Raw genomic sequence first — 72,089 nt, 5'->3', positions numbered from 1 at the left:
ATGGGAAGTCCTGGAGAGCTGTGAACTGGGGCCTGGGAATCCACAGTCTTCAGGAGCTGCTTGATAAGAGAATCCTCAGTGCTATGTGCTCAGACACTTTTGTGGTAAGGATACTCCAGCAAACAGGGTCTGTGGTAAAATGAAAGTAAAGTTTGACTGGAGTCCATTTTATTGGCATCCGAGAGAAAGAAGGGTATTCTGAAGAGGCTGGTAGTTTGTCCAAGGATTATTGCAGAAAGGAATGAGTGAGTGACATTATTTTAGTTTTCAAAAACAAAAGAAACATGCCATCATATTTTAACAAAATACATGTGAAGTCTATAATACTTGTATATTTATGTATTGTAAAAAACATTGCATATATTTTGTATGTTAAGATAACAAAACAGATATGCAACAAAACATAAATTTGTAATTAATACGAGAAAGGAAACAAATTGCCACATCATGATAGTGAAAACTAAATTTTATATTTTTTACATGTCACTAATTCAATTTGTTCTACAATTAATTACTTATGTCACAGAAAGTTAGTGATTATTTTTTAACAAAATATGAAAGGACTGCTCTGAAGCTGGGAGAGGAGCTGCCCTGTTGTATTTATTTACATATAAAAAGGGAATAGTATAGGAGAATATAAACTTTCAAATAAATTCCTTTCAGAAACATTTATGTTGAGGTAGTAACGTGTATATGCATAGTTATTATATACTCTGATACTGTTTTTCACCATTTGTCTATTTTGTTCAGCTTGAGGGTTAAGTATCTGTACATATGATATCTCTAATATTAGGAAAATGTTGCTGTTTATTTTGGCTTTCTAACCCTGTCAATTGTTCAGCATGGACTTTTATCCCATGATTGTCTCATTAGAAATGGGAACCAAGCATGTGGTCTTAGATGGGCAGGAAGAAGGTAAAAAAGGCCTGTTCTGGAGCTGGGAGAGGAGCTGCCCTGTAGTCCTGATTTCTGCAGTCCTTTATCAGTCTTTACACCGTGCTTGTTCCAGATACTTGACTGAGCCATATTTCAGTTTGTTTTAGGCCTGCCTGAGATGGTCAGGCCTTTTGCCTTTTGTCCCAGCTCCTCCTGAGGAAATCATTCAACATACAAGTAGAACAAGAAGAGGTAACAGAAAATTTGATAGTTACAGTAAACCACAAAATTCAAATTACAGTAGCTGAAACAACAGGGTACTGCCAAAGGGAGAGATAGACAGGTCAAAGGAACAGGATAAAGACACTTTAATAGCCCCAGAAAAATATAGTCAGTGAGTTGTGGAGAACCCAGTCACCAATAAATATATCGACAGCACAGATCCTGCATTGATTGCTCAGGGAACATCATGGAAGAGGTGCTGGAAAGATGTAAGAGCCGGGAAGTTTGCTGTGAAAGAGTCTCTACTAGAAATGGCTGCATAAAGAAAACCGGAGTTAACACATCAATGAATGTGATAGCATGGAAGGAGGGCAAGTCTGCTGGCTCAGATCCCCAGACAAGAACTACAAGCAACTATTGACTGCAGAGAAAAGGAGAATTAGAACATCCAGGGTTGAGCCTCCTTATTGGTTATCCATTTCAGCGAGTTCATCCTCAATATACATATAGAACAAGAAGGGACCCAGCTGGTTGTGTTTGTGACAATACCTGATGGCATGCTGACTAGTCTTATGCCAACTTGGCAAAAGCAAGATTCATTTGGAAAGATGGAATCTCAATTAAGAAAGAACATGCCCCATAAAATCAGTCAGTAGGCAAGGTTGTAGGGCATTTTCTTTTATTGATTGATGTGGGAGGGCCCAGCCCATTGTGGGTGGTGCTGCCCCAGGGCTTGTGGTCCTGGGTTCTATAAGAAAGCAGGCTGAACAAGGTTAAGGAACAAGCCAATAAGCAACATTCCTTTATGGCCTCTGCATCAGCTCCTGCCTCCAGGTTCCTGCTTTGAGTTGCCTCATAGGCAACATGCTAATGAGTGTGGTTGTGCCTGGAAAACTGGAGGCCAGATTGAGTTATTTTCCTTTTCTGCTCAGATGTAACTAGTTATTTAATAGTGACTGATCTGATTGCTGCTGCTTAGAACAGTATTCTACAGGAGGAATACCTAAGTCTCCAGCTGCTAAACTGTCATAATGTATCCATAGGAGCTTTGTTTTTGACCTTTTTTTGAGATTATACTTTAATTATAATATTTCTCCCTTCTCTTTTCTGTCTCCAAACCCTCCTATAGACCCCTCCCTGTTCTTGTTCAAATTCATGGCCTTACAAAAACATAATTGCTATTATATTTGTATATGTACGTGTATACACACATATATTTTAAAATATGACATCGTGAATCCATATAATGTTGCTTGTATGCATGCTTTCAGGATGGATCATTTGGCACAGGACAACAATCAGTGTGTTCTTTCCTGGGGAGGGACACTTCTCCTGCTCTCGGCTTTCTTCAGTTGCCTATGGTCTTTTGAGTAGGATTTAGGCTCCTGGGTTTTTCCTTGTACATTTTGGCATGTCCATTGGTGTCAGCCTTGTTCACTTTGCACTTGTGTGGTCATGTTGGTGAGACTTTATGCATAGCTTCAAATGTTACTAGGAGACTCAATCTCACATCAAAGTCCCTGACCCTCTGACTCTAACAACCTTTCTGGCTCCTCTTCTGCACTGTTCCCTGAACCATAGGTACAGGAGTGTTTCATAGATGTATCCACTTGAATTGGCCTCCGCAACTCTCCATATTGATTGATTGTAGTTTTCTGTAGGGGTCTTTGTTACAGAGCAAAGTTCCTTTGGTGAGGGGCAAAGACTATTCGTATCAGTCTAGACTCATCCCTGAAGAAGGAAGCCAAAGGCTCTTATACCTTTGAAGGTGTGTTAAAGTAATGGTGATTGAATGTAATGCTGAATGTTGGGAGCCAACCCCCAGCAGAAAGTGGCTATCATCTTTGCAACCATCTTGGGCCATATATTTGCAGGTTGATTCTTTTTCACCCTGACAAGAGACTTGTTTTTTTAGCATAATATTTTTTCAAGCAGCTCACAACAGCTGAGCACACTCTAATAAACATCTTGTTTTTCTCAGACATATCCTGGACTTGTTGTTTAGTGCCCCCGGGTCTAGGCACTCATGATTTAGTGTCTCCAGCTGCACTGCTCTGCTTGTGCTTATATACCCATAATTGCCTTTTGATAACTGAGATTTGATCAGACACCCTGTCTTGTCTCCATTCTTTGGGTCTCTTGTTCTTCCATCCCCAGTCTCTTCCTTACAAACCTCATTGACTGACCCACAGGCCGGGTCACCTGGCACCCAATGTGGGGCACTGAGAACAGGAGACCACTGTGAGGAACATTGCTAGAAGAAGGGTTGATGGAACATTCAAAAGTGAAACAAAGGTGATTGCTTCAGGAATCTGCCATGTCGAGACCCAGTAAGTCATAGTAACAAAAATGTGGCAAGATATAATTCAGTATGAACTATATTATGGAACAGATGAGAAAGGTTTTAAAATTGAAAGGTATAAAGGTGAAAATTCAGCATTTGCTGTCATTTTTTATTTTATTAAACTGTTATGTTCCTGGTTTCCTCAAGAAGGAACCATTGATGAAAAAAGATGGCATAGAGTTAGAGATGCACTTGAAGACTTTTACAGGACATTTGGGCCTGAAAAGTTTCCAGTTACTGACTTTTCATATTGGAACTTGATAAATGAAATGATCTCAACAAAGTGTTCATCGATAGCAGTAGTCATTGAAAACAGTGGAAAAAATAAAAAAAAATTTAAAAGACAGTGAAAAGAAAGAAAAAGGAAAGGAAAAGAAAAAAAGGAAAGGTTGATTCTTCTAAGGAAGAAATAGATTTAATTTTTCTAGAAAGTGATGATGATACAAGACCTACTTTTCAAACATTGTAGCAAGTGGGGAGCCGACAGAAGGCGGCTATCATCCTTGCAGCCATCTTGAGCCATATACCCTGACAAGAGACTTGATTACAATAGCCTACAACAGCTGAGCACACTCTGATAACATCTTGTTTTAGATACCCAGGATTTTCCCTTGGGTGTGTGAGACTTAAAGGTGTGTGACTTAGAGATCAGATTTAGAGATAAGACCTAAGGGCATGACTTAAAGGTGTGACTTAAAGGCGTGGCTTAGAAGTGAGACATATAAAAGGCGAGAGGCAGATAGAAGAGTGAGTAGGAATTAGGCACTTGGAAGAGAACAGATCATTAGGCATTAGGTAGAAGACACTTGGACTAGAAAACTTGGAAGAAGGATTAAGTATTAGACACTTGGCACTTGGAGGAAGAACTTGGAATTAGACATTAGGCACTTAGCACTTGGAAGAAGTAACTTGGAACTTGGAGGCACTAGGGACTAGGAACTAGGGACTAGGAACTCAAGACTTGGGACTTGGACTAGGGAGAGAGATTGAAGAATAAATGGGATTGAATCACACTCTGTCTGGTCTCTATTCTTCCAGTGTGAGAACAAAATTTTTGAAAGCAGCATTGAAACAATAATAGAAACTCATGGTCAGCAGAAGACCACCCACAACATGATAAAAATAGTTATAATGACAATATCAAGACCCACCAGGGACAGGATGACCGAAAATAAAAGGTCATGCCCCAGACAAGTCCAAACAAGCCCAAGTGAATAATGGGCCATCTGGTGTTATTTTCCTCTTCCTTCCTTCTGGGAGGCCTGAGGTTTCATTGTCACAAAGACATGCAAGGGCATGTCTGGACACGTACAGACACGTAGTTAAAAATAACTAGTCATCCTGCCAACTCAACATCCTGCCAGTTCAAAATGCTTACGAAAATTGCTGATGTTTGAAATATCCAATCATATGTAACCACACCAAATTTTCCTGCCCTCCCCAACTTCAACCCATAAATATCCCAAATTTCCTGGACTCTGGGTCAAATCCTCAGTCCCCTGCGTGAGATACTTTTCGACCCGAGGGCCCTCACTATTAAACTGCCTCTGCTGTTGCATCAAGAAGGTCTCTTGTGTGTCTTTGGGTGAAGAGCTCCAAACTCTGGAGACCGTTCCTCAAGCCTCAGGACATTGCGGCCACCCAAAGATCACAAGAAACCATACCTGGATGCAACCAGCAGAGGTTTATTAGGGAAAGAGCTGGCAGCCAGCGGTCTGACCAGGTACTCGCGCTGGAGTCAAGGTCTGACCTCCTCGGCCAGTCTTTGGAGGGTTTTAAAGGGAAACACCACAAACCAGGGGAGTGGGAAGGGGGTGAGGGGTTGTTAAAGATACAAAACATGAAAACAGTGGAACAATTCAGAGGTACTCACTCTAAATGATTAGTGTCATGTGGAAATCGCCCCGCATTCTTCTCAAAAATGTGGTTTTTACCATGCCATTGTGCCCTATCCTGCCATTTCAGATTACTATCTTTACTTTTTCCGGCTATAAAGCTATAGCCCCACCTAGGTGGTAGCATCTTTATCTGTAATCAGGAATGTCTTCCTGTCTTGGGCGAGGCTTGAGGAATGTAATCCAGCAAGTGTCCTTCACCTGGAATGTGAAGGCCTGAAATCTTATTTTCAGTTCCGCATTCTGCAAGGCGAAAAATCTACACATATTTCATAAAATGGCCTTTATAATTTTTCACTCTACATGGGTGCGCATCAATCCAGACTTGAGTGAGGGTCTCCCTTCGGGGGTCTTTCATCAGTCTGTCATCATTCTCTCTCTTGCTGAACCCTGACCTGTGGACTGGAGCAGCTTGGAGCAGTGCTGGCTCTAACAGTTTAGCCCCCAAAGCTTTTTGGCAGTGCAGGTTCCAACACTGATAGAGCGGTCCCCGACATTTTGGCCCCCAAACGTGGGGCAGAGTGGCTCATGTCATTTTTGGTGCCCAACGTGGGGCAGCTCAGGCCGCAACAGATGATGACACAGTCTTTTCCTGAGACACCCAAAAAGCAGAGGCTGGAGTGAGAATCTCAGGAATGTGCACTGCTCACATATGGGCAGGCTCAAAGTGGCTGCAAACTTGTTGAGAGAGTCCTTAGGATCATAATATGTTAGGCAATGATGATTAGGTTTAAGAGAAGCCTTAATTGTTTGAGTAAGACCTCTAACATATGTCTGAGATCCTCCTCTTATAATCCTGAGATGCTGTCTGTCTGTCTGTCTGTCTGTCTGTCTGTCTGTCAATCAGTTCTCAACATCAGCCCAGGCCCTAACAGATATCTTAGCCATTAATTTATAATTAATTTTAGTGCTAATTTTCTGATAGGATGTTGAGGACCTACACTAGCACAAACAGACCTTTTCACATGCCTCCATGGGGCTCATTTAACATACCATTGCTGCCAGTGGAATCTATGCATTCCTAAACAAATGTGACTGAGTCAGAGACCCTAGAGTCACTGTATATATTCTGTACTCCTTCCTGTGGTATTAAGTAGACTGGATATCTCTTCAATGAATAGGGATTCCTCTGTTCACTATTCAGGATCAGAAATCCATATATCCTCAAATATATTTTTGGGATTCCCTGTATCTTCCCTCTTTCTCTTTCCTCACTCCTTTGGACTTGGAGAAGCAAAGCGGTATAATCTTCATTTCCTTATAGATTAGACCCCACAGAGGGCTGATCAACCAAGGCTTCATCTCAAAGGTTGTGGAATGGAGGTCCTAATCTGTGTAGAGATACCATTTATCCAAAACCCCTCCCCAGTTTAAGAGTTGTACTTTTCAGAGGAGAGTTAGCAATGTGTAGTATATCCCCACATTCCTGCTTTTATCATGCATCCATACAATTACCCATAAAAGTCTTTTCTGTAGAAACAATGTTCCATGGGTTACTGAGAATAAAACACCTTCTGTAGTGTTTGGGTAGAATATTCTGTAGATGCCTATTATGTCTATTTACCTTATGATATTAATTAAGTCCAGCATTTCTTTCTTTAGTTTTTGTCCTGATGACCTGTCTGTTGGCAAGAATAAGGTACTGAAGTGACATACTGTTACTGTATGAGATCCACTGTGATTTTAGTTTTAGGAGAGTTTTTTTTTTTTTTTTTTGAACTTGGGTATGTTCATGTTTGGTGCATACATGCTTAGAATAGAGATGTCCTCTTGGTGGATTTTTTGAAGGGTATGCAGTATTCTTACCTATCCCTTCTGATCAGTTTTGATTTGAAGTCAGTTTGCCATACATTAAAGTAGCTACACATTTTTGCTTCTTGGATTCTATTGCTTGGAATACCACTTTCTACCCTTCTAACCTAAGGTGCGGTCTGTCCATGGTGTTGATGCATGTTTCTTGAATGCAGCCATAGGATTTATCCTGATTTCTCATTCTGTTAGTTTATATCTTTTCATTGGGAATTGAGACCATTATTATTGGGCAATTATCAATGAGCAGTGCTTGTTGATTCCTGTTATTCTCTTGTTGTGTGACCAATACAACATATGCCATGATACCTGTGACTAGTTTAGCATTGTTTATTATTCCTCATTTTTTTCTTGATTTTGGTTTGTTGGGAGCTGACTTTTAGCAGAAAGCAGCTATCAGCTTTACAGCCATCTTGAGCCATATACCCTGACGTGAGACTTGTTTTTCAACAGCCTACAACAGCTGAAGCACACTCTGATATCCAACATATTTTGTTTTGCTGTTTACTGACCCCAGCTGCAAGGTGCACGAGGTAGCCACGCCTGCAAGGCATGCAGTTCACGTGCTGTCCACGTGCTATCCATGCCATACATGCCTATAAGGTGCACATGGTATCCACGCCTGTAAGGCTTACGTCATATCAACACCTACAAGGCACGTGGTATTTACACACCTATAAGGCACGTGGCAAAAGCGTATAAATACCCCAGATTTCCCTTCAATAAAGGAGACTTGATCAGAACCTCTGTCTTGTCTTGTGTCTCTTCTCTCTCTCTCTCTCTCTCTCTCTCTCTCTCTCTCTCTCTCTCTCTCTCTCTTTCTCTCTCTCTTTCTCTCTAGACCCTGACCTACAGACCAGAGTGGCAGCTTGGGCCAGGAAACAGTGGCCACCAAGCATGGAATGGAGAGGGCCGCAACATTTTTGGCACTCAACGAGAGGCAGCTGGAATGAGAGACCCAGTGAGGGACGTTACTGGAAGAAGGATCTGTTGCGTTGATTCCCGCAGGAATCTGCCGCATCGAGAAAGGTAAGGAAAATGGGACAAGAAATTAGTCAACCTGAATCCAACTCTCTGTTTTGGTTTGTTTTGAGAAAGGTAATGAAAATGGGACAAGAAATTAGTCAGCCTGAATTCAACTCTCTGTTTTGGTTTTGTTTGCTGCTCACATGTGTTAATTTTCTGCTTTTGTTCTTGAATGCTGTCTTTTTTGTTCAAAATAAAAAGAAGCATAAGTTAGAATCCAAAATACAACCAAAGGTTGATGACAATTTGTTAGAGCCAGATTGTGCTGACCAAGAGGAAGAGGAAGTTAAATATTATGACGCTGAAATGCCCTTTCCCTATGTGCCTCTACCTCCAAGTGCTCCTCCAATGGAGACAATGGTTGTAGATCCCAAAAAGGAGTTACAGGATAAAATTTCTTTTCTTAAACAACAAATAGTGTTAGAAAAAGAGTATCAGAACTTAATTAATCAGCTAAAAAAATTAAGGACAGGGAAGAGGTCTCGAGAGGCCAACTGCGAAAATCCCCCAGATTTTCACGTTCTTCAACCCGGTGTCCAAGGCAGTCCCTATCATCTAGCTTTAGTTCAGCTACAGATCAGCCAGAGGAGGGAGACGCTAAGGCTTTCCCTGTATCAGAGACCAGAGACGCTCAAGGGGTTGCTTGGAGACATCACACAGGGTTTAATTTTCAAATTATTAAAGAATTAAAAAATGCAGTATCTCAATATGGTGCCACTGCTCCCTTTACTCTTGCAATTTTAGAATCTGTGGAAGAGGAGTGGCTGACTCCTAGTGATTGGAATACATTAGTGAGAGCAGTTCTTAGTGGTGGAGACTATCTTGTTGAGGCCCACACTCTGCCTCAACACTTTTCCTCAACACTTTTGGGGCTAAGTGCTCTGGTCAAGAGAGAGTGTGGCTCTTGGGGCAAGAGACGCGAAGAATGGAGACAAGACAGGGTGTGATTCAGTCTCTTCTATTTTCTCAAGTCTCCCTTATTGAAGGGAATTCTGAGGTATTTATATACACAAGCAGGAGAACACAGGTGAAAACATTTTATCACGTGCACCATATAGCTGAGGTCACTAAACAGCAAAACAAGCTATGTGGGATAAACAAGATTTATCAGAGTGTGCTTCAGCTGTTATAGGCTTTTGACAACCAAGTCTTTCATCAGGGTATATGGTTCCAGATGGCTGCAAAGTTGATCTAGCCGCTTTCTACTAAAGTCAGCTCCCAACACTATCTTATTTGAAAATCAGAGTATAATGAGAATTGTAAAGAGACAGCTAGGAGAAACATTCAGGCAGGCAATGGTTGGTCCTTTGATGCCTTAGTAGGAGAAGGGCAATTTGCTTATAGTGATAACCAGATGCAATATGACCCAAGTTTATATGCTCAAATTCAAAATGCAGCCATGAAGGCTTGGCGTAAACTTCTGGTAAAGGGAGACCCTGGTGCATCTTTAACAGCAGTCAGACAAGGGCCTGATGAACAATTTTCTGACTTTGTTCATTGATTAATGACAACAGCAGGGAGGATTTTTGGTAATGCAGAGGCAGGTGTAGATTATGTGAAACAACTTGCATATGAAAATGCTAATCCTGCCTGCCAAGCAGTCATTAGACCTTATAGGAAAAAGACAGACCTTACAGGGTATATCAGACTCTGTTCTGACATAGGTCCCTCTTATCAACAGGGCTTAGCTATGGCGGCTTCTATGCAAGGAAAATCTGTAAGAGATTTTTTGGTAAATAAAGACAGAAAGGCATGTTTTAAATGTGGTAAGCCTAGACACTTTGCAAGAGATTGCAAGGTAGAAAATGAGTTAATCCAGAGACAGCCCAGAAAATATCCTGGGCTCTGCCTATGTTGCAAACGTGGAAGGCATTGGGCTAGTGATTGTATGTCTAAAAGATGCACAAGGTAACACCCTTCCCATAATCAGGGAAATGGGAACAGGGGCCAGCTCCAGGCCCCAAACCAACGCAAGCCAAAACAGGCTTATGGAGCAGTCAGTGTCCTACCAGCAAACACCAATCCCTTTCTGAACTCAGTCGAGCAACACCAGGAAGCGCAGGACTGGACCTCAGTTCTGCCACCCACACAGTATTAACCCCAGAAATGGGACCTCAGGCCTTACCCACTGGAGTATTTGGACCACAGTATCCAAATGTGTTTGGCCTGATAGCGGGAAGAAGCAGTGCTACTATGCAGGGACTACAAATTTTTCCTGGAGTTATAGATAATGATTATCAGGGTGAGATTAAGGTAATGGCACATGCAATTCAGAATATAGTCACCATTCCTACAGGAAAGAGGATAGCTCAACTATTGTTACTTCCATTGTACCCTACTAATCACAAATATAAGAATTCTAAAAGAGGGGATCAAGGCTTTGGTTTCTCTGATGCATACTGGGTACAGCCTCACTGAAAAATTACAAGCAGCTCAGTTGCTAGTGAAAAATCAATTTGAAAAAATTAAAAAAGGGGAATGGTATCCTACCAAGGGATCCCCCAGAAATATCCTCCATCATGCACTCTTTATTTCAAATTTTTTAACTTTGGATTCTGAAGGAAAATCTGCTGCAGATAGATTCTGGCATCCCGATACAAAAAAGAATTTTGCAACAGTCCTCTGGAAAGACCCATTAACTGGAACCTGGAATGGGCCAGATCCAGTGCTTATCTGGGGAAGAGGTTCTGTTTGCATATATTCCCAAACTGCAGATGCTGTACGTTGGCTGCCAGAGAGACTGATTAAACAAATAGACAACAATAACAAATCCAGGGAGGAGGAAACTCCCTGAGAAGCGTATTTTTTCTTTGCAGGAAATATGAAGGAAACATGAAGATGCTTCACAATTGCCTTCAAACTGGAACAGATCAACGAACAAACCTGACCTGAGAAGTTATCAGTGCTGAAGGAGCCATCACCACCTGAATCTCCAGGGTGGCTCTATTGGACTCTTGATTCCCTGACTTATGATTTAGTGGGGTATATTGTTTAAACCCACTACCTCAGTTATTATAGTTGTTTTTGGGTTTGAGATTGATTGAACAGGGACAGGGATTTCCTTACTTGTTTTGTTAAGATCAAAGCTATGATCAGTTCTGTATTTTTGTGTGATACCCTTAAAAAAGTGTTGCTTTTATACTGAATATTCAGGCATTGCTAAGTCTCTTGTCTCTTGGGTTGATGGGGTTCAACTGACTGATGGCTTTTATATGACAACAGATAGATGCTATTCAAATGAAAACCATACAGGTCCAATATTACAGGCTGGAAGTAGGGGACTCTGAAACCTCTGTCATCAAGACTGACGAGGATTAACCCCTAACTTATGTGCTAAGCCGGATAGTCAATGACGGGTAAGAGAGCATACTGAGACCCTTGCTCCTAAAAGAAGGGAGGCCTCACCATCCTAAGACAGGAGCTCAACCAATGGCTGTTGAGTATCCAAGGACGGGAAAGGGAGGTTGGGGTCCTTTGTTCCAACCTAGGACAGGCACGGTTTCTGTAAGTTTTCCCAGCCTTCCCTTTTGAAAAAAAATTTAAAAAGGGGACCCTGTTGGGAGCCAACTTTTAGAAAGCGGCTATCAGCTTTACAGCCATCTTGAGCCATATACCCTGACGTGAGACTTGTTTTTCAACAGCCTACAACAGCTGAAGCACACTCTGATATCCAACATATTTTGTTTTGCTGTTTACTGACCCCAGCTGCAAGGCACATGTGGTAGCCACGCCTGCAAGGCATGCAGTTCACGTGCTGTCCACGTGCTATCCATGCCATACATGCCTATAAGGTGCACGTGGTATCCGTGCCTGTAAGGCTTACATCATATCAACACCTGCAAGGCATGTGGTATCCACGCGCCTACAAGGTACGTGGCAAAAGCGTATAAATACTCCAGATTTCCCTTCAATAAAGGAGACTTGAGACTTGATCAGAACCTCTGTCTTGTCTCCATTCTTCGAGTCTCTCCCTTCTTTCCCTCTCCCTCTCCCTCTCCCTCTCCCTCTCCCTCTCCCTCTCCCTCTCCCTCTCCCTCTCCCTCTCCCTCTCCCTCTCCCTCTCCCTCTCCCTCTCCCTCTCCCTCTCCCTCTCCCTCTCTCTCTCTCTTTCTCTCTCTCTCTCTCTTTCTCTCTAGACCCTGACCTACAGACCAGAGTGGCAGCTTGGGCCCAGAAACAGTGGCCACCAAGCATGGAATGGAGAGGGCCGCAACAGTGGTTGACCCTTTCAGTTTGAAATTTTCATTCTAGTGCCTTCCCTAAAGCTGGATGGGTGGATAGGAATTGCTTAGATTTATTTTTATGATGGCATGCTTTTCTTTCTCCATCAATTGTGATGGATAGTGTTGCTGGGTGTAATAGTCTGGATTTGCATCTGTGGTCTCTTAGAGCTTATAGAACACCTATCTAGGCCTTCTGGCTTCCAGAGTCTCCTTTGGGAAGTCAGTAGTATTTTAATGGATTGTTATCACCAAAAGCGCTTATGTCCTCTTCAATTTTAGTATACTCTTGTGGGGTATAAGAATCTGAGTTGAGATTTACACAGAATTTTTAAGTTTCATCTTTTCATAGACTCTCAGAGTTCTTTGAGTTGGATTTCATCCGAGTTTTACATTGCTTGAGAATTGGTTATTTGGGAGGTAGGCACATTTTATAGGTTTTTAAAATTGTTTGTATTTTTGTGATATGAAGTGAGTATTTTAATTTAGACAATTGGCTGTTATTTAGTGAGATTTTATAACCCATTAGACTGGAAACTTAAGGTGAACTTAAACTAGGCATCTTGGGATATCTCAAAGGATTCCAAGCCCTGGCTTGGAATGTGGGGACTAGCACATGGCGTCCTACCAGATCCAAGTCTGATCAATGCCCATATCAATATTATGGAGAGGTGGGTCTGGGATTGGAAGAGGGTTGTGACATTGTGCCAGAGGTAGGGCAGGCTGGGATCATGATGGAGTAGGAAAAAAAATTCACCTGAGTAGAGGGAGGATAGTATCCTGCTACATTTGCAATAAAGCTCAGTTGTTGGGAAATATGAACGGTAGATGGAGTGAGGAGATGGGAGGAAAGAAGTAGGAAAGGGAAGAAAGAAAGAGAAGGAGGATACAAAATGGCTGCAGATGTACATGTGTCACTAGTAGTTGAAGGTTGTTATAATATCTAGGTTAGATAATTGGGTAACAATTCTAGTTATGTGGGCATCTTGTTAATCGGGCATTTTCAAATAGATAAATCCTTTGCATAATCTTTAAGCATTAAGAGTCTTCATTCTACCAGGTACTGTGGGTCTATTGAGAATGGTCTGGGGTCACCTGAGCATTGTGGATAGCGTGGTGGATTGGCAGTGCCAGCCACCCAACTAGCATCTTGTGAGTGCCAGGGTTGGGGTTTCTAGATAGCCTGAGCCTCGGTACAGAGTCAGAACAGAGGGAAAACAGCACCTGCAGAGCCAGAACACTGGAAAAATGGCTGCTGCCCTGGAACAAGCAGGACAAGACACAGTTTTCTAAATATTACTCCATGAAGAGGAACAATGTGATATGAAATTGGAAGTGATTTCTGGGGGAAGAGACAGAGTACAAGGTAGCACTGTGGTAAGGAACCAGAGGTTGGCAATGGCAAGAAAAGATCTTGCCTGGGTGAGAGAACACACCAGAGCTTGAGGAGCCATGTTAACATATCTTAATTAATCCCATTCCCAATATGGATTAACTGTTAATGGTGGCCTTCTGTGCTTGAGATGTAATAGGCGACATTCAAAGGGCTATTGGTTTCTGAGAGAGACATAAATCATTGGTGTCTACTGGGATATTTCCCATTCTCTACTGCATTGGTTCTCAACCTGAGGGTCCTGACTGCTCTAGGAGTCAAGAGGCTCTTTCACAGGGTAACATATCAGAATCATGAATATCAGATATTTACAGTATGATTTATAACCATAGCAAAACTATAGTAATGGAGTAGTAACAAAATAATTTTATTGTTTTGGGTCAATACAATATGAGGATTACAACATCAAAATGGTGAGAACCCCTCCTCTAGTGGATGGACATACACCCATGCACAAGTGGGAAGCACTAATTAGACTTGTGGGTCATAAGAAGAAATTTACTCTGGCTTTATAAATGTCTCCATCAGGTAAGTAGTAATTAGTGTGATGTCTCTGCCTGTGTTGTGACTGAGCCATTCTCTCTTGAAGCTTTCAGCACCTTTAGCCTTTTTAGTTTTAGCATTTTGACCATAATACACCATGCAAACTTCATCTTCAATGGCATTCCTCAAGCCTGGGTACTTGGATGAGTAGCTCCTTCAGTGTTTGGGAATTTTTCTTCCATGAATTTTTTGAGAGTCATTACCCATGACTTTGGCCTGGAGTTCTTCTCTGTCTTCTATGTCATGAAGTTGGGAAGGGCTTTGTCAAGGAGTACATGGTGGGAGTTAGATGGGGGTGTGGGGAACACATATGATCATACTTATACAATATAAATTATCAGTGAAATTCACAAGGATAAAGAATAATTAAAAATAAAGAAAAAATGATTAAAAACGTGCTACAGGAGAACTAAACACAAAGCTCTGAAGAGAATAAACATAAAGGGCGAGGAGGAAACACTTTAAAAGTTTTCAAAGCATCCTTAGCCACAAGGGAAATCCAGACTAAAGCCACTTTAAGATTCATTTTACTATAGTTCAATGGCCACGATCAATGATGGCAACAACAAATGGTAGGGTGGATGGATAGAAAGGGGAACCTTTACACTGTTCTTTGTAATGTAAGCTAGGTGAAGTTAAATTGGCAATCAGTCTGGAGAGTTCTCAAAAAACACCTACCACCACTAACACCACCACCAACATCCTGCCAAAATAAAGCTACCAGAGTTCCAGCTAAGTCACTCCTGAGCACTTATCCAAAGGACTCTGTAATCTCTGACATGGATATCTCCACATCCATGTTCATTGCTGCCATATTCACAGTAACTAAGAAATGGAAGCAGCCTAGCTTTCCATCAACTGATGAAGAGATGATGAAGATGTGCTATGTATATAAAAAAAAGAAAAATTTCAAAAAATGGATTGAATGGAAATTTTATTTTTTCTAAGATGGCCCAGTAACCCAAGCACAAAACCTGCATGTTCTCTCTCATATGAGGTTTCTAGCAATGTGAAAGTATGGTTTTGTGTGTTGGATATGGAGTAACTGTAGAAGCCAGGAAAAAAACAAGAGACATCAGAAATTAACTCCAAAGTGGAGGAATAGAAAATCATAGGCACTAAAGAAAGGGAATACCAAAGTAGACAGGTTTAGGCAGTAAGAAGGCAGGGGGATGAAAGACTGTAGGTTGGAGGGAAGAATAAACCAATATAAAAAAGTATAAAGGAATCGTGAAGCCAGATGTGTCCTCCTTTGCAATATCAACTTCTCTATTTTGATGGTAACCAAGTACCCTGTAATCAGATTCAAGACCCAAAGCATGTGGATGGAGGGGCCAATGTCTGGTACTGTAGGCCTGGCTAATCCCAGCCTTACTCAGAGATGCCTCCTCTTATAATGATAGGGGTTAATGCAGAGAAGCACAGGGGCCAGGATGCACAAATAAGGTGATTGTTAACCCTAGTGGGTTACAAAACTAAGCACACAGTCATGAACATGAGAGAGAAATTTGTGAGGAGAGCTTAGAGTTTCCAGGGATGTTGGGAAGGTGAGACTGGTTGAGAATGTGCAGTTTGCATGGAGTACATGTGAAAACTTGTGTTTTTGAAAAAGAAGGTATCAGGCTGCCTCCATGACTAGGTGCACAAAGTGACTAAGGCAGTAATTATTCAGTGGATTGCTAGTGAGTCTAACCTCACACCAGGGCTCTGGGCCGAGATATATGAGAGGAGCTGCCCTGGCCCTGCTGCAGAGGAAGTGAGTCAACATACTGGTCTGGGCATTCAACATTTTAGTCCCTTTCTAAAGTTTTTCATATTGATGCTGGGACTTTCCCTTGTAAGTAGGTTCTGAGTCACTTTGGGCAAGGTGAAGAGGGGTCATTACAGTTCTAAGATAAGATGACAGCTTGGTAGAGAGGCTTTGCTAAGTTAGACCAGGGGACTTGGTTGGAGTCTCAGAGAACAGTGGACTTCCCAGGAACATAGATATTCCCTATGAGGCACAGGGAGGGTGGGAGGTAAAGGCTTTTGATCTTTTTTCACCGTTGGTAGCCTGTTAAATGTGAGGAAGGCACCCTTCTCAGACAAGGCAGTACTTTCCAGGACTGATGGTACTGGCTTTTGTATGTGCAGTTATGATGCAGTTGGTGTACAGGATTGATGCCCAAGCTTTATGGGAGCACTGAAGAGAGAAACAAACCATGAGACAAAAAACAGTGAAGAAGAAGGTGGTGCACAATATCTTTTTAAGCTCTACACTCACGGAAGGAAGCAATGCCATCTCTTTCCTGCAGCCAGATTTCTTGATTAAGACTCAAGTATCTGTAACTCAGGATGCTGGAGACTGGCTCAGACACACCTTTGGCATTTGAGAGTTGTTGCAGGATTTCATTGTTTTCTGAATCCAAGGAATAAAGCTGGAGATTCCCGTGAATATTTAAGAGGGGTCTAAGGACACAGGTGATAATTGACACTGCCCTCAGCCATTGTGTTACACACAGAGGGTCCCCAGAAGAACCTTGTGGTTGAATTGGGGAAAAGCTGGAAGAAGCTGAGGAGAAAAGCAGTCTCATGAGAACACCAGCCGCCTCAAAAGATCTCTCAGACACTGAGCTACCAACCAGGCAGGCATCATACACCAGCTGATGTGAGGCCTGGGCACACATACAGTGGAGGACTGCCTGATCTGGACTTAGTGAGTTAAGATGCACCTAACCCTAGAGACATTTGAGGCCCCAGGGAGTGAAGAATTCTGGAGAGGTGGGGCTGGGTGTCTGTGGGAACATCCTCTTAGAGACAGCGGGAATAAGGGAGGAAGTATAGCATGGAAAATGGTTGGGGGTGGACCAGAAGAAAGATGAACATTGGACTGTAAAAAAAGGATTGAAGAAATCTATCTATCTATCTATCTATCTATCTATCTATCTATCTATCTCTATATCTATCAACCCAAAGAGTCCCCAGAGTCTCCCTGTGGACAGAAAATTGAATTCTTAGTAACTACCCTCTTATCACCTCGTTCCAGACCCATTATCTCCCTATTCTTTTGTGTTCCCACTTAGGTCTAGGTTTTCAGAGGAAAGACACTAAGTGAGCCCATTGACCTCCAATCCACAAGCTTAGAGCTGAAGCCTTGGTTTATCATCCTTCCCTGTGGTCTAATTCATAAGGGTATGAAGATTATACCACTTTGCTTCTCCACATCCACATGAGTGAGGAAAGAGTGCAGGAGATAGGAAATCCCAAAACAAGGAAAAACTATATCTGGGAAATCTTTTATTTCAGATCTGGAAGAGCTAATGCAGGAGTCCCAAATAAACCCTCCATTGTGGAGGCACCCATTCTAAAAGTTACCACAGGATGGAGCACAAAGCACATTCACTGAGGTCAGGGCCTCTGACTCAGTCACACTGGTTCAGGAGCTGGGGAGCTTCACAGAGCAGCAATGGTATGCTAAATGACCTTCCAGGAGTCATGGGAAAATGACTGTTTGTGGTAGTGTAGCTCCCCAACAGCCTACCAGATATGAGAAATCCATTAATAGATAGGAGGCTGAGATGATGAAACTGTCTGATAAGTCTGGACTGGTGCTGAGAACTGATAGACAGACTATCAAATACACAGACAGGATCACAGGAACAACTTAAGAGACATTACCAAAAAGGTGAATGCTCTTCTTAAACTGGACCTTCATTGGATAGCATATTATGTTCCTAAATGATCTCTCAAGTTGGCAGCCACTTTTGTGCCTGTCCATATGTGAGTAGTGCACATCCCTGTGATAACCACTCAAGCATCTGCTTTTTGGGTGTCTCAGGAAAGACTGTGCCATCATCCAGGTGGCATTCTTAATGTAAATGGAAGATACTCACCAAGTTCATCCTAGTCTCCTCCCAGTCCCCTGCCTGCCCTCACCATTCCTTCTCCAGCAATTTCAGTGTCTCTAAGGATTGAGACAATTTTTCCTGTTATCATGGGTGTTTAGGTTTTTTCGAAAAGCAAGATTCCCAAGACACTAGAGGTAAGGATCAGTGCTATGTCCCCATAAACTAGGACCCCATGTCATGAGCTCAGAACTCAAGGTCTCCATTCAACCCCCCCGCAATGTGGTCTTATCTACAAAGCAATGTAAAATACAACATGAAAAGAGTTTGAGGGGGAAAGGGAGGCATGATAGCGCTTCATATACAATACTCCTGTATGAATTTTTCTAAAACAAACATTTAAAAATTAAAAACATTGTCTATTGATAAGATGAAGTCAAGATAGCCCAGGTGTTTCTTTACAACTGCACAGACATCTACCAAAAGAAAGGGGGAGTCAAAAACATGATTTTGGCTGCTACTTGTTACTATGCTTTAAGATTAGGTGTTTTTTCCCTAGAAGTATGAGGATATTTATATTTTGGATTTGAACCTTTGTATATCACCATCTTCCATGACACCGTCAAGTAGGGTTGTATTATTCCAAACATCCACTCTCAGGTGTGCTACCAGAGGGAGCCATCCTGTGTGAGCATTTTGATTCTCAGTCAACCTCCCATCCAAATACCCAAGGGAAAATTTGCCTCTTCCTTAGATATGGATGAGCCAGATGCAACAACTTTAATTAAGAAGAGATAACTTGACATATGAAAGAACACTGACCATGGATACTTCTCTAAATTCAATGCTCTTAGATTTTTTTCCTACATTGAGACAAAAATGTCTCTTCCCAACTTGTCTACATCTACAGTAGGTGCAACCTCCTGCACTCCAAGTCCAATAAGCATGATACCATCAGTGTGATATGAGTGGGATCTCTGCAATAGATGTTACTGTCCCTAATGATGCATGTTGATGCATTCCCCAGATTATTAGCTGCCAGGCATGTGTCATTTGCAGCAACAGTAAAACTACACCAAGAGCAATTTTCGCTGAAGTTACCACCCAGTTGAGTTTACATTAATCTACAATAGTTCTCCAGGACGGAAATAGATATTCTGATGGGAGATATAGCAGGAATGACCTCGTCTGTATTGTTCAATAATGCACTATTTGCACTGACTTCTGGAGAAATTCATGTTCACCAAGGCCCTGGTATATTTTTTGGTAAAAGGAGGCAGTTGTGAAAATTTCCACTAGTTTCTATCATAGTGTCACTTCCTGACTCAAGCAACCACTATGGGGTTGATGCCAATTGATAACTATGTCTGTCCCACCTCTTCATTCCCGAGTTATGAAATGAGAATGTTAACTTGGGACCATGTGTATGGACCGTCTCAAGGCCTGTCCTCTACCTGTGGCTGCATAGAAGAATTTGGGGTCTTTACAAATTGTTATCAGGTCAAATTCAATGCATAGTAATAAAAAGCATTAATTTAATTTTTTCTAATTCTTATTGCTGTACTTAGACAGCCCCCTTCTTGCTCTGAGGAAGCAAAGGAAGAAATACAGAAGGATAGAGTTGATGCCAGAACTTTCCTCAAGGGCACCCAGTCTCTATCATGCAGAGTCTGAGTTGTCTGCTCCAAGCCTGGGAACTAGCTGAGGCTTCCTATGATAGTCCAGACCTCTTTTTATTTTAGCAGTTTTCCAGAATTTTTTTTTTATTGAAAATTTTATTTACAGTTCAGATGTTATATTTCCCCATCTCCCACGCCCCCTACCCAGGAACCCCCTATCCCATCTCCCCTCCTCCTGCTTCAATGAGGATGTGCCACCACCTACACCCCACTCCCACCTCCCCACCCTCAAATTCCCCCACAAGGTGTCCAGCCTTCATGGGACCAAGGATCTCCTCTCCCACCTATCCCTGACAAGGCCATCCTCCCTGAAACATACAGCTGGAGCTATGGGTCTCTCCCTAAGTGCTCCCAGGCTGGTGGTTTAGACCCTGGGAACTCTGGTTGTTTGGTATTGTTGCTCTCCTCATGGGACTGCAAACCCTTTCAGCTCCTTCAGTCTTCACTCTAACTCCTCCATTGGGAACCCCTTGATCAGTTCAATGGTTAGCTGTGACCATCTGCCTCTGAATATGTCAAGCTCTGGCAGAAAGTGGAGAAAGAGGAACACTGCTCCATTGTTGGTGGGACTGCAAGCTGGTGCAACCACTTTGGAAATCACAAATCTTTTTTTGGAAAAAGAAAGTGTTTCTCTTTCGCCAGCATCTACTATCACCTGAGTTGTTGGTCTTAGCCATTCTGACTGGCGTGAGGTGGTTTTGATTTTCATTTCCCTGATAACTAACGATGATGAACATTTCTTTAAGTGCTTCTCAGCCATTCGAGTTTCCTCAGTTGAGAATTTTTTGTTTAGCTCTATACCTCATTTTTTAATAGGGTTATTTGGTTGTCTGGAGTCTAATTTCTCAAGTTCCTTGCATATATTAAATATTAGCCCTCTATCGGATGTGGGATTTGTAAAGATCTTTTCCCAATCTGTTGGTTGATGTTTTGTCCTATTGACAGTGTCCTTTGCCTTACAGAAACTTTGCAATTTTATGAGGTCCCATTTGTCAATTTTGATTTTTAGAAATGACACCACAGGGTGGACTTTATTTTATTTTATTTAATTTTTAATTGGGTATTATATTTACATTTCAGATTTTATCCCCTTACCCCACTTCCCGCCACCACTCAGAAACCTCCTATCCCACCCCTTCCTCATGCTTCTATGAAGCTGTGCCCCCACCTACCCCCCACACTCCCACCTCCCCACCTTCACATTCTCCCCAACTCGGTGTTTGTCTTTCATGGGACCAAGAATCTCCTCTCTCACCTATGCCTGACAAGGTCATCCTCCCCTACATATACAGCTGGAGAATCTTGAAGCAGTTATTCTTGCCAAGGGTATTTTCTTTTGTTTTGTTTTGCATTTTGCTCTTCATTTTCGCATGTGTGTGGCTGTGGTTGTTTATAAATGAGACTACGTCTGATTTGCATAAGGGCTTTCAAAAATTAAGTCTGTCCATAGAGTGATTTTGCTTTCATTATTACCAAGTCAAGAGTACAACAGAGCTAGTGAACTGTAGCAGCATGCCAAGCAGGGCTGTAACTATCATCACACAGTGCACTGTCCCGTGGAGGTGTGACATGGGAGACGTGGATCATGTGATCATTGTGAACACCTCGTGAGCTTTAAAATAAAATCCACAGTTTCTGTTGTTATGTTGTTATATTTCCCTTTTCAGTTCTGATTTTATTAATTTGAGTACTGTCTCTGTGCCCTTCAGTTAGTCTGGCTAAGGGTTTATCTATCTTGTTGATTTTCTCAAAAAGCCAGCTCCTGGTTTTGTTGATATTTTGTATAGTTCTTTTTGTTGAAACTTGGTTGATTTCAGCCTTGAGTTTGATTATTTCCTGCTGTCTACTCCTCTTGGGTATATTAGCTTCTTTTTGTTCTAATGCTTTCAGGTGTGCTGTCAATTTGTTAATGTATGCTCTTTCCATTTTCTTTTTGTGAGCACTTAGAGCTGTGATTTTTCCTCTTAGTACTGCTTTCATGGAGTCCCACAAGTTTTGATATGATGTGTCCTCATTTTCATTTAATTCTAAAAAGTCTTTAATTTCTTTCTTTACTTCTTCCTTGACCGAGTCATCATTGAGTACAGCATTGTTCAGTTTCCACGTGTATGTGGGCTTTCCATTGTTTTTGTCCATGTCAAAGACGAGTCTTAGTCCATGGTAGTCTGATGGGGTACAAGGGATTATTTCAATCTTTTTGTATCTGTTGAGAACTGTTTTGTGACCAATTATATGGTCTATTTTGGACCATGAGGTGCTGAGAAGAAGGTATATTCTTTTGTTTTAGGATGGAATGTTCTATAGATGTCAGTTAAGTCCAATTGGTTCATAACTTCTGTTAGTTTCATTGTGTCTCAGTTTAGTTTTTGTTTCCATGATCTGTCCATTGCTAAGAGTGGGGTGTTGAAATCTCCCACTATTATTGTGTGAGGTGCAATGTATGCTTTAAGCTTTAGTAAAGTTTCTTTTATGTATGTGGGTGCCCTTGCATTTGGGGCATAGATATTCAGAATTGCAAGTTCCTCTTGGTCGATTTTTCCTTTGATGAATATGAAGTGTCCTTCCTTATCGTTTTTGATTACTTTTGGTTGAAAATCAATTTTATTTGATATTAGAATTGCTACTCCAGCTTGTTTCTTGGGACCGTTTGCTTGGAAGATTGTTCTCCATCCTTTTACTCTGAGGTAGTGTCTGTCTTTTTCACAGAGGTGCGTTTCCTGTATGCAGCAAAATGCTGGGTTGTGTTTATGTATCCAGTCTGATAGTGTATGTCTTTTTATTGGAGAATTGAGTCCATTGATATTAAGAGATATTAAGGAAAAATGAATGTTGCTTCCTGTTATTTTTGTTATTGGCGGTGCTGTTATGTTTGTGTAGCTATCTTCTTTTAGGGTTGTTGGAAGATTACTTTCTTGCTTTTTCTAGGTTGTAGTTTCCCTCCTTGTGTTGGAGTTTTCCATCAATTATCCTTTGAAGTGCTGGATTTGTGGGAAGATATTGTGTAAATTTGGTTTTGTCATGGAATATTTTGGTTTCTCCATCAATATTGATTGAGAGTTTTGCTAGGTATGGTAGTCTGGGCTGGCATTTGTGTTCTCTTAGGGTCTGTATGATATCAGTCTTAATATGCTTATAAATTAGACCAGAGGGAAGGGTGATGAACCAAGGCTTTATCTCAAAGGTTGTGGAATGGAGGTCCTACTCTGGGTAGAGACACCGCTTATCCAAAACCCTTCCCCAGTTTGAGAGTTGTACTTTTCAGAGGAAAGTTAGCCATGTGTTAGCCACATTCCTGCTTTTATCATGCATCAACACACTCATCCAGAAAAGTCTTTCCTGTAGAAACAAAGTTTCATGGATTACTTAGAGGAAAGCACCTCCTGTAGTGTTTGGGTAGAATGTTCTGTAGATGCCTGCTAGGTCTATTTACCTTATGATATTAATTAAGTCCAGCATTTCTTTTTTTAGTTTTTGTCCTGATGACATATCTGTTGGCAAGTGTGTGATACTGAAGTGACACACTGTTACTCTGTGAGATCCACTGTGACTTTAGCTTTAAGAAATTTTTTGTGAACTTGGGTATCTTTGTGTTTGGTGCATACATGCTTAGAACTGAGATGTCCTCTTTGTGGATTTTTTTGGATGGGTATGCAGAATTCTTACTTATTTTCTCTGATCAGTTTTGATTTAACATTTGTTTTGCTGTATATTAAAATAGCTACAACTGTTTGCTTCTTGGATCCTATTGCTTGGACTATCACTTCCTATCCTTCTAACCTAAGGTGATATTTGTCCATGGTGTTGATGCATGTTTCTGGATGCAGTCATAGGATGACTTCTGATTTCTCATCCATTCTGTTAGTCTATATGTTTTCATTAAGATTTGAGACCATTATTATTGGATAGTTATCAATGAGCAGTGTTTGTTGATTCCTGTTATTCTATCGGGGTTTTTTATTTTTTTTATTTTTATTTTTTGCTTATTTTTTAAGTGGATATTTTATTTACATTTCATATGTTATCTCCTTACCCCATTTCCCCCCACCCAGGAACTTCCTGCCCTATACCCTCTCCCCTTGCTTCTATGAGGATATATCCCCACCCTCCCACCCACCCACTCCCACCTCCCCACTTTTGAATTCCCCCCACTGGGCACCCAGCCTTCATGGGACTAAGGATCTCCTCTCCCACTAACACCCGACAAGGCCATCCTCCCCTATATATAGATGGAGTTATGGGTCCCTCCCTATGTGTTCCCAGGCTGGTGCTTTAGACCCTGTGAGCTCTGGTTGGTTGGTATTGTTGCTCTCCTCATTTGTGGAAGATTTGTGAAGGAACATTTTTCTGAAGCGGAGGACACTGGTGAAAGGATGAACTGCTAAAGCAAGGAACTGAAAGGACACATGATGAATGGCAGGCATGTATTGGTCTGCTGTACATTATATAGTTGAGCTCCATTTGTCAGGACACCACAGAGAAAAACATACCAAGAAACTTCTTTTGTTGTGCTTCAGCTTCTTGATGCTGCAGCAGACTCTGGCTAATTGGCAGAGTGATATCAGCTGAGACAGATTTACGTGGAGTTCTGCTAAGTCAGACTCACTTGCTGAGGCAAGACACATGGTGAGGCAAGATCTATGGAGGACATGTGATGTTTGGAGGGAGTATAAGAAGGACTCATCAGAGTGAAGGGAGTTGAAGGCTTGGCTTCACAAGCTTTGCTTGCCCATAGAGCTAGTTGTGCAATGCTTGTTGGTCTCTGGCCTTCAGGGTTCTTCACTTCCCTGAGAGAGGCATAGCCAAGAACTGTTCCTGTAGTTCCTGTTGGCCCTGGTCTCTTCTGCTGACTAATGCCAAGTCGGCTGAGACCTGGCTGTTCCTGTTAGGTCATGAAACCACTGCTGCTATCCCGACTCTACCTAGCTTGACTGCTGGAATATCCATGAACTGTTTGCCAGTGTTGGCTGCTACTGCTGTCCTGTGAGCTGAACTGCTGACTTCCTGACAACACAGGGAGGATCTGCTCCAAAGAACTATTTCTAAACAGGTCCACTCTTCCCTGAATCCTTTTCCCCCACTACCTCTAGTGGATGGTGGGCTACAAGGCAGGTTAAAATGTTTAAGAACCATCATTAAAAGTAGGCCTTGAAAAATTCAAGTTATATACCACTCTGCCCAACTTTTCATTTTATAATGCAAAGCTATTAAATGTTAGCGTGGAGTCCCCTTTGTGCACAGAATATAGCTTGAACATTTATTACTTCTAGCATCACACTACTAAATTATCTCCTAAGAAAGAAATAGTAAACTGGACACAATGGTGCACACATGTAACCCTGGCTCTTGGGAGGCACAGGCAGGAGGAGCAGGATTCAAGACAAAGACTAATCTACAAATGGGGTTCAAGGCTAACCTGGGCGACATGAAAGCATGTCTCCAATAAAAAATGAGGGAGGAGGGAGCAGGCCAGAAGGGAAAGAGGATGAAAAGATAGAAAAAGGAAAGGAAAGGGAGAGGAAGAGAGGGAACGAACCCCTCCTGGTTGGCAGCTGTTCCTGACAGAACTGCATACACTCTATAACATGTTCTGTTGTGATAGTCCAGTTTTCCCAACAGCCTTACAATGTTGTAGATGATTGAAATTTTGAGTATATTTCATTTAAAATGTTAAGCTGTGAATTGAGCAACCCCTTTGAACAAATTTTGTGGCTCATGTCTTGGAACATTGGTTTCCTACCTCGTGGTACTGCCTTTGGAAGGTTATAGAACCCTAAGAGGTTCAATACTGTGGGAGGAAGTTGTTTGCTGTAGGCTGGTCATGAAGTTTTATGTTAGAGTTGCACTTCCTGTCCTCTGATGCAGTGTGACTCACCCTTCCCAGTCCTGCCATAAATGTCTTTCCATCATGAACTGTGTCTTTAAACAGTTAACAGAGGCAACGAGAAGGGTACATGACATGACTTCCCTGAGACAACGAAACAACAGGGGTCATCAGTCACTGCCTTAAGTAAAGGCAGGATCTCCTCCTGACCCCCATTGCTTTCTAACTAGTCACACTCCTGGCTTTGTGCTCTTCAAACCATAATTGAACTCTTCAGTATACAACATATAAAGCAGACAATGGTGGGCAGCAGAGAAAGCAGAATTCTGGGAAACTGTAGCAGACAAAGAGAATCCAGGAAAATCATGGGGTCAGTGATTCTGAGGTTGATGCCATGATGGAGACTGAACCTTATCTCCTCCCTCACCTTCAGCCAAGCCAAGAAACAACACCTGCGCCATGGTGTTGTGGAGCCGGGACCCTAGTTCTACATGACCGACCTCTCCATTTTCAACTACACAAGAGAAAAACCTTGCCTTGGCCTCTGGAGTTTGGTCTCACTGATGCCGAGCCACCAGGCAAGACCTCTCCAGCTCCAGATCCTCCTCTTCCCTGCTAGAGATGCAGTGTCAGAGGACAGCTCTCAGCATTAGCAAATGAAAACAGGACTTGCATTTAAATCCAGTCTTTAGACAGACATCAGTTTTCAGGAAATGTCCCATCCAATATTTGGGATATGTTTGCTGCTATTGCTCACATGAAAATCTAATTATACTGATCACTGTGTAGTTCATGTTGCAACCCTAGAGACCAAAGGAATGCTCAGGTGCAGGAAGGGTTTCTAGAAGTGTGTATACATGTCTTACTCTTGAGAGGCTCAGAGACGTGAATGAGCTCAGCAGAGAGCACCTCAGCTAACGATACTAAAATATGGGTCACTGTGCTCCTGATCCCAAGATGACACAAGGGCACAGCAGAACAGTGTGTGGGAAGCATTTATTTCTCTGTAGGCTCCCACGTATGAACTCAACCTTCTGTTCATCTCCAAGAGGAATGACACTCCTCTATGTAGCATCGACTTCTGTAGACTCCCTCCTCCAAGTCAGGGGAGCCCAAGCTGGTACTTGGAATGTATTTTAATAGTTAGAGGTAGTGTGCTCTTGGTCTCAATTTCAATTCAACATTTGTAAATAGTGGCATTTTCCTAGACACTTTAACAAAAAAGTAAAAAGTGTTCACTCTCAGACAATGACTTTATAGACTGCAGTTCAGAATCACCCTAGACTTCTAGAGAAATTTACTTACCTCAAACCTGTATCTCTCCCCCCATAAATAACAAAATGCTTTTCTTTGGATGGTTGATCAGAAAGGACCCTTAATTTGAAGGCAGAATAATATAATTCTAAACCACAAGAGCTAAAGATAAGGTCAACAAGTTGAAACAGTACTAAGTATTTAATGGGCTTTCTATGAGAGTAACAATGTATCTAATGGAATGATACTAAATTGTATACATAGTCTGAGGACATGGTCCTTCCATCTCTTTACTCTCAGGTTGAAGTCCCTGGGCTCCTATCCTATAGTCAACTTCCTTTTTTACTTGCTCTTCTTTCTATCTCTTCCTTGGGCAATAAATACTGGTTCTGAGAAAGAAAAATGCAGATTAATGATCAGGGCAATTGTTTGGGGCAGAACAAACATGAGTGAACCAGCTCAGACATAGTGCAGGAAGTAAAGATGAGACTCCTGGAGCTGCAAGCCTACAAACACTTCACCAGTTTTTGACCCAATTCCCATGTCTGTGTGGGCAACCCCAAGAAGAAGCAAAATGTATACAAGGTGATCCTCTTACCAGGGTTTTCTAAAAGCCCTCCTGGGAGCCAGAGTTCTATAAGGGCTGAGGCAGAAGATTGTCAGTTAATCACAGTGTTTGGGAATCACCAAGTGAGGAAACAAAGCATCCATCTTCCCAGGTCTATCTTGGCTTACTCAGTCAGCTGTGCAGAGAACATAGGATGATATGAGGAAGATAGGTTGGCTGTCCTCTAAACGTAAGATGTGGCATCAGGCTCCAGACCTAACTGCAAGCTGAAATGGGTGGGTAGAGGTAGAGGCCTCTCCTATCCATTCATGTGTTTCCTCTCTGCCCCGCCCCTAACATGAAGACTCTGGAGGACCTCTCCTGTGCGCTGGGATAGCCCTAGGCATTGCATCCTATGTACATGGGAATGCCAAGCTTCCTGCTGTCTTCACCGGAATCTCCCATTACAGATCTCCCTCAAGATCTATAAAATCTTGAGGGAGAATTAACTCTGGAGCTCAGGGCCAGTCTGTGAGAAAATCTGGAACAGGATTTCAGCACGTTTTGTTTGCCATGTGATCTGGCCTGTCTGTAATTCCCACTGAAGCCTTGTTGGATCCCTTAGCTTCTAGAAGGTTCTTACAGGTATCAGAAGGTTCCTAAAGGTCACCATCTCTATAAACCTCAATAAAGACTCAGATTTTTAGGCTGCAATGTGTGTCTCCTTTCTCAACTGCTCTTTTCTTCCTGAGCACAACACTCTGATTCACACCTTGAATAACTTAGGATTTGGAAGCGGGTTTATGGGACTTGAAGGTGGTATGAAGGAGCAGACAGAGACAAAAAGATACAGAATGAACCAGACAAAGAGAAGAAAAAAACCAAAGAAAAACTAAATATTTCTAGCTTAAACAAAAAATTTATATCCATTCCTTATCTTAATATTTCTTTCTTCCTCTCTGTCTTTCAGTGAGTAAGGATGTGTGTGTAAGAGAGTATAAAAAGTGTATGCACATGTGTGTACATGGGTGTGTTTGCCCATGCATGCACAAGCAGATCTGAAGGGAATATCAAATGTATTGTTCTACAACTGTCTGCCAGAATCTTTAATACAGTGTCCTCAACAAACATGGATCCACATTGGTGGCCAGCACGTCTCAAAGGTGCTCCTGTCTCAAGTGCTGAGGTTACAGGCACACTTAGCCACACCCCATTTTCTATAAGGGTGTTGGGGATTCAAACTGAGGTCCTCATGCTGCCTGTCTCAGCTAGCTCTCTTAGCCACTGAGCCATTGCTCATTCCTTAACTACTAACCCTATACCAATGTTGATGTATATTTATTGATTCAGAATCACTGGGAACATATTATATTGCAAACAGGATGTGGGATCTTTAAAGTATTTCTAGCCTTTCTCCAGTAGATGTCAGTAGCAACACCCTCTACACACCCAGATAGAATCTCTCCAGCTATTGATCAATGTCCCTGAGGACAAAGATGCCGAATCAGCTTCAGCTGGGATTTACACAGGTGGTACAGGTAGGACAGCTAGGGTCAAAAAATTTTAGCAGAGTTTATCTGGACAAGAGCTCTCCCATCTGTAAAGCTCTAAGGGGAGGCAAAAGGGATTGCCTCTCAGTCAGTGCCACAGAACAGATGGCCAGGAGCAACAATAAGAGATACTATCACAAAGCCAGCTTGATCAATATCCATCTATCCACAAATTGCTCTATGCAGACCACCAGAAAGCCCCAGGCCTATGGCTGCTCAGTACAGACATTCACCCACAAGAGGAATGGTTGGCAGAAAGCACACAGCAGGATAAGGACACCATCTGCCCATAAAAGGAGTGGCTGGAGGAGAGCTTGTGGTAGCATGGGGACACCAACCAGAGACTGAGGCTGGCAACATCCATGGCTTCTGCTGACGTGGTGAATCCCTGTGACCAAGTTATTCCCAGGAATTCCTTAAGAAGTGAAAGGGACCTGTGTGAAGACTGGTGTCTACAGATTTGCATCTCGACATTCTTAATGTTAAAGCACACTGGGGTCTCGTCCATGGAACAGAGTTTAAGTGGCACATTTATAAGACTAAATGTTTTAATAATTAAGAATTTGTTCTCAAACACATTTAATAATATAGGAAAATTTAATACAATACGTTTCAAAAAGCAATTATGAAAGTTTCTCCATAGTAGAATCTCAGTTGTAATTATATATGATATGTTGTTGGGAGCTGACTTTTAGCAGAAAGTGATTATCAACTTTGCTGCCATCTTGAGCCATATACCCTGACTAGAGACTTGTTTTTCAACAGCCTACAACAGCTGAGCACACTGACAAACATCTTGTTTATCCCACATATCTTGTTTTGCTGTTTAGTGACCCCAGCTGCATGGTGCACGTGGTAAAGTACCTTCAGCTGTGTTCCCCTGCTTGTGCTTATAAATACCTGGGATTTCCTTGCAATACCCTGACCCCTTGGACCGGAGCAACAGAGCAGTCCAGGACATTTTGGCCCCCAAGCATGGAGCAGCTTGGGTTGGGGCAGTATGTAGCTAAACTAAAAAAATGTTGGAAGTGGTTATATCAAAATAGTGTTGGAGATTATCTCTAGAGGACAGGACTAATAGCTGTTTGTTTTTTGTTCATACACCCATGTGTCCTGAGCATAGAGACCCTGCACCAGGGAAGTGCATGCACACATCTTCAGTCCCCACTGGTCAAGCACTGCTCCACAGGCAGTAAGCATCCTGTGCTTACCCCTCACACAGCTGAGCCATCCGGAAAGCTAGAGAAGCTGAACCTTCACGAGTTCCCCTGGGCCAATTTCTGGAACAGAAATGACAGTCTTTCCTTTTCCTTTTTAATTAATCTTTACATCTTGACCTCGGTTTTCTTTCCTTGTTTCTTCCCAAAGCCTCCCCCTCATTTCTCCCCGCCCCCCCCCAACCACTCCTCCTCCATTTCTCTTCAGAAAAGGGCAGTCTCCCATGGGTATCAATCAAATATGCCATATTAAGTTACATTACACCTAGGCACCTTCTCTCCTATTAATGGCTAGATAAGGAAACCCAGTAGGAGGAGTTGGTCACAAAGTCAGGCAATGGCCATTGGATACTGGCTTTCCAAGCAGTGTCAGAGGTGGGATAACTCTCGTGGCATGGGTCTCAACCTGCAACAGTTGTTAATGCCCTCTCTCACAATTCCTGTGCTACCTTTACACTAGCATATGTTGTAGACAGGACAAACTGTAGGTCTTAGGTTTTGGGGATGGATTGGTGTTCCAATGCCTCCTCTGGGAGTCTTGCCTGTTACAGGAGATGGCTAGCTCAGGCTCTATATCCCCCACTGCCAGGAGTCTTAGCAGGTCACCCTACAGAATCCTGGGAGTTTCCATTGCATAGATCTCTAGTCTTTTCTTATCAACTGTTGCTGTGCATGGAAGTTCTTTGGTCCTTAGCAAAGACAGTGGTGTCTATGGATATTCATAAATGTTTATGGACATGGGAATGGCCTGAAGTTAGAAAGCTGGTTGGGCTGATCATGATAGTGCACACAACAGTCCTGATTCAGCCTTGGCTTGGAACAAGATGCCATTTCTTCTTTCCTGAGTGGGAACATGCAGGTCCAAACCCTCTAAGGTACAGCATGAAGAGATTCAAAGGGTTGTGGTCAGACACACAGAGTGGTCAGCAGCTAGTCGGCTGCTGCTCACAGGTTGTGTTTCATCCAGGCCTCACATCTGCCTGGAAAGGGATGAAAGTCCAGGCTTCAGTCCCAGCTAGGACTCCTCTCAATCTTGTGTGCTGAGGGAGTTCGGTCAGCCTCTCAGCTGAATTGTGATGATGCTTCATGCCAATCTCTGTATTGAAAAGAGTGTGACAGCAAGTGGAACTTACTTCCCACACTAGACAGCAAGGATCAGGACAATTAGTGGGAATACTGTAGTCTAATAGGCAGGCTGAAAACTGACAAGGAGGCAGATGGTGGGAAGTAGAGGGGTGTGTGTAACATTCTTGATCCTCTATCTAGAAATGGTATTAGAACCAACAGCAGCTTAACAAAAGACCAAGATTCTGGATTTCCAGGTGAAGACTGCTCATTAAGACAAAAAATGATTGGGAAAAAAATCTTCACTAACCTAATAGAGGGCTAATATCAAAGATATATAAAGAACTCAAGTAGCTAATCTCCTAAAAGGAAACAACCCAGTCATAATATGGGGTGTAGAGCTAAACAGAACATTCACACTAGAGGAGTCTCAAATGGCTGAGAAACACTTAAAGAAATGTTCAAAGTCCTTAGTGATCAGGGAAATGCAAATCAAAATGACCCTGAGGTTCCACTTTACACCAATCAGAATGGCTAAGATCAAACCCTCAGATGACAACACATGTTGGGGAGGATGTGGAGAAAGAGGAACATTCCTCCATTGCTAGTGGGATTGCAAACTGGTACAGCCACTCTGGAAATCAATCTGGAGGTTTCTCAGAAAACTGGAAAGAGATCTACCTGAAGACCCAGCTATACCATTCTTGGGCATACACCCAAATATGCCCACAAGTCCCTACAAACATCCCACAGAGCTCTTAACATCCCAATGGTTCTTCTAGCCCAAAGTTCCAAAGTCCTTCCACAGCCCTCCCCCAAACACGGTCAGGTTGTCACAGAATACCCCACTATGCTGGTATCAATTTGTCTTAGGGTTTGTATTCCTGCACACAACATAATGCCAAATAAGCAAGTTGGGGAGGAAAGGCTTTATTTAGCTTACGCTTCCACATTGCTGTTCATCACCAAAGGAAGCCAGGACAGAAACTCACACAGAGCAGGAATTGGAGGCAGGAGCTAATGCAGAGACCATGGAGGGGTGCTACTTACTGGCTTGCTTCCTCTGGCTTGTTCAGCTTGCTTCCTTATAGAACCCAGGACTACCAGCTCACCTACAATGGGCTGGGCCCTCCCCCCTTGATTCCTAATTGAGAAAATGCCTTACAGCTGAATCTCATGGAGGCATTTCCCCAAGGGAGGCTCCTTTCTCTGTGATAACTTCAGCTTGTGTCAGGTTGATACACAAAACCAGTCAGTACACCATCCTAATAAGTTTGATCAGTTCTGATTCTCTAGAGAGCCCTGACAAATACAATCACTGATAGTTTAATCTGTCTTGACCCTCTAGTTCTCCTGTTCTTCCCAGATCTACCCCACTTCCTTTCTGGCCAAATTTTGAGGCATTTTTTTCCAGAAGAAAATTTGTGCAGCCCAAATATTCTTGGGGTTGTGGCCTTCCACTGGAGTGTGCTCATCTTTTCAGGGGCCATGTACAAGGAGTTTCAAAGAGCAAAATATTCACTTTATAACTTTCCCTTACAGTTTTTTTTTTTTTTTTTTTTTTTTTTTTTTTTTTTACCTATAGGGGGTGAACTGTTTCCTAAGTGAAACATAATTAAACTAGAACATAATTAACGATAGGATTTATTTGTCAGAGACATTGAAGTCAGGCTGGCAGAGAGAGAGAGAGAGAGAGAGAGAGAGAGAGAGAGAGAGAGAGAGAGAGAAAACACTTCCTTCCCATATAGCCCCAGGATGGTGGTAAACTCCCTATGCAGCCAAGGATGATCTTGAATCTCTGGTCCTCTCTCCTCTGCCTCCAAAGTCCTAGAATTACAGGAGTGTGCTACCACATCCCACTTAATAACATTGTATTTTATAACTAAATTTGCTGAGAGATTTTAGATGTTAATATACAAAGTATCTGAGACAATTAAAATATTAATTAGCTTGGTTTGGTCATGCTTCCTGTACACATGAAGCAAAAAATCATGTTGTGTGTTATAATTAAATGCAATTTTTATTTGTCAAGTTAAAAATGTGATTAAAGAAATCTAATATAAGCAGTCTGGCACCAGGACCCCTCAGCCACCAACAGTGTCATTTGAGAACTATTTTGATACAAAGTCATATTCCTTCCTTCCTAAAAGTGTTTCTAGACATATTAAAAATTTTAGGTACAGAATAATTGATAAAAAAACATTCCTTGGATGGTAGGAGAACAGATGGGGTCAGGTGGTAACACCTGCTGCAGGATCGCAATAACCCTGGCTCACCAGAGACTGGATTCTCCTCATTGTAAGCTTTCTTGTTTTCTGAATGTAAATCTCCTCTAGTCATTGTTTAGCACTTAGACCTGCCATTCCGCTCAGATGCAATTGCTGTGGTCTAAAGACTCACCCGTATTCTCTGACTTCTGGGTTGGTTTCCACTTTTGCAAAGCTTAGGTGAGCATCTGCTGACCTCTGGATGCTTTCTTCATCTGCTGTTGGCTGAGCTGATCTTCCCTTTGGAAACCCTCAGCGTGTATCTGCTGCTAACAATGCACTGAGAAGCTTATTGAGCTAGGCTGCCCAGCACTGCTACTGTGCCCACCATGAGAAAAACCTTCTCATCTGCGTGTTTCCTTTGCTGACTTTGTGTGTGAGACCATGGCTGTTCTCTTGTTCCCAGAGTGCACTGGGTCTGTTCCTCCTGTGCACAATCCACCATGCATAAGAGTGAACACTGTGGTGGGGATCAGACTCTTGTCTTGATTTTGGAGCCTTTGGGTCACCAATTGTTCTTTTGATACCAGGGGACCATGTGATAAGGGTTTCTCTGTAGCGGTAACCTTTCTGGAAACTATTCAGCCTGTGCCCTCAGCTCAGCTCTCAGGAGTCTCCCCCTGCTCACCTATTACTGTGGGCCAGGCTGCAGGATGGGGCGATCACTCTCTCCTCACCTCCACTTGCCCAGATTTATGGAGGAAGACTGTCCTAAGTACATGTCCTTCTTAGAGTATGGGGTAAAGAGGCAGTGTGCCCTCAGCTGCAGGTTAGTGAATATTTGCATCTCCTAAGAAAAGACACAGCTCCTGTCTCTGCTTTGTGTTTCACATTTTGAGCCTTTTGTGTAAGCCAAGGGTGGTGGAGTGTGGTTGGGGTCCCAGCACTAGGGAGGCTGAGGCAGAAGGATCATGAGTTGGAAGTCAGTCTGATCCACACGGTGAGAATGTGCTCAAACCACTCCAAGCCAAGGCAAAATGAGGAAAGATTCTGTAATTTAGTTATACAACTGTAAACAAAATTTAGAAAATAATAAACGATTGTCAATGGTCACCCAGTAAAAAATAAACTAACAAGGATTCTCTACGGGTTAAAGACCCTTTTAGGTTGTTTAATCCCATATGTGCTGCCTGCCCCTATAGAGTTAGAATAGAACATATAGGCAGTCTTGTATTTGATAGCTATCTTTACATGTCTACTGTGCAGTGCTGAAGCTGGAAAGCTAGACATGAGGCTGCCAGGCTGTGAGGAGGGCTGAGGTGCTGAGGTCCTGGCCTGGGGCTGCTACTGGCAGCAGGTTTTCATGGTACAGTAGTCAGAGGGCCACATGCACTGTATTAGGCCTCTTTGGGGCATAGTAGACCTCTTGTGTGGTCTCTTCTATTAAGAGTCCACAGTACCCTACAGCTGATGTGTCCTTTCCCTTGACTAAAGACGTTGGGGGCTTTGGCTTGTAAGAGGAGAGCAGGCCACTTAGAAGTTCAACTAACCCTGACATTCTTCTGAAAGGCTGTTACATTTGGGTGGCAAAGAAGCAGGTCTAGACCCACCATGGGAAGTACTACTTCATGCTAAGTACTGGAGGGTCTCTTGCCAACGATGGCAACTTCTGCCCTGTGTTTTTCTCCAGAAAGTGCTGATGCTCTCCTGTGGTGCCTGCTGCAGCCACAGTCATGGTCCAAGGACTTCTGAGGTCAGGCTCTCCTCTAGCTTCAGGTGCATTGAGAGCTCAGATGGAGTCAGCAGCATGAGTGTTGAGGACACAAGGTATCAACAGCCATGTCTGACCTAGATATGGAATTTCCTATGATGTGTGGAAAGACACAGTGGCTATGGCATGGGGTTTGTGGGCAGAAGAGCTGAGAGACACAGAGGGAGAAGAAAGGACAGTAGAGGAGACGAACAGAAGAGTGCACACTACTCTGGATATGGAATCTTACTCTACACACCCATGCATGTTAGATAATATTGAGTCATCCAAAGTATTCCACCTGTGCTGGAAGTCAGTACTCAAGATTGTTAACATGGCAGGATAGTAGTTCAAGTCAAATCTTCATTGTGCTTAGGGACGTACTGAGTGTTTAGAGCACAGCCTGGAGTCACTCAGGTGTATGAGGTTATTTCTTTATTGAGGTGCATTACAGGGAATAATCCATCATCACAGCCTTCTGTGTCTTTGAGATTGTCTTGGGGAGAGGCTGGGGACAGGCTGTGTTGAACTCAAGGGGTACCAGATGAACTCTCTCTTAGAGACTCCGACTCAGGCTTGTCAGGCTTTTCAGCTACTTGCCCTTTAGGACGTCATTAATCCAGAGCATGTATGAGGAGATTCGGGTGAAGAGTGCAGGGGGCTTTCCATTTAATTGCCCATAAGATACAATACCGTGGGCCACACCAGCACACACTAGAGGTCCCCCAGAGTCTCCCTGTAGGTGAGAAAAATAAGAGTATGAGCGAAGATTGCTTTCCTCCAACTTCTAATGCCCCAACATAGCTACTCCCAGATTGAAGTAAGAAGTCCTGGTTCACTATTATTCCTAAGTTAGGGATTTAATGACTAATTCCCCCTCCTCCCTGGCCTTAACCCATTGCTAACATGACTCCCTTTACTTCCTTCCTGTCTCATATCTAGCCTCATGGGAAGGTTGCCAGAAGGGCTTGGGCACAGGGAGATGAGACAGAGAGGGAGATTTTATTTCCCAAATTCTCAGGGCTAGAAGCCTAAGAACACAGGCATTAGTCAGTGCCACGGAGAGCTGTTTGGCACACTTCCTCCACTGATGCTGTTTCCTGATGTGGTGAGGAAAAGCAGATGTGCACTCACCATGTATACAGATTTTAACGTTCTGGGCCTGCCCACGCAGGCCTGGAGGGTATAGTCATAATTCCCATAGATTTTACAGGCCTCTTTATCCATGATTCTCAGTTTCACCTCCCTCAGGGTGTCTGAGGTAGGTTTATTCACTCCAGTTCGCCCCCAGCCAGCTGCCCAGCACATCTTCCCAGGCTTGATAAAGTCAGAGGGACCAGGCAGGGGAATTACATCCACAGCAGGAGTCAACTCTGCGTCCTTTTGAAGCTGTTGGAGTAAGGAGAGAAGAGATGCCAAATCAGTAAGGATGCTTGGACATGGCTCCTTTCACATTGGGAATTCAGGAGTGGGTTCTGAGGAAATGATTAGGACAAGAAAGAATTCAAAGGCCTGAGCCAGGAGGAGAGTAAAGGATGGGAGACTTAAGCAGGGCAAGAAAACTAATGGCACCTTCAATAACATGATGTCATGGAGATTGGAGTAGACTCTGTATTTTGGGTGAACGATTTGTTTTTCAACTCTTATCTTCTGCTGTGTGGATTCTGTCTTGCTCACATCATGAGCTCCAAGGGTGACAGTGATTTCTCTGTTGAAAAATAAAAGAAGCAGTGAAACGTGCTGGTCTTAGGAAGAGTCTTTTCAAGAAAGGCATTAAGGTCTATCTTTTTTATCCCAGTCCAGAGAGGACAGAGACTTGAGATGGAATTCCCAGGACCATAGCCTTCCTAGAAGGAAGTGGCTCAGAAAAACACAGAACTGAGAACTGTTCCCACTCTCAGTACTTGGACTGAAACCATGTCTTTGCCCATGGCTGATGGGCACTCTACATTGACTTATACCCAGTCCATATCTGAGCTCTGGTGATGGCAGAGCAAGGAAATAGCTGTAGTTTTTCTCCTGACTACAGTCCTGCTTAAAGCTCTGACCACTGAAAATGGAGAGCACACATGAGATGGACCAGTGAGTGGCCTGTGCTCCCTTTATCCTCTCAGTGTCAGGAGAGCCCATCTGGGGATGATCAGGCCTCAGAGCCTTTTTCAGGCCTCTGCTGCTCTGTGACTCTGGCTCCTGCATTTTATCACAGTAAGAGAACCCTCTTACCTTCCTTTACAGTGTGCTGCAGTCATTACAAATTGTCGGGTTATGAGAAACCCACCACAGCTGTCCTCAAAACTTCTGTCATTGATGATCTTCAGATGGGCCATGTAAGGGCGGGAGTGTTGTTTAACCTCAACACCACCAATAATCTCCTCTGGAACAAAGAATCGCAATTTCCTAGTCACAGTTTTAAGATACCACAACACAGCACAAGCACTGCTCCAAGCCCACAACACCTCGCATGCAGCTCAGGCCCCTCCACATGTCCATTGGTCTATTTCTCTCACTGGTCCTCCCTGTCCACAATCATCCTTCATTCAGAACACAATGTCCATTCATGTTGCTGACTTTCCACTTCATCAGACATTTCTCCACACCCTCATCCTGTCTTCCTCAACTCTAAGGGAAGGCCAGAGAAGAGCTGCCTATCAGAACTAAGTGATGAAGCATTCTAAAGGGGAAATTAGTTTTTCATTCTTCTTTGACCTGCAGATTTCCCTTGGAATTCTTCTAGCCTTGATCCAGGTGGCAACCCCTGGATAAAGCTGCTTGCTCTTAGGTTTGTGCAAATAAAACTTCCAGCCCTCATTTTCAACTGCAGCTTTCCAGTAGGGTCCTATGATGTTTTTATAATTCGTCACTTTTAGATGATTGAGGTCTCACTCACCAGGTGTCACTGCAAGTTGTTCATTGTGACTTTGGTGCCCTATTTATCCTGTGCTAGAGCAGGGGCTCAGCTAACTTCTCAGATGAACCAAGTCAGGAGTAGATCTTAGATACAGCCTGACTGGGCTCCATGCAAGCAAGTGTCAGCTCTGGAAGCCATTTGCCACACCTCTAGGGGTGTGGATGGTTGCTTACCTCCCTCAGTGTTGACTGGTAGGACAGCCACCAGGAAGACCAGGAGCAGCAACATCCTCTTCAGGGTCTGACCAGGTCTCAATTGGTCACTTTGTCACTTCTCACAACTTTTAAACCATCAGGTGAGGAAAGAGGCCCAGAGCCAGAGATCTCTAATTTCCTGTGTGATAATTAAGATCTGAGCTCTTGCCACATCTGTGTGGTGAATGTACAGGAAACACACTGTTGTCAGTTGCTGGTGAGCAGACCACATTCCCCACAGGAATGCTGGAAGCTGAGAAGGGTGGAAGAGCCTATTGAGGCCTTCCATACTAGCCAGAGGACCAGTTCCCTCTCCTGTCAATAGTCAGGGAACTGCAGTAGGATGCCTCCTCTCTTGAGTTTGTGATCAGGTAATTGTTTCCTTTAAAAAATAAAGTCTCTACATCCCATAGTACTCTCTAGGAGGAGTTTTTTGTTGATGTTGTTGGTTTTGTTTTTCACAAGAATTTGTTTCAGATTTAAGCCAGGTCATCTATTAACATCCTGAGATCTTTGATGCTTTGGGGGATGGGATGGAGAGTAAAGATTTAGGATGAAATGCTATTGAGATGGTGATGACAGTGTCAGGAGGTAAGAGAATGACTGAATGGGAGCTTTATAGGAAGGATTTGACAGACACATGCTCAGGCTCCCATGCTGTAAAGACACTGATGTCCTCGTCACGTTGACATCTCAAAGGTTTCAGATATTTTATCCCCAAAGTAGTTAGTGGCACAGAAGTAGAGACAAAGGGCAGAAAGAAAGCTGTGCTGTTGGTGCTGAGTCTCTGCATTTGCAGTGTTCAGCATTGTCAAGGCAATCTGGTCCCCAGGGAAGACTGTGTGCGATACAGGCAAAGCTCTTCACTGCTCACTTCTCTGTCTCTGCTGAGCCATCAGCTGTGGCTCATCTTGCAGTTCTGTGTATGCAGGGGCCTGGTGATGTCAGCTTCTGAATGTAAAACTCAAGTGCATTTCTTCTTAGAATGACAGAGTCAACCTGACATGGAGACTACTGTTTCCAGCAATCTTGTCCTTTCATATAGACACAAGGAGACTTCTGATGTAAGCTGCATGTGGTTCTCATGCTGACTTTGCATCTGTCACAACAAAGCTGAAATATTCAAACACATTCTCATTTGCATTGCCCTCCCAGGGGATACTACAGGGATTGTTATAATCTTATTACTCTGTTAATTTACTTGTATCTTCTTACCATCAATTTGCAAATGATGAACACATTCAGTAATGGTGAAGTAACTATGAAATATCTGTGTGATACTATATATCTGCTAAAACAAAATCCATAAGGCTATACACCAAGAAAATTAAAGATACTAAATTACAATGTTACTTCCACAGCCTGATTATCTTGTGAATGCATCTGGTCCTGTGCTGTCACAATTTTCACTTCTGATTTCTTGTATCTTGATAGTGCTATCTCATTTTCCTGGTAGTTAAACGTCTTTTGAGTCACTGGGACAGGCTCTTGGGCTAGCCTCACACATGGCTCACAGCCCCATATCTCAGGGCTTCCTGGGAACCAATTCATACTGTCAGCAGAAACAGTGCGATTGCCCCTCTTGCTCCCAGAATTTAGTGCTGTTCTGACCAAGGGCTGGGGAGTCTGTGCATATGCTTGGACACCATGTGGGGAAGGAAGTTTGTTTGCTTGTGTGAGAATTCCACTGCTAAATGTGTAACCATCTTAGGACTTTGTGAGTAGAAAGAAGGGAAACAAATGGGGGATGAACTTTTAATGGGATAGTGTACGTAGATCTACAGTAAAGTCTGGACGGTAATGACAAAAGGACCAAGAAAGATACATCAAAGCAATGGGTGAAAAATTCTCATATTTGATGGAAAAAAAGAATCACTGAGGTCCTCCCATGGAGCCCATGGACTGTACATAGGATAAACTTAGATAAGGGTCCAGGGCATTCAAGTTCACGCTCTTTGTTCTTACTTTGCTCTCTCTTTTCCTGCTCAGTCCTCTCTTGAGATAGCACCTCTGGGTCCCTATCACCCACGACATCTATTTCTATGCTAAGATCACAGAGGAGCAAGGGGCTTCTGCTAGGCTTCTGGTAGCTACACTTGGAACCTCTCTTCCTGAACTTTGAAAGCTGAAAGTTCAAGGGGAAAAGGGGCCCTTGGCAGTACTTTACCTGAGGAGATGGTGCTGCCCACCGTTTCTAGGCAACACCTTTTTCCATTAAAGCTGCTCCACTATGTTCATAGCAGCCTTATTTATAATAGCCAGAAGCTGGAAAGAACCAGATATTCTTTAACAGAAGTATGAATATAAAAAATGTGGTACATTTATACAATGGAGGATTACTCAGCTATCAAAAACAATGAATTCATAAAATTCTTAGGCAAATGGATGGAGCTAGAAAATATCATCCTGAGAGAGGTAACCCAATCACAAAAGAACACACATGGCATTTACTCACTAATAATTGGATATTAGCCCCAAAGCTCCGATCACATGAAGCTCATGAAGAAGGAAGACTAAAGTGTGGGTGCTTCAGTCCTTCTTAGGAGTAACAAAATACTCATGGGAGCAAATGTGGAGACAAAGTGTGGGACAGAAACTGAAGGAGGGGCCATCCAGAGACTGCTCCACCTGGGTATCCATCCCATGTGCAGTCACCAAAGGTAGACACTGATGTGGATGCCAGGAAGGGCATGCTGACAGGAGCCTGATATAGCTGTCTCCTTAGAGGTCTGCCAGAGTTTGACATATACAGAGCTCACAGCTAACTATTGAACTGACTGTGGGGTTTCCAATGGAGTAGTCAGAAGACTGAATTCAGGAGATGAATGTGATTGTGGCCCCATGGGGAGAGCAACAATACCAACCAACCAGAGCTCTAGGGTCTAAACCACCAGCCTGGGAGCACATAAAGCTGAGGAAGCCTCATGAAAAATATTTATTGGAGGAGCATTGGCTAAGAGTGCAGATGCAGACCAGGGATTAATTGTGTTCCTGTAGTCACTTAACAATGTGCAGTGTGCTCATTTCCTTTCTGGGCCTTCCATTTTCATGGAGGTGGTTAGTGTCTGTTGTGGCCTTATGTTATTTTTTTTGTAAACCATGCATATTTTTATTAATTTAAAATGTAGTCAGCAGGTGGTAGCTCACACCTTTAATCCCAGCACTTGAGAGGCAGAGCCAAGAGAAATCTGAGTTTGAAGTCAGCCTGGTCTATAGAGTGAGTTCCAGGAAAGCCAGAGCTAAGAGAAATCATGTCTCAATAAACCAAGCCAAAACCCAAACCAAAAACAAACAAAGAAGCCGTAGCAAATACTCATGGTTTTCTCTGACTTAGTGGAATGGGGTAGGTATCTTGATTCTGTTTTTTTCTCCAACTCATGTAGGTTGTTGCCCAATTTGAATGCATGAACATGACAGAATCTGAGGGGCAAATTATGGTCTAGCAGGACAGTCCTGTAGATACCATGTGATGAGAAGTCCTGGAGAGCTGTGAACTGGGGCCTGGGAATCCACAGTCTTCAGGAGCTGCTTGATAAGAGAATCCTCAGTGCCATGTGCTCAGACACTTTTGTGGTAAGGATACTCCAGCAAACAGGGTCTGTGGTAAAATGAAAGTAAAGTTTGACTGGAGTCCATTTTGTTGGAATCCGAGGGAAAGAAGGGCATTCTGAAGAGGCTGGCAGTTTGTCCAAGGATTATTGCAGAAAGGAAAGAGCAAGTGACAATATTTTAGTTTTCTAAAAGAAAAGAAACATGGCATTGTATTTTACAAAATACATGTGAGGTCTATACTACTTTTACATTTACATTTTTGAAGAAAACGTTGTATATATTTTGTACATTAAGATAACAAAACAGATATGCAGCAAAACATAAATTTATAATGAATAGGAGAAAGAAAACAAATTGCCACATCATAGTAGTGAAAACTAAAATGTATATTTTTTTACATATCAATAATTCAATTTGTTCTACAATTAATTACTTGCGTCACAGAAAGTTACTGATTATTTTTGACAATTATATTTATTTACTTATAAAAGGGGAATAGTATAGATGAATATAAACTTTCAAATAAATTGCTTTTAGAAACATTTACATTGAGGTAGTAACATGTACATACATAGTTATTTATTATATAATCTGATACTGTTTTTCATTATTTGTCTATTTTGTTCAGCTTGAGGGTTAAGTATCTGTACATATGTTATGTCTGATATTAAGAAAATGTTACAGTTTATTTTCACTTTCTAACCCTGTCAATTGTTCAGCATGAAGTTTTATCCCATGATTGTCTCATTAGAAATGGGTACCAAGCATGTGGTCTTGGGTGGACGGGAGGTAGGTACGAAAAAACTGCTCTGAATCTGGTAGAGGAGCTGTCCTGTAGTTCTTTCTCAGTCTTTACACCCTGCTTGTTCTAGATACTTGAGTGGGCCATATTTCAATTTGTTTTAGGCCTGAGATAGCCAGGCCCTTTGCACTTCGTCTCAGCTCCTCCTGAGGAAATCCTTTCATGCCCCAATACCACAGTGTGTTGAAGGAGCTACACTTTCAAGCACCACAGTATTTCAATATACAAGTAAAACAAGAAGAGGTAATAGAAAATTTGACAGTTATAGTTTAAACTACAAAATTCAAATTACAAACCAGACAAGACATACAAGCAACTCGACTGAGGAGAGAAGGAGAATTTGAACCTTTCAGGGATGAGCCTCCTTATTGGCTATCCAGTTCAGCATTGTCATCCTGAACACACATATACAACAAAAAAAGACCCAGCTGGTAGAATTTGTGACTGTAAAAGATGGCATGCTGACTAGTTGTCGGGGCAGCTTTGCTTATACACTGAAGGCCTAAAATCAGCCATAGGCCTAAGTTAGCCTGCTAACACAAAGTATTAGGTCTCTGTGGAAAAACACTGAAACAGATAACTATAAGATATTGTAAACAGGCAGCTCCAGTGGAAATTTACCAGCCTGGATAGGAACAAGTAGTCATAGGTTTTGTGGATAGTCATAGTCCTTGGGTAGCCTTGGTGGATAGTACCAACTTAGATAAGGACAAGTGAATCACAGGAGTCATAGTGAACTGTCCACTGAACCTTCACCCAGCTGATGCTCTGTTCTGGAAGATATCTGTACTCCCCCGAACACCTACGCTCCTGTGTCATCCCATCTCCACATCCTGCCTTTTCGTGTATAAAACCCCTGTGTGAAAAAGTAAAAATCACGGTTTGATCAGCCTATAGACAATTCTTTGCATTCTTTGGTTCGTTGGTTCTTTGCGTTCACCTGTTTTCCCCCCATTCTCTCTTAGGTGATCTCCCTGAACCCTGTTTAATGCCCTGCTGGACAGGACAACTAGTCTTAAGCCAACTTGACAAAAGCTAGTCATTTGGAGAGAGAGAATCATAATTAAGAAAGAAAATGCCCGGATCCCGTGAAAACACCATATCCTGAGACATCCTAGTGGAGCCTCTGGACTCAGAGCAGGGGGTAAGAACACTTGCCCACTACCCTATGCTTCAGAGCTACAACTGGGAGAAGGGGGTGCTCAGGACCCACCAGGCGCCCAATCCCACCCCTGCGAAATACCACTACCCTTCTTCCCTTTGCCTGGTCCTTGTGGCTGGGACAGACACCTAGCTGGTCTGCTCCCATGAAGAAACCATATTCTGAGACATCCTAGAGGAGCCACTGCACTCAGAGCAGCTGGAGCTCAGGATCACAGGACCACAGGATCACAGGATCACAGGATCACAGGATCACAGGATCACAGGATCACAGGATCACAGGATCACAGGATCACAGGATCACAGAGATAACTGGACCCTGAGGAGTTCTGACACAAGTAAGATAATTGGAAAGACAGGCTTCAGTCAGAGGCAGTGAGTGCAGGTAGCACTAGAGTTAACCATATAGTGAAAGGCAAGCACAAGAATGTAAGCAACAGAAACCAAAGTTACTTGGCATCATCAGAACCCAGTTCTCCCACCATAGCAAGCCCTGGGCACCCCATTACACTAGAAAAGCAGAATTCAGAATTAAAATCACTTCTCATGATGATGATAGAGGACTTTAAGAAGGACATAAATAACTCCCTTAAAGACATACAGGAGAACACAGGTAAACAGGTAGAAGCCCTTAAAGAGGAAACACAAAAATCCCTTGAAGAATTGCAAGAAAACACAACCAATCAGGTGAAGGAATTAAACAAAACCATCCAAAATCTAAAAATGGAAGTAGAAACAATAACAAAATCTCAAAGGAGAACATCCCTGGAGATAGAAAACCTAAGAAAGAGATCAGGAGTCATAGACGAAAGCATCACCAACAGAATACAAGAGATAGAAGAGAGAATCTCATGTGCAAAAGATAATATGGAAAACATTGACACAACTGTCAAAGAAAATGCAAGATGCAAAAAGCTACTAACCCAAAACATCCAGGAAACCCAGGACACAATGAGAAGACAAAACCTAAGGATAATAGGTATAAATGAGAGTGAAGACTCCCAACTTAAAGGGCCAGTAAATATCTTCAAAAAAATTATAGAGGAAAATTTCCAGAACCTAAAGAAAGAGATGTCCATGAATATACAAGAAGCCTAAAGAACTCCAAATAGTCTAGACCAGAAAAGAAATACCTCCTGTCATATAATAATCAAAACATCAAATGTACAAAACAAAGAAAAAATACTAAAAGCAGTAAGGAAAAAAGGTAAAGTAACATATAAAGGCAGACCTATAAGAATTACACCAGACTTCTCACCAGAGACTATAAAAGCCAGAAGATCCTGGACTGATATCATACAGACCCTAAGAGAACACAAATGCCAGCCCAGACTACTATACCCAGCAAAACTCTCAATTACCATAGATGGAGAAACCAAGATATTCCATGACAAAACCAAATTTACACAATATCTTACCACAAATCCAGCACTTCAAAGGATAATTGATGGAAAACTCCAACACAAGGAGGGAAATTATACCCTAGAAAAAGCAAGAAAGTAATCTTCCAACAACCTCAAAAGAAGATAGTTATAGAAACATAATTCCACCTCTAATAACAAAAATAACAGGAAGCAACAATCATTTTTCCTTAATATCTCTTAATATCAATGGACTCAATTCTCCAATAAAAAGACATAGACTATCAGACTGGATACATAAACAGAACCCAGAATTTTGCTGCATACAGGAAACGCACCTCTGTGAAAAAGACAGACACTATCTCAGAGTAAAAGGATGGAAAACAATCTTCCAAGCAATGGTGCCAAGAAACAAGCTGGAGTAGCAATTCTAATATCAAATAAAATTGATTTTCAACCAAAAGTAATCAAAAAAGATAAAGAAGGACACTTCATACTCATCAAAGGAAAAATGTACCAAGATGAACTCTCAATTCTTTACATCTATGCCCCAAATTCAAGGACACCCACATACATAAAAGAAATATTTTACTAAAGCTGAACCCATACATTGCACCTCACACAATAATAGTGGGAGATTTCAACACCCCACTCTCAGCTATGGACAGATCATGGAAGCAGAAACTAAACAGAGACATAATGAAACTAAAAGAAGTTATGAACCAAATGAACTTAACTGATATCTATAGAACATTTCATCCAAAAACAAAAGAATATACCTTTTTCTCAGCACCTCATGGTACCTTCTCCAAAATGGACCATATAATTGGTCACAAAACAGTTCTCAACAGATACAAAAAGATTGAAATAATCCCGTGCACCCTATCAGAACACCAAGGACTAAGGCTGGTCTTCAATAATGACAAAAACAAAGAAAGCCCACATAAACATGGAAACTGAACAATGCTCTACTCAATGAAGACTTGGTAAAGGAAGAAATAAAGAAAGAATTTAAAGACCTTTTAGAATTTAATGAAAATGAAGACACATCATACCAAAACTTGTGGGACTCCATGAAAGCAGTACTAAGAGGAAATCTCATAACTCTAAGTGCCTATAAAAAGAAACTGGGGAGAGCATACACGAACAACTTGACAGCACACCTGAAAGCTTTAGAACAAAAAGAAGCAAATACACCCAAGAGGATTAGATGGCAGGAAACCAACCAAGTTGAAACAGAAAGAACCATACAAAATATCAACAAAACCAGGAGCTGGTTTTTTGAGAAAATCAACAAGATAGATAAACCCACAGCCAGACTAACCAAAGGGCACATAGACAGTATCCAAATTAATAAAAACAGAACTGAAAAGGGAGATATAACAACAGAAACTGAGAAAATTAAAAAAAAATCATGAGATCCTACTACAAAAACCTATACTCAACAAAATTTGAAAATATGGATGAAATGGACAATTTTCTAGACAGATACCAGGTAACAAAATTAGATCAAGAGCAGATAAGCCATCTAAACAGTCCTATAATCCCTAAGGAAATAGAAACAGTCATTAAAAGTCTCCCCACCAGAAAAAGTCCGGGGCCAGATGATTTTAGTGCAGAATTCTATTAGACCTTCATGGAAGACCTAGTACCAATTCTCTTCAAACTATTCCACAGAATAGAAACAGAAAGAACACTACCCAGTTCTTTCTATGAAGCTACAATGACGCTCATACCTAAGCCTCACAAAGACCCAACAAAGAAAGAGAACTTCAGACTAATCTTCCTTATGAATATCGATACAAAAATACTCAATAAAATTCTCGCAAACTGAATCCAAGAACACATCAAAGCAATCATTCATCATGATCAAGTAGGCTTTATCCCAGGAATGCAGGGATGGTTCAATATTCGGAAATCCATCAATGTAATCCACTACATAAACAAACTCAAAGAAAAAAAAAACATGATCATCTCACTACATGCTGAGAAAGCATTTGATATAATTTAACATCTTTTTATGTTAAAAGTTTTGGAAAGATCAGGAATTCAAGGCCCATACCTAAACATTGCAATATACAGCAAGCCAGTAGCCAACATCAAACTAAATGGAGAGAAACTTGAAGCATTTCCACTGAGATCAGGGACTAGACAAGGCTGCCCACTCTCACCCTACCTATTCAATATAGTACTGGAAGTCCTAGCCAGAGCAATTAGACAACAAAAGGAAGTCAAAGGGATACAAATAGGAAAGGAAGAAGTCAAAATTTCACTATTTGCAGGTGATATGATAGTATACTTAAATGACCCTAAAACTTCCACCAGAGAACTCCTAAATCTGATAAAAAAAAAAAAAAACTTTAGCAGAGTAACTGGATATAAAATCAATTCAAACAAATCAGTAGCCTTCCTCTACTCAAAGGATAAACAGGCTGAGAAAGAAATTAGGGAAATGACACCCTTTACAATAGCCACAAATAATATAAAATATCTTGGAATGAATCTAACCAAGCAAGTAAAAAATCTGTATGACAAGAACTTCAAATCTCTGAAGAAAAAAATCGAAGATCTCAGAAGATGGAAAGATCTCCCATGCTCGTGAATTGGCAAGATTAATTTAGTAAAAATTGCCATCTTGCCAAAAGCAATCTACAGATTCAATGCAATTCCTATCAAAATTCCTACTCAATTCTTCATAGAGATAGAAAGAGTAATTTGCAAATACATTTGGAATAACAAAATACCCAGGATAGTGAGAACTATTCTCAATAACAAAAGAACTTCTGAGGGAATCACCATCCCTGACCTCAAACTGTACTATAAAGCAATAGTGATAAAAACTGCATGGTACTGGTACAGAGACAGACAGGAAGATCAATGGAATAGAATTGAAGATCCAGAAATGAACCTACACACCTATGGTCACTTGATCTTTGACAAAGGAGCTAAAACCATCCAGTGGAAAAAGGACAGCATTTTCAACAAATGGTGCTGGTTCAACTGGAGGTCAGCATGTAGAAGAATGCAAATTAATCCATTCTTATCCTCTTGTACAAAGCTCAAATCCAAGTGGATAAAGGACCTTCACATAAAACGAGATACACTGAAACTAATAGAAGAGAAGTTGGGGAAGACTCTTGAATAGCTAGGCACAGGGGAAAAGTTCCTGAACAGAACACCAATGGCTTATGCTCTAAGATCAAGAATTGACAAATGGGACCTCATCAAATTGCAAAGCTTGTGTAAGGTAAAGAACACTGTCAATAGGACAAAACAGCAACCAACAGATTGGGAAAAGATCTTAACCAGTCCTACATCTAATAGAGGGTTAATATCAAATATATACAAAGAACTCAAGAAATTAGACTCCAGACAACCAAATAACCTTATTAAAAACAGGGTACAGAGCTAAACAAAGAATTCTCAACTGAGGGAACTCAAATGGCCAAGAATCACCTTAAGAAATGCTCAACATCCTTAGTCATCAGGGAAATGCAAATCAAAACAACCCTGAGATACCACCTTACACCAGTCAGAATGGCTAAGATAAAAAATTCAAGTGATGGTAGATGCTGGCAAGGATGTAGAGAAAGAGGAACACTCCTCCATTGTTGGTGGGATTGCAAGCTGGTACAACCACTCTGGAAATCAGTCTGGCAGTTTCTCAGAAACTTGGACAGAAAATGAGGACCCAGCTATACCACTCCTCGGCATATACCCAGAAGATGCTCCAACATATAACAAGGACATATGCTCCACTATGCTCATAGCAACCTTATTTATAATAGCCAGAATCTGGAAAGAGCCCAGATGTCCTTCAACAGAGGAATGGATAAAAAAAAATGTGGTACATTTACACAATGGAGTATTACTCAGCTATTAAAAATAATGAATTCAAGAAATTCTTAGGTAAATGGATGGAACTAGAAAATATCATCCTGAGTGAGGTCATACAATCCCAGAAGAACACACATGGTATTTACTCACTGATAAGTGTATATTAGCCCCAAAGCGTGAAATAGCCAAGATTCAACTCACAGACCACATGAAGGTCATGAAGAAGGAAGACCAAGTGTGGATGCCTAGGTCCTACTTAGAAGGAATAACAAAGTACTCAAGGGAGTAAATATGGAGACAAAGTGTAGGACAGAAACTGAATGAGGGGCCGTCTGGAGACCATTCCACCTGGGTATCCATCCCATGTGCAGTCACCAAAGGTAAACGCTGATGTGGATGTCAGGAAGTGCATGCTGAAAAGAGCCTGATATAGCTGTCTTTTAAGAGGTCTGCCAGAGTCTGACATATTCAGAGGTGGATGCTCACAGCTAACCATTGATCTAATCAAGGGGTTCCCAATGGAGGAGTTAGAGAGAAGACTGAAGGAGCTGAACGGGTTTTTGGCTTCATGAGGAGGGCAACAATACTAACCAACCAGAGCTCCCCAGGGTCTAAACCACCAGCCTGGGAGCACATAGGGAGGGACCCATGACTCTATCTGTATATGTAGGGGAGGATGACCTTGTCAGGCATAGGTGGGAGAGGAGATTCTTGGACCCATGAAGGCTGAACACTGAGTAGGGGGGCATTCAAGGGTGGGGAGGTGAGGGTAGGGGGGTAGGTCAGTGCACATCCTCATAGAAGCAGAAAGTTGAGGGATGGGATAAGGCATTCCTGGGTGGTGGTGGGAATGTGGTAAGGGGATAAAATCTGAAATGTAAATATAATACCCAATACAAAAATAAAATAAAATAAAATAAAAAAAGAAAGATAATGCCCCATAAAATTAGTCAGGCAAGGTTGTAGGGCATTTTCTTTTATTGATTGACGCGGTAGGGCCCAGCCCATTGTGAGTGGTGCTGCCCCGGGGCTGCTGGTCCTGGATTCTATAAGAAAGCAGGCCGAACAAGCTTAAGGAACAAGCCAATAAGCAGCATTCCTCCATGGCCTCTGTCTGCATCAGCTCCTACCTTCAGGTTCCTGCTTCAAGTTCCTGCCCTGACTTCCTTCAGTGATGCACTGTGAACTAAGAGTTGTAAGATGAAGTTATCTGTGTCCTAAGTTGCTTTTGGTCATGGTGTTTATCACAGCAATAGAAAATCTAACTAAGACAGATACATAATCAATTTCCAATTAATAGCACAGTGAAAGACACTGGTAAGAGAATGAGAAGCCACAGCAAAGAGAACATTATCCTCTCAGATCCCCTAGTCGATTTCTGCTAGATGTAACAAGCACTGATTTGATGAGGCTACATTTGCTTTTTCTCTCATTCAGGCTCTGTACTGGTGTCAGCCGGATGCTGTGTGTGCTTGACTTGATGGTTTGTGACCTCTCTCTGTTACTTCTTACTTATTCTTTTACTTTTGCTTGCTTTGTATTTAGTAAGCTTAGTCATTCAAAACTGGAAGAATAAGTATGCACATCACTCTTCAGACCTTACAGAACACTGTGTTCTCTGTAAGAGACAGAGCAGGAAGGGAGCCAGGAGCCTGGGACAGCATCCCTGCTGTGGCCATTGTCACCTAGTCTAGCTCTGGGGCAAGATGATAGTTCCTGCAGTTGTTAACTGGAGTTCACTTTTCAACCAGAGCAGGTGAGATTTAGAGGCCAGACTGCATTCACATCAGTTTCTATGGTCAGGGATTGGACCGCACTTTCTCTCCTAAAGATACCTCAGGGTCTAAAGAGAAAAGCCATTATCCTTGCCTGACTCTCCTGTGGGTCCTGGGCTTAGAGTTCTCTGAAAGTAGGAGATGTATGGCTGTTTCCCCACAAGCAACATGCTAATAAGTGTGGTTGTGCCTGGAATACAGGAAGCCACATTGAGTTACTTTCCTTTTCTGCACAGATGTAACTAGTTCTTTAATAGTGACTGATCTCTTTGCTGCTGCTTAGAACAGTATTCTACAGGAGGAACACCTAAGCCTCCAGCTGCTAAACTGTCATAATGTATCCAGAGGTGCTTTGTTTTTGACCTTTAATTTTTTTGAGATTATAGTTTAATTACAATATTTCTCCATTCTCCTTTCTGCCTCCATACCCTCCTATACACCCCTCCTTGCTTTCCTTCAAAGAAAACTGTTATTATAATTATATATGTATTTTCACACACATATATTTTAAAATATAACCTTATGAATTCATATAATGTTGCTTGTATGCATGCTTTCAGGACAGACCATTTGGCACTGGACACACAATTGGTGTGTTCTTTCCTGGGGAGGGCCACCTCTCCTGCTCTCAGCTTTCCTCAGTCACCTATGGTCCTTTGTGTAGGGTTTAGGCCTCCTGGTTTTTTCTTGTCCTGTTTGGCATGTCCATTGGTGTCAGCCTTGTTCACTTTGCACTTGTGTGGTCATGTTGGTGAGACTTTATGCATAGCTTCTACTGTTACTAGGAGACCCAATCTCACATCAAACTCCCTGACCCTCTGGCTCTTACAACCTTTCTGGCTCCTCTTCTGCAGTTTTCCCTGAACCTTAGGTATAGGAGTGTTTTATAGATGTATCCACTTGAACTGGCCTCCACAACTCTCCATGTTGATTGGTTGTGGTTTTCTGTAGGGGTCTCTGTTACAGAACAAGGTTCCCTTAGTGAGAGGTGAAGACTACAATTTTTAATCTAGACTCATCCCTGGAGAAAGAAGCCTGGATCCCAAAGTCTCTTATACCTTTGAAGGTGTGTTGAAGTAATGGTGACGGAATGTAATGCTGAAGACTGTTTTAACCATGCTAGGAGACATGCCACCTAAATCTGAACTTCAGTCATTCTTCATTTGGATGAAGTGCTTAGCCAGTCAAGACCTTTACTGAACTTTTATTTTGACAGAGATATTTCCTTGAACTTTTGAGGTCACCCCTGCTGTGTTCCTGGGCTTCACTCTCACCCATAATGTTCCACAGTACGAGTGACTGCACCCCTAATATAAGTCCCTGCATTCTTCTTTCTCTCCTCTTTTTTAGGTTCCAGAACTGAGTAGTTCAAATGTGGAGAGCCACAGCAATAGATTCCTGAAGATAACAGGCCGTTCAAACTCTATTGATAACTGGAGATGTGCGGGTGATTAGCAGCTGAGAGGCAGGATGTGAGACCACATGGTCTCTCATGCAATATCCTCCCAGACCATGTTGGAGAGGACTGGGTGACCACACAAACAGACTTGGAAGAAAAAAGAATGTGAGAAAGAATTTTTTCTAGTAGAGGAGTTTGGACAAGGCAGTCCTGTTTCTGTAGAGTTCTTGTTGAGGCCTAGGATGGTCATGCTATTGTCTGGGACTTACATCTGTGTAAAACCCTGCATCCTTAATTATCCTTTTTAAAAAAAGCGATGTTTTTTGTCTTATTCAGGGTTTCATTGCTGTGAAGGGTCATATGACCAAGTCAACTCTTATAAAGGCAAACGCTATTTAGTTCTTTTTTTTTTTTTTTTTTTTACTTATTCACTTTACATCCCACTCACTGCCTACCTCCTGGTCTTCCCTCCCATAATACTTCCCAAATTTCCTCTCCCCTTCTCTTCTGAGTGGGTGGGGACCCCTTGGCTATCCCCCTCACCCTGGCTCTTTGAGTCTCAGTGAGCTAGGGGTATCCTCTCCCACGGAGGCCAGACAAGGCAGCCCAGCTAGAAGCTGTTTTTAGAAAACAGCTTTTGGTATAGGGCCTGCTCCAATTGTGCGGGCGCACATGGAGACCAAACTGCACATCTGTTACATATGTGTGGGGAGGTCTAGGTACAGCTGGTGTGTGCTCTTTGGTTGGTGGTTCAGTCTCTGAGAGTCCACAAAAGTCCAGGGTAGTTGACTCTGTTGGTCGTCTTGTAGAGTTCCTATCTCCTTCAGTACCTGCAATCTTTCCTTCTATTCTTCCATAAAAATCTCCAAGCTCCATCCAGTGTTTGGCGATGGTGTCTGTATCTATCTGAATCATCTGCTTGGTGGAGCCTCAAAGAAGACAGTCATGTTAGTTTCTTGTCTGCAAGCATAACAGAGTACCATTATTAGTGTCAGGGATTGATGCTTACCCATGGGATGGGTCTCAAGTTGGGTCAGTTATTGGTTGGAAAGGCACACATTTAGTTGGGCCTTGCTTACAGTCTCAGAGGCTTAGTCCATTGTCATCATGAAGGGAAGCATGGCAATGTGCAGGCAGATGTGGGGCTGGAGAAGCGGAGAATTCTATATCTTGATGCAAAGGCAGCTAGGAGGAGATTATTTTCCATACTGGGTATAGCTTGAACTTATGTATGAGAACTCAAAGCCCACTTCTACAGTGACACACTTTCTCCAACAAGGCTACATCTACTCCAACAATGTCACACCTCTTAATAGTGCCACTCCCAATAGGACAAGTATTCAAACACATGAATCTATGGAGGTCATACCTATTCTAACGACCACTGTTTTCTTTCAGGAAATAATTGAGAGTTTTGTTGGGTATAGTAGCCTGGGCTGGCATTTGTGTTCTCTTAGGGTCTGTATAATATCAGTCCAGGATCTTCTGGCTTTTATAGTCTCTGGTGAGAAGTCTGGTGTAATTCTGATAGGTCTGCCTTTATATGTTACTTGACCTTTTCCCTTTACTGCATTTAATATTCTTTCTTTGTTTTATGCATTTGGTGTTTTGATTATTATTGATAGGCGATTTTTTTTTCTGATCTAGTCAATTTGGAGTTCTATAGGCTTCTTGTATGTTCATAGGCGCCTTTTTCTTTAGGTTAGGGAAGTTTTCTTTTATAATTTTTTTTGAAGATATTTACTGACCCTTTAAGTTGGAAATCTTTGCTTTTCTCTATACCTATTATCCTTAGGTTTGGTCTTCTCATTGTGTCCTGGATTTCCTGGATGTTTTGGGTTTGGAGTTTTTTGCATTTTTTATTTTCTTTGACAGTTGTGCCAATGTTTTTTATGGTATCTTCTGCACCTGAGATTCTCTCTTTTATCTCTTGTATTCTGTTGGTGATGCTTGCATCTATGACTCCTGATCTCTTTCCTATGTTTTCTATCTCCAGGGTAGTCTCCCTTTGTGACTTCTTTATTGTTTCTACTTCCATCTTTATGTCCTGAATTGTTTTGTTCAATTTCTTCACCTGTTTGGTCATGGTTTCTTGTAATTCTTTAAGAGATTTTTGTGTTTCCTCTTTAAGGGCTTCTACCTGTTTACATGTGCTGTCCTGTATTTCTTTGAGGGAGTTATTTATGTCCGTCTTAAAGTCTTCTATCATCATCATGAGAAGTGATTTTTAAATCTGAATCTTGCTTTTCTGGTGTCAAGGGGTATTTAGTACTTGTTATGGTTGGAGAACTAGGTTGTGATGATGCCAAGTAACCTTAGTTTCTGTTGCTTATGCTCTTATGCTTGCCTTTCACCATCTGGCTATTTCTAGTTCTATCTTCACTCCCTGTTTCTGATTGGAGCCTGTCTGTCCTGTTATCTTGGTTTTGTCTGATCTACTCAGATTCCAGCTGTCTCTGTGATCCTGTGATTCTGAGATCCTGGTTGTGATAGCTCCTGGGAGTCAGGCTGCCTCTGGGCTCCTGAAATCCTGGTGTGCCCAAGCTCCTCAGATCCCGTGATCCTATTATCCTATGTTCTTAGGAGTCCAGTCTCCTCTGGGTTTTGGGGATTAGGTGTAGACTTGAAGCCTTAGGGCTGCTACAGGTACAGGCACAGATCAGAAGGGTCCTGCACCACTGGCCTTGAGGGAGTTCCTGGGTCCCCAAGGGTCACAAATTATTCCCTGTTTGGGTTGGGGGGTGGCAGTTGTGGCCTATTCACCTACATTCCTTGGAGTGTTAGAGCTCCTGGGAGTCTAACCTCCTCTGGGTTTTGGGGGATTAGGTGTAGAGCTGACACCTTAGGACTGTTCCAAGCACAGGCGCAGACCAGAAGGGCTGTGCGCCGCTGATCTTGAGGGAGCTCCTGGGTCCCCAAGGGTCTCAAATTACTCCCTGTTTGGGGGGTAGGATTGTGGCCTACTCTATTTTCATGTTTTCCTTGTATTGGCTTTTCACCCAAGCTTCATCACAAGGGGCTCTGAGGACAGATCCCAAAGTCCTGTGTGTGTAGTCTAGATCACTCCAACAGCAGTTTAGTGAGCATTTACCATTCTTCCCACAGCATGTCCAGAGCACAGCATTCTTAACCCCCTCTTACACAAAGGCTGCCCGTTGTCATCATCATCATCATCATCATCATCATCATCATTGCCCTATATTATTAATAGGCTAATAGCTATTAGCAGAGGGATCGGCTGATGTAATGTTGTGACTGGTGAATGACTGGGTTGTATGTACCTTTTGAACTTGGATACATGCCCAGGACCCTGCTTAGAATCCAGCTTAGAATCCTCTTTGCTGAGATATAAGATAGACTAGCATCAGAGGAATACCCTGGCTGTCACCACTGTTACAACAGATGGTTAATAAAAGCTTTGAAACTCTCACCAGGGAGATGTGAGAGACCCAGTGAGAACAGGTGCTGGTGTAGAGTGGTCTCCCACTCCCTCAGGCCCTTCAGATCTGCTTGCTACATTGAGCACATAGATTTGGTCGTGACAAGAGCACAACATTGGACATCTGGTCCTTCAATCATGTTTTCCTTCAGAAGAGGATTCCCTCACAGCCTAGACCTACCTATGTTAGTGGGTTAGGACCCCAAGTGAGACTTTAAGTCCTGAGTATGTGTGTGTGTGTGTGTGTTTGCGTCTGTGTTATATGTGTGTGGTGGTGTGCTAAAGAACATGGAAAGACTAAGGGGAGTGATGATGTTTTAGGGCCTGCAGGATCTCATGGCAAACAGGCTTCAGGCCTGTATGGCATTGTAGAAACCTTTCTAAACATAAGTCTGGTCTGGAAGCTGCCTTGGAGGTGCTGACAGGAACAGGAAGACATGCAAAGAGGTGGGGGGTTCCCTTGGGTTTCTTTATTATTGGGTCTGGGACTGGGCAGTGTTCTGGGGTTCCAGGTAAATGTCACAGGAAAAATGGGATGTTGGGGACTTTTCTGCCGCTCTCTGCTTTTCTGATTTCACTGGCAAGAGTTGTCTCCATTTGTCACTACAACCATTTAATAGTGAGACTGTCATCCTAAGAAACTGCAAGTAATCAATAATTCCCATGGGCATGCAGTTACCAGAGAATGATGGAATGATGCTAGATATGAGCTATTGACTACAGTTTTGACAACGGCCTACACTGAATATTAAACAAATGGCCCCCTGACAGGAGTTACATGTAAAAAATGACCTTGGCCCAGAGGAATTCACCAAAGCATCGAGTATGTGCCCAGTTGGATTTGGTAAGACATCTGGTCATTTATTATTACTTAAGACTATAGAAACCGAAGAAGTTCAGATTGTAAATGTCACACGATCAGGTGTAATTAGCATGTTGATGTATCAGAAAAATCTTTCCAGCTGATTCCATGCAGTTAGTTTAAGATGTTTAAAGTCTTATTTCAGACTGCGTGAATTCAGTGATCTTTTATTTGATGTAGATAACCACAGAGTAGTCTTTAGGGCAAATGTGTCATTCTTTTATTCAACATTTTGTCTGCAGTTTTATATAACTTCAGAGCACTCAAAGTGTGAAGCAGATCTTCACCACTGGAAATGGAAACACTGCTCTGTAACCTAGTGTCTTGGTATAATGTGAGGTTTTAGACAGGAACTGCCATCTTTGTTGGAGACTGCATCACTTCTAATCTGACTTTTGTGCCTTAAGATTTATTCATGTATTTATTTTATGTATGAGTGCTTTATCTGCATGTCCACCTGCAGGCCAGAAGAGGGCATCAGATCACATTATAGATGGTCATGAGCCACCATGCATGGGTTTGAGATTTGTCTTAAATGAGGACTTTAATGGAATTTTAACTCTGTTCTTTGACCAAGATTATCTGTCTGCATAGCTCAGTACTGAGTGGGAGAGTTTCAGAGAGAGAGCTTTGGCTTGGGAAGAGACGCTGATTCGGGGAGTGGGATGAGGTGACAAGGGGGATGCATGGCTTAGAGAAGGGAAGACTCTCATCTTGATCCCCATGCTGAGGAGGGTAGGCAACAGGGTTTGTTTGTTGCAACACTGGGGAGAAATCTCATTTTCTGGAGAAACTTCACTCTATCTAGGCACATGTCATTGGGTATCCACTGGGGAAGGAGTGTTTATGCTCCTTCAGTATGGATACAGGGAAACCTAATCCCTATTGGAAAGGGATTACATGAGAAGTGATAGCTACTGAATCCTTGTGAGTAGCCATCCTATTAGAGAGGCCCCATGGATTCCCCTTGTGCTTTCTACAGTGTGAGATTGCAGGAAAGGATAGCTGTGATCTAGTGAGCAGTAGCTCGTCAGACACCGGATGCTGATGCCTTGACTTTGAACTTCTCAGCTTCTGGAACGTGGTAAAATAAATGTCTGTTGTTTAGCATACCACTAAAATACCGTTATGTCTGCACCTGAGACAGGGAGTCAGCAGGTCCCTGATATCATGGGGCAAGGCGTCTCATTGTTCTTTTGATCCAGGGCATGAAGCTCTGGATCTTGGTGAATACAGCTGGAGGTTTACCATTGTTGCTTCCATAGGAGACGATGCCCTGGGCAACATTGCTACATACCAGAGGGCCACCGGAATCCCCCTGTGGGCAGAGGAGGAAAAGAACATGAAACTAGGCTTTCTGGCTCTTGTTGCCCTGTGATACAGGCTCCCAGAGAAAGGTATGTGTTGGGGGCTTCCTTCAGTTGCCTGTGTGTGGGCAATGGGCTTTTGATGGGCTTGCAGAAAACAACAAGTTCCCGGGTCTTTCAGTTGCTAGGCTTCAGATCCTGTTAAAGTTATTGCCACCAGCCAACTCCATCAAGGTTTCTCCACCTTCCCCATTAAGGTAAATTGTGGGTCTTCCTGTCATTCCTGAAGAGGAAAAACCCTTTCCACTCTGGTCTAGTCCCCAGGCTTGAAGGGGAGGAGACCTGTTCTGTTGTCCTCTCTCAGCCCTGAGCCCCTTGTCCCAAGAAAAATACTGGAGGGTATTCAGATCTTACCCCGAAGGCAGACTTCCTCTCTCTTGGGTTTCCCACACAGATCTGAGTCTGGCTGTTGTAGAATTGGAAGCGATTGGAGCACTTTTGGTCCATCTGCACTCTTAGCTGCACCTCCTGGAATACATTTGTTCCTCTGCTCTGGCTCACCAGGCCCCAGCCAGCCACTGTGCACACATCCCCTTTCTGCAGTTTCTTACTGGCCTGAGGCAGAGCCACTGGCTTCACTGCTTGACTCCCCTGGGCTCTGCTCCTCAGCTGTCAGGAGGGATGTAGGGATTCCAGTTCAGCTGCTATCTCCCACCAGCACTCAGGGATTCCATTTCCCCCTCAACAACCTGGAATCCTGCCCAGACTTCCTCTTCAAAAGTCATCTTTCCAGAACCGTTGCTTAGTCAGTTGCTGCTTGTACGTTCCTCAGGCAGACTTTTATCCTCCCCTGTAGAAGAAGGAAGGGTGTGCTGAGAAGTCACAAGTCCATTTTCCTGCTGCATGATAGGTTTCAACTCTCAAGCCTTCCTAGGAAGGCTTGCACACTAACTGCCGGTGATCTGGGAGAAGAGAGAGTTGTCCACACCAATGTGTTGTTGTCCCACACAGTTGCTGTATCCTTGCTGACAGCAAAAACCAACCAACCAACCAACCAACCAACCAACCAAACAAACAAACCAACCCCAGGAATCCAGCAAAGAGTGAGGTCTTTGAATATTGTGTACCAAGTTCACCATACACTCAATAATTCAGGGAAACTGATGACTACTTTTTTTTCTTCCTCTCCTTCTGCGATTAGGGCTTTCATTGACAATCAAAGACACACACACACACACACACACACACACACACACACACACTGAGGATGACTTTGAACTTCTGATATTCCTGCCTCAACTCCTGACTGCTGGAGTTCACCACCATATCAGGTTTATGAGGTGCTGGGAATCAAACCTAGGGTCTCATGAATGGTAGGCAATCATATCTGCTGAGCTAAGGCTCTCCAATTCTGGACCACTTCTCTTTTATTTAGTAATGTCCAAGGACAAGGTGAGTACATGATACTGAGTGTGGGGAAGGTATGGATGAAGACAGCAGGACCATGCCAGGAGGGAGAAAGAGAAACAAAGCCTGCCTGCCTTCATCTATTAAGAACCCTACTGCTCCTACTTCTGTCTAGAAGTTGCCAAGGTGGTTAGAATGAATGGCCACTCTCTTGAGGTCATGAAGGGAGCTACTGAAGAAGGAAAGGGCTCTGATACTGACTGGTTCTCTTAGGTCACCTGAGCTGCAACACACACGCAGAGGAAATCATAACTCACTTGAGGAGTTTTTCCAATTCTGACAAAGGTCTTTGTGTTCTGCAGGATGCCCTGCATGCTGTGGGCCCAGCAGGTTGACTTGTTGAGAGCTCTCTGATCTGTGCTAGGAAACATTTGGGATCCCATATCATTGATGGTGGAAGACACCAGACAGCCTGGTTTCTATTCTCTGCCTTGGAGATACCAGCTTTAAAGAGAAGACACATTTATTATTTATTACATGTACATGAAGAAGAGCTAGGGTCAAATGATGAACAGCAGGGGGTGGATGGGGGGAGAAGACACACAAGGGATCACTGTTATACAGTAGATCATTAAACCTGCTGAATAATATCTAACAGATTCAGTGTTTGCTGTAGACCATTGTAATCCTGTATCTCTTCTGTGAAGGAGCTGAAGACTGACATACTCGCTAATATATGGAGCATGGTATTCTAACTCCTAAAAATATTGGAAGTTAAGGATTCTTTCTCATCTCATATAAGGTTTCCCACTTATTTTGTAGTTGCATGAACTGTAATCTATCTTAATCCATGTTCTCTGACGTTTCTAGCTCTTTTGTTTTATTTTATGTATTTATTTTGTTTGTTTCTGTTTTTGTTTTTTCCTTTTATGTTCTATATCTTCAATTTTTTTTTTATATTTTATTCATTTACGTTTCAGATGTTACCCCCTTTCCCCATTTGCCCTCCCTGGAAACCCCCTATTTTATCCCTTTTCCTCCTTTTGCCTTTACAACATTGTAATTACATGCAAGTATTAAGGTTAGTTCTAGGTTGAACTGACAATAAGCAAGGCAATAAACAAAGGACTGTGAACATGCCTATAACCACTGTTTCTAAGGGCTTATCAGGATGACCAAAATAGCTGAGCCTACTTCCCTGTCCTAGCCAAAAGTCATATTCATGTCTGAAGCCTACTTCTTTGTTCTAGCCTAAGATTTACATTCTTGCCTGAAATTGCTTCTTTTTCTAGCCTAAGATTTAGATTCCTGCCTGAAATTACTTTTTTGTTCTAGTTTAATGTCAGATTCCTGCCTGAAGACCACTTTCTTGTCCTTGGCCAATGTTATATTTCTTCCTAGCAGCCCATTTCCTTGTCCTTGTCACATTTCAGATTCTTGCCAAGTAGCCCCAAAGGCTCTCTACCTCTCCCCCTTTTTTATTTCATAATCAAGCCTGAGCCTGTCTTAGGTCATTCTGACAAGAATGCCTTCCTTACCCATCGTGGAATATACATTATCAAAAGCAATGCACTTATGTCTTAGGTTGGTAAGGCTCCATGCAAACCTTACCTGTCGTTGGCTTGCAAGCCTGTTAATTTAATTACTCTGTCTGGGGGTCCATTTTCACTTTTCATCCATGCACTTTGACTGTCAACATGTTGATGATGTTAAAGACAAGCTTTAACAAGATGGGCAGGAGTAAAAGTATTCCCAGGACAAAAAGGGCTAGCATGATCAAGCTATATATGCCATTCTTGAAGCTTGACCAAAATAGAAATACTGACCTCAAGCTATTTTATCAGCAGTATCTGCCGTATCAACCCTCTTCAGTGCAGCATTCTTTAAATCATAAGCTCACTATGCAAAGTGAAAACATCCAGAGAGGTATTAGAATTATGCCAAATACACTGCAAGTGTCTTTGAACTTTTTCCTATGTATAATGACTACCACTATAAATTTTAGAACTAATACAAATTCAATATAATTTGGTGTGACACTCAGATGGTTCCTTACTCTTAAACTCTGAGCCTCTTTCCAATAATTTAAATAGAATAAAGTACATCAGTGCATTGTACGAAATGCCTATCTAAATACTCTTGTATATTCAACACATAAGTAACAATTTTGACTAAATGATTAACAAAAGTACCTCTTAACTTCTTCTGTCAAAGCAATTGCAGAAGCAGTGGTGCTAGCAATTAATGTAATTAAAACTGTTATACCCGCAATAATCAAGCCCACTACCCTCTTGCTTCTGACTCATTTCTTCCAGTACTTTCAAGCTATCTTCAGAATACCAGGGTTCTGTGATACTCAGGGCAATAAAACAAAAGCTGGTTGATAGACCTCCGTAACAGACATGCTGGGTTTTAACACAGTAACACAAATTAAAAAGTGTACAATCAATGCAACTTCCATCAAATACTGTAGAAGAAACAAAAGTAATTTTAACTTGACAATTAAAAGAGCCTGAACACATGTACTAATGCTTGTTTGAAATCCAGATCCTGCCCCAACTTTATCTCTTGCTAACAAAATATCACAGAGAACTGCAGCTAACTTCTACATATGTCTCTGAAAATGTCCAGAACCAGCCTTCCAAATGAAGACTGTTATTTCCAATATTGGACTAATTTCTAGACCAGTCCAAGACTGGTATCTGAATAACTGGTCACATTTAAGAAAAATGCAAAAGTCATTATGACTTCTCTTTTTGGTTCTTTGTTCCACAAGTTCTAAAAACTTGAGGCAAGGCATCTTGTCCCATCTGGGATATAGGCAAGCAAAGGCAGGAATCTAAATCTTAGGCTAGAAAAAAAGAAGCAATTTCAGGCAGGAATCTAAATCTTAGGCTAGAACAAAGAAGTAGGTTTCAGACATGAACATGACTTTGCACCAGGACAGGGAAGTAGGCTCAGATATTTTGGTCATCCTTAGAAGCCCTTAGAAACAGTGATCATGAGAGTGTTCACAGAACTTTTTTTTATTGCCTTGTTCTTTCTTTGACTATTCGTGTTTATTGTCTTGCTTGTTCCTAGAATATTTGCATCTATTGTATTGCTAGTTCTTCAACCTAGAACTGACCTTAATATTGCATGTACTTAAAATGTTATGAAGGCAAAAGGGAGGAAGGGGATAGAATAGGGAGTTTCTAGGGGGTGGCAATGAAGAAAAGGGATGACATCTGAAATGTAAATATATACAATATCCAATAAAAAGAAAAGGATATAAAATTACACTAAATCTAATTTGTTAAACTGAAAAAGTTTTGTTGCATGGCAGTTCTTTTATTGTGTAACTTAAATAATGTTTTCTCTAAAATGTTTATTCTTGATTTTTAAAGTTGAAAACATGTTCCTTTGAATTTTAAATTCAAAGCCATGTGGTGGGCAAGAGCATGTGTCAATTATTTATCTTTTTGTTTGTTTGTTAGTTTTTGACAGGGTTTCTCTGTGTAGCCTTGGTTGTCCTGAAACTTGCTCTGTAGACCAGGCTGGCCTTGAACTCAGAGATCTGCTTGCCTTTGCCTCTGCAGGGCTGGGAGTTAAGGCATGCACCACCCTGTTCGGCTTTCTGTTCTGTATATTTGTTTATTTTTGAGACAGGCTCTCACTATGTAGCCCAGATTGGCCTAGTACTCACAGAGATCTGCTTGCCACTATCTAGTAGGTGCTGGGATTACAGACCTACACCCCATCCCTGGCTCTAAATACATACTAAGTGCACACATATTCAGTGCTCATCTCCAGCGACAGCTGTTGCCTGCATTTTGTTCCAGTTATTCAATAGCTTAGGAATCCAAATACAGATTTCCAAAACACTCCCTGAGCTTCTGTGTTTCAATGGTGTCTGATATAATACCCTGTTTTTACTTAACTTCAATTTGTGTCTTCTTTCTTTTTTTAAAGGCTAATTTGCCTTAAATTCGCTGCACCAAGTGGAGCCTGCTGAGGCTCTGCCTAGGGACCTGAGAACTTCACCTTTTGACTTGGCACAGCTGTGCCAGCAAGTCCCTCCATGGGGACTGGGACCCAGGAGCAGGAATCTGAAGTGCAACTCAAGGGAAGGTGATTTACAGTACACTGGTGAAGTACTTCCTGCTAATGTCATGAGCATGGGACACTGGGAAAGACAAAGTCCAGGACCAGGGCTAAGCATGAGACTGTGGGAACATCCTGTCAGGCCAGACAGGAAGGCAGAAGCTGCCTAACAGATGGAGTTCTCCAGGAGCAGAGGATTATGAAAGCGTGGAGAGCCCTTAGGTTTTGTGTGTGTGTATGTGTGTGGTGTGATGTGTGTGGTGTGTGTATGTGTGTGTATGTCTCTCTGTGTGTGTGTGCTGTGTGTGTTCTCACAATAAAACTGATATTTACAGAAAAAGCAGATAATGTGCTGGGGAGACAGTTATGGTTGGTAAAGGGTTCGTAATGCAATACCACTATGACCAGAATTCAACCCCAGCACACAGCATGTAACAAGCTGGGTGCTCCCTGTGGGCCTTGATCACAACTCCCCCAATGTAAGAGGCAGGATTTGATGGCTTCCAAGCTAATAGAGAAGACAGAAACTTACAGTTCAGGGAAAGACCCTGCTGGAAAGGAATAGGTGGAGACTAATAGGGACACTCTGTGCCCTCTCTGGTCTCTGCATGCACACAGCCCCAATGCCCTCTGCCCCATCTCTCCCAGCTCCATCCCCACACATGTATACAGTCACATGCAAATATGTAATTGATTTTGAAAAGCATATAGGTCCTGGTTGAAAAAGCAAAAGACAGATTTTCCTTCTAAGTCATTGTGTGTGTTCCCTCTGTTGGTCCCAGAGAACCAGTCAACTTGCTTGAAAGGAGTGAGCTGTGGGCAGTTGTCAGGCCCACCTGTAACAGCTGCAGGACAGAGCTCCGAGGAGCATATTCCCACGCTGGGCCCATATTCCCACTCAGGGGTTTGCTCTTCAGTTTGTTAGAACTCAGAGCTCTGAGCTGTGTGCTCTGTGTCAGAGGCAGAGAGCTGACACTGCCTTGTCCCCAGTCCTTCTGATGTACTCAGTGACTACCCTGAAGCCCTAAGGTTTAGGCTACAGGTAGGACTTCTCTCCAAATAAATGGAACAACTTAAGAAGTTGCTTAAGAAGGGCCATAAATAAAGTTCTTGAGGTAGCGGACCAGATTCTATCACACAGAAACTTCTACTATAAATGTGAAAACACAAAACCCAAACAACACAAACCAACACAACACAAACAAAGACAAAAACAAAAACTAACAACTCACAAAGGACTAACTTGAAGAAACAACTGTCCTAAACTGGTTTCTTTTGCTGAGATAAACACTGACCTAAAACAATTTTGAGAGAAAATGTTTTTCTCAGCTTAGCTTATAGGTCATAGTCTATTACTGAAGGAACCCAGGACAGAAAGTCAAGGCAGGAACCTGGAGGCAGGAGCTGAAGATGAGGACTTGGAGGAGTGTTACTCCATATGGCTTGCTTAGCCTGCCTTCATATATAGCCCAGGGCCACCTGCCCAGGGATGGTATCACTCACAATGGGCTGGGCCCTCCCCATCATTTATCAATTAAGACAATGTCTCACAGACACACCCACAAGTCAATCTGATGGAGGCAATTTCCTCACTCAAGTTCTCTCTTCCCAGGTGACTAGTTTGTGTAAAGCTGATAAAAAGTAACCAGCACTCCAACACAAAAAGGAAATCTCACCCTGGAAGAGCTGTCATTGAGGATCATAAGAGAAATAATATCTCCCCTTAACTCTAATGAGTAATCTCAGAAGGGAAAAACAAAACACTAAACCTAAAAGGCTACGACAGTACAAAGAACTATTCGAGAATAGGACTAGTGCACATAAGGGAGCAACAAGGGGTTGAGCAGCAGCAGAGTCCTCCACGCTTACAGATGAAACACCACAGTGAAGCCCACTATGTTACTATGCACCAGGAAATCCATTTGTGACTTCAGAGTCTATTTAAGTGAGATACCATAATTAACTGACAACTCATTTATCAATGAATAAATTGTCTAATGTTCCTCATGAAGTTGTGATTAACATTTTAGTGTGTGGACCTAATTCTAACTTCTTTGTTCATAAAGAGAAAAAGGCTCTCTCCAGGAAGGTAACAATGGGCCATGCTGTACCATGCCAATTCGGCTAACACTGGGAACAATTTCTCAGTGCGAATGGCCTTCTCTTCACCAAAGATGATCTGATGATGATGGTCACTGATGCTGTCTAACCTTTCAGCAGAGGAGGTGAAAGGAATCCTCGAGTGACACTGTTGTTGGGGAGGCGTCCTGATTGTAGATTGTTTATATTATATTCTTTTCATTGCATTTTTAACTTGACAAATGAAGTTCATATGTAATTATGTCACACAACATGATTTTTCTGTTACACGTGTACAAGAACAATGACTAAATCAAGCTAATTAATATATTAATTATGTCAGATACTTTCCATATTAACATCTAAAATCTCACAGTGAGTTTTAGTTATAAAATTCAGTGTTATTAAGTTGGATGTGGTAGCACACTCCTGTAATTCTAGGACTTTGGAGGCAGAGGCAAGAGGACTAGAGATTCAAGATCATCCTTGGCTGCATAGTGAGTTCAAGACCAGCCTGGGCTACATGAGATTCTGTCTCAAAAAAAAAAAAAAAAAAACCCACAAGACAAAATCTGAGTAAACAAAACTCCCAAATCATTATTATTAGTTATAGTCACCATGGTCTCTAACAGAGCTCTAAAACAGACCTCTGGCTGTGTCAGTTCTTCATTTTTAGTTCTAATTTATGTTTTACTTAGGAAACATTTAAACCCTATAGTTAAAACCTGCAAGGGAAGTCATACAGTGATTATTCTTTGAAACTCCCCGTGATACCAGTGAATAACAGGTCCACAACCTGGCCAGCAAGTGCTTTGACCTTCTTAGTCATCTTGTTGTTCCCCATTTTTAGTTTTCAAAAATATAACTGCAGCTCTCCTTGTCCTCAGGAATCATCAGCCAATATGGTCCACAAGTGTAATTGAAACAGAGAGCATGAACAGGAAAGGGTGAGTGGGGGGAAGGGCTCAGGGAAGGAGCTGGTGGTTCAGAAGCACTATGAGTATGTACCATGATTGATCACACCAGACCAGCTGAGAGGAGTCATACCAACTTTAATTAGGGTGATTCAAGGCTTATATAATTTAGGGGGGCTGAGGGTAGGAACATCCAGGATGGACGAAAGTCACTAGCTGAGGGCTTAAGGTACCAAAATGCCTCTTTAGTATGGTAAGCATTTCAGGAAGCTCAGGTTCTAGCTAGTTCTTATCAGGAGAAAAGAAGTTGATCCTGGAATCTAACTAAGACTATGTGACATTCTGCTGGTAGAAGGTTTTGAATTCCCCAGACAAGGTCAGAGAAGAAGCCCTGCATTTGAAGGGCGTTCTCCACATGGCACCGAGCTCAGAGACTGTCCAGCCCGTGGTGGACTTTGAACTTAACTAGTGGAGTTTCCCCACTTCTTGCTCTGATTTATTTTTAATGAGAACCCTCACTAAAGTATTCAACCCCTATATTGGGGACAGCTTAGTACTCAACCAGAACTTGTTGAACACTTGTTTTTACAATGCTGTTTTAAAAACTGAAGGAGGCAGGGATAGAACACAATGGGCAATGAGGGGTGGGAGCCAACAACAAGAGATTATTGAACCAACTGAATCACTCAGTGGATCGAAATCTCTAGAGCAAGTCGGTACAGAGTTTTCTGAGGATATAGCATTGGTCTTAAACAACATTGGATTTTACATTGATATAACATTTTTCCTAATTACTATGAATACGCCCCTAGTTTAGCAGTCATTAGGCCCCTGCAAGAGAGTTCATTGGTTGCTGGAGAGACCCAAGGCTGTCATCTGTGGATGCCATTGCCTCCTTGTCTCAAAAGTCTATACTCAGATGATGTGCCTGGATAAAGGCAGTTTCCTCATGCCAGGCAGGTCCAAGGGTGGTATGTCAATCTCCATCTAGCTTGCAGCAACAGCACTGCCTTCCTTTCCTCATAGAGATAAACCTGTGAAATAATCATAACAGGAGTGTAGAACCTAGCAGGAATAACCATAACAGGATATCTGTTTTGTGTGTTTGTGTTCTCTTTTACACCAAAAGAAGAGAAGGGAGTAATGCACATGTTAAGCCTGTAACAGTTTGATGATTGACAGTGTAGTGCCAGGGAAGTGTTAGTGATCCCCCCAAAACAGACAGGAGTCAATCTGATCTGATGCAACTTACAGCAGGGTCTTTATTCTATTGGGTCCCCAGGCACTCCACAGTCACACAGGATGGTTTGGTGGTGGGGAGCCTTGAATATCTATCAGGGCAAGGCTTTATAGTAAGCAGCAAGTGGCAGGGGGTGGTGAGTGTGCAAGTGTCTCATTGGGAAGTTACTATGGCCTTTAATATAGTTGGCTGGTGCTGGGCATCATATAATATACTGAATTTCCATTCCCCTCTGCATTGGTAGTTGTTAGGAAGGGTGTGAGCTTATAACCTGGGGTGCAGGTTTGTTATGGGAATAACCTGGAGATGCTGGTCTTGTTGGGAATTAGCCTAGAGACTGGAGCTAGGCTCCAGTTTTGTTTGAGGGCAACTTGGAAACTAATACTAGGTACTAGCCTGTTAGTTTACCTGAGTTTATACTTAGATCAGGTTCTCTAAAATGGAGTCTGAATTTTAAAGACTTGGACTCTCAACAGCACAATGGTGCTCCATTGCTATAGACCTAGGAGAAAGACAAGTGTGTACAGGAATCTTAATCCTGGAGGTGGGAAGTCACCTCTGCTGTATTAAGGAAAGCAGAGGGGAGAGTTGGGAATTATTTATCTAATTTGCTTAAGGGAGCTGAGAAAAAACCCCCACCATGTTAATAATGTATCTAGAATGGGCAATAACCATTTGTTTGTGAAAAATAAACTGCTGTGGCCCTAGCTGCCTCACATTGGGTGCCAAAAATGTTGAGAGCTGCTCTGCCCCACATTTGGGGGCCAAAATATTGGGGACTGCTCTGTCAGTGTTGGAACCCACACTGCCAAAAGCCTTGGGGGCTAAATTGTTAGAGCCTGCACTGCCCCAAGCTGCTTCATTTCGAGGGTTGGGGTTCAGCAAGAGAGAGAGTGAGGACGGATGTAAAGAATGGAGACCAGACACAGTGATTCAATCCTGTTTATTCTTCAGTCTCTCTTCTTCTCTCCAAGTCCCTAGTTCCAAGTCCCTAGTTCCTTCAAGTTCCAAGTTTCCCAGTCCTAAGTTCTAGTCTCAATCAAGTGTCTAATCTCTAGTTCTTGTCTGGAGTCTCAAGTACCTACTCCAAATGCATAGTACTTAATATAATAATAATAATAATAATGATAATAATAATAATAATAATAATTTCTTCTGTCTGCCTTTTATATGTCTCACTTCTAAGCCACGCCTTTAAGTCATGCCCTTAGGTCTTGTCTCTAAATCCAATCACTAAGTCATGCCCTTAAGTCACACACCTTTAAGTCTCACATACCCAAGGGAAAATCCTGGATATCTAAAACAAGATGTTATCAGAGTGTGCTCAGCTGTTGTAGGCTATTGTAATCAAGTCTCTTGTCAGGGTATATGGCTCAAGATAGCTGCACAGATGATAACCACCTTCTGTCAGCTCCCCACAGGTCCTGCTTTTTAAATTTTTTTTTCAAAAGGGAAGGCTGGGAAAACTTACGGAAACTGTGCCTGCCTTAGGTTGGAACAAAGGATCCCAGCCTCCCTTTTCTGTCTTTGGATACTCAACAGCCATTGGTTGATGCAAATCTGTATACACCAGTCTTCACACAGGTCCCTTTCACTTCTTAAGGAATTCCTGGGCATAACTTGGTCAAACAGATTCACCATGCCCTCAGAAGCCATGGGTATTGACAGTCTCAGTCTCTGGTTGGTGTTCCCATGCTACCACAAGGTCTTCTCCAGCCACTCCTTTTATGGGAAGATGGTGTCCTCATCCTGTTGTGTGCTTTCTGCCAACCATTCCTCTTGTGGGCAAATGTCTGTACTGAGCAGCCATAGGCCTGGGGATTCCTAGTGGTCTGCACAGAGCAATTTGTAGTTGGATGGATGGAAAGATGGATGTATGGATGTATGGATGTTGCTTAAGCTGGCTTTGTGATTGTTTTTCTTCTTATTGTTCCTGGCCACCAGTTCTGTGGCAGCGATTGAGAGGCAATTTTCTCTGCCTCCTCTTAGAGCTTTACAGATGAGAGAGCTCTTGTCCAGATGAGTTCTGGCAAGATTGTTTGACCCTAGCTGTCCTACCTGTACCTCATGTGTAAATATCAGCTGAAGGTGATTCTGCATGATTGCCTTTAGGGACATTGATCAATAGCTGGAGAGATTTTGTCTGGGTGTGTAGATGTCATTGGTACTGAAATCTACCAGAAAAAGGGCAGAAATACTTTAACGATCCCACATCCTGTTTCTATTTAAAATGTTAGTGATTCTCAATTATTAAATATAAATTAGAGTTGGCAGAAGGTTAATCATTAAGTTAGGGAATGGGAGATGGCTCAGTGGCTAAGAGACCAGAGTTTGAATCCCCAACACCCGTTGAGGACTGCACTGCCCCATGCTTGGGGGCCACTATGTTGTGTCCCACACTGCCTGGCTTGGGGGCCACTGTTTCCTGGCCTGAGCTGCTGCTCTGATCCGTGGGTCAGGATCTAGCAAGAGTGAGAGTGGGGATGGAGGGGCAAGAGATGTGAAGAATGGAGACAAGACAGGGTATGTGATCTCAAGTCCCTTCTACTAAAAGGAAATCATGGGTATATATACACTTTACCACGTGCCTTGCCTCTATGGACAAGCAGGGAAACACAGCTGAAGACACTTTACCACATGTGCCTTGCAGCTGGGGGCCAGTAAACAACAAAACAAGATATGTGGAATAACCAAGATGTTTATCAGAGTGTGTTCAGCTATTGTAGGCTGTTGAAAACAAGTCTCTTGTCAGGGTATATGGCTCAAGATTGCTGCAAAAATGATAACTACTTTCTGCTAGGAGTTGGCTTCCAACAGGTCCCCCCTTTTAAATTTTTTTTCAAAAGGGAAGACTGGGAAAACTTAGGGAAACTGTGGCTGCCTTAGATCGGAACAAAGGACCATAGACTCCCTTTCCAGTCTTTGACTACTCAGCCATTTGGTTGAACTCTTGTCTTAGAATGGTGAGGCCTCCCAGTTAGGGGCAAGGGTCTTGAGGTGTTCTCTTACCCATCATTGACTATCCAGCTTAGCATGTAAGTTAGGGGTTAATCCTCATCAATCTCGATGACGCAGGTTTTAGAGTCCCCTACTTCCAGCTTGTAATAATGGACCTGTATGGGTTTCATTTGAATAGCTTCTATCTGTTGTACAAAAGCAATCAGTCTGTTGAACAGCCTGAACCCAAGAGACAAGAAACTTAATGCTTGAATCATTGGTATAAAAACAACACTCTTCTTTAAGGGTAGCATACAATTCCCTCTGTTGGAGAAGTTAAAGGTCTGAGACTTGTAGCCATAAATTTTGAATAGAAGAAATTATACCAATGAAATCCTTGAATTTGCATCAGCTTAGTAACAATTATACAGATTTCTACCAACAAATTATGGCTATGTAATCAATTTTAGCTCTTCCTCCCTGTAAATTGAAGGGTAAATTGATCAGTCTCTGATGTCTATCTTAACTGCATCCAACTGGAAGACCAGGGCATCAGTGAACATGCAGGTGATAAGAAGACTCATTCATCAAGGCTGTGTATTCTGTAATATACAAATCTCAAAACAAATTTTAGTATCAAGATAATTATTTTGTTTGATTCTCTGGAATCTAGTCTTCTGGAGGCCTACCTCTGTCATGTCTGATCCATATAATTCTGGAAGGAAGAGCTACCTTAATGACCTCTTCAGAAAACGCATAGAAAACCTTTTTTCCCCAAATCAGCCTATTCTTGACCCAGTAACCAGAAAAGCCTTTATATTGACCTTTTATCCAGAGGAAAAATATAACTACACAACTCAGAATCCACCCGATTTGAAAGTTAAATCAATCTAATACAACTGATTAACACTATCTTTCTGTTCAGCTCTCTGCCTAGAGCAACCTTCTATTTATCTATTTATCTATTTATAATTGCAGCCTGCAATTTACTTCTCGTCTTTAAAGCCTTTTTCATCTGTTTCTGCTCACTTATTTCTTGCTCCATTTTTGTTACTATGACCTACTGGTCTTGCCGCAATCACCTTTGTTTCACTTCTGAATTCTCGGCAGACCCTTCTTTCAGTAATGTCTCTCACTGGGTCTCTCGTTCTTGCTGTCTCACGTTGAGTGCCACTGCCAAGTCAGTTCTGTCAGTCGACAGGTTCTCCAGGGTAGGAATGAGGATGGCTGCTTCTAATTCCCATGGTGTCCTTCACTGTATCCCGATTACTGGAGCCCTATGTGGGGCACCAATGTTGAGGACTGCACTGCCCCATGCTTGGGGGCCACTATATTGAGGCCAACACTGCCTGGCTTGGCAACCACTGTGTCCCGGCCTGAGCTGCTGCTCCTGTCCTTGTGTCAGGGTCTAGCAAGAGTGAGAGTGGGGATGGAGAGGCAAGAGATGTGAAGAATGGAGACAAGACAGTGTGTGTGATCAAGTCCCTTCTACTAAAAGGAAATCATGGGTATATATACACTTTACCACGTGCCCTGCTTTCATGAACAAGTGGGAGAACACAGCTGAAGACACTTTACCACATGCACCTT

The 72,089-nt window shown here is 42.3% G+C and overlaps 1 protein-coding gene across 1 annotated transcript; it reads right to left on the bottom strand.

Moving 5' to 3' along the window:
* Positions 1-35,660: 35,660 nt before the first annotated feature.
* On the bottom strand, positions 35,661-38,434 carry LOC117705883 (mast cell protease 4-like). Its single transcript, XM_034498640.2, has 5 exons — positions 38,324-38,434; positions 37,466-37,616; positions 36,815-36,950; positions 36,377-36,631; positions 35,661-35,978 (listed from the first exon to the last, which is right to left on the bottom strand). The coding sequence occupies exons 1-5, from the start codon at positions 38,376-38,378 to the stop codon at positions 35,835-35,837; spliced, it is 741 nt and encodes a 246-aa protein (XP_034354531.1). The 5' UTR covers positions 38,379-38,434; the 3' UTR covers positions 35,661-35,834.
* Between the last annotated feature and the right edge of the window lie 33,655 nt (positions 38,435-72,089).

This window comes from Arvicanthis niloticus, chromosome 3 (genome assembly GCF_011762505.2).
Source record: "Arvicanthis niloticus isolate mArvNil1 chromosome 3, mArvNil1.pat.X, whole genome shotgun sequence".
Taxonomy (NCBI): Eukaryota; Metazoa; Chordata; class Mammalia; order Rodentia; family Muridae; genus Arvicanthis; species Arvicanthis niloticus.
Note: the sequence above shows the minus strand (reverse complement) of the source record. Positions and strands in the feature narration are given on the sequence as shown.

What these genes read in the sequence shown, in the direction of transcription:
- LOC117705883 (XM_034498640.2), bottom strand. Translation starts at nt 38,378, where the DNA reads ATGTTGCTGCTCCTGGTCTTCCTGGTGGCTGTCCTACCAGTCAACACT. An exon ending in GCAGCACACTGTAAAGGAAG is followed by an intron (nt 36,951 to 37,465) that starts GTAAGAGGGTTC and finishes ATTTTTCAACAG; the next exon opens with AGAAATCACTGTCACCCTTG. An exon ending in ATGACATCATGTTATTGAAG is followed by an intron (nt 36,632 to 36,814) that starts GTGCCATTAGTT and finishes TTACTCCAACAG; the next exon opens with CTTCAAAAGGACGCAGAGTT.